The 72,089-nt window shown below is 38.5% G+C and overlaps 4 protein-coding genes, 1 long non-coding RNA gene and 2 pseudogenes across 13 annotated transcripts; 2 read left to right on the top strand and 5 right to left on the bottom strand.

Moving 5' to 3' along the window:
* Window positions 1-26,757: 26,757 nt before the first annotated feature.
* On the bottom strand, window positions 26,758-26,993 carry LOC121803576 (annotated as a pseudogene).
* A 2,506-nt stretch (window positions 26,994-29,499) lies between these two features.
* On the top strand, window positions 29,500-33,678 carry LOC121804968 (phytosulfokine receptor 2-like). Of its 2 annotated transcripts, none has more exons than XM_042204709.1 (3): window positions 29,500-29,666; window positions 29,752-29,982; window positions 30,256-33,678. In XM_042204709.1, the coding sequence occupies exon 3, from the start codon at window positions 30,364-30,366 to the stop codon at window positions 33,493-33,495; it is 3,132 nt and encodes a 1,043-aa protein (XP_042060643.1). In that variant the 5' UTR covers window positions 29,500-29,666; window positions 29,752-29,982; window positions 30,256-30,363; the 3' UTR covers window positions 33,496-33,678. The 2 variants fall into 2 exon arrangements, with proteins under 2 accessions (XP_042060643.1, XP_042060642.1); XM_042204708.1 differs by having other exon boundaries at window positions 29,500-29,672.
* A 4,280-nt stretch (window positions 33,679-37,958) lies between these two features.
* Window positions 37,959-41,982, bottom strand: LOC121802402. Of its 7 annotated transcripts, none has more exons than XR_006050777.1 (6): window positions 41,358-41,974; window positions 41,096-41,268; window positions 40,770-40,860; window positions 40,556-40,681; window positions 38,223-38,400; window positions 37,959-38,141 (listed from the first exon to the last, which is right to left on the bottom strand). XR_006050777.1 is itself a non-coding variant. In XM_042202070.1 (6 exons), the coding sequence occupies exons 1-5, from the start codon at window positions 41,370-41,372 to the stop codon at window positions 38,255-38,257; spliced, it is 420 nt and encodes a 139-aa protein (XP_042058004.1). In that variant the 5' UTR covers window positions 41,373-41,982; the 3' UTR covers window positions 37,959-38,141; window positions 38,223-38,254. The 7 variants fall into 7 exon arrangements, 6 of the variants coding, with proteins under 6 accessions (XP_042058004.1, XP_042058008.1, XP_042058003.1 ...); XM_042202070.1 differs by having other exon boundaries at window positions 38,223-38,269; window positions 41,358-41,982; XM_042202074.1 differs by having other exon boundaries at window positions 37,959-38,420; window positions 41,358-41,982.
* Window positions 41,983-44,667: 2,685 nt separating this feature from the next.
* LOC121803545 lies at window positions 44,668-45,345 on the top strand. Its single transcript, XR_006051063.1, has 2 exons — window positions 44,668-44,812; window positions 45,146-45,345. It is a non-coding gene; the product is annotated as an uncharacterized LOC121803545 (long non-coding RNA).
* Window positions 45,346-45,785: 440 nt separating this feature from the next.
* Window positions 45,786-48,909, bottom strand: LOC121802959. Its single transcript, XM_042202654.1, has 3 exons — window positions 48,382-48,909; window positions 46,572-46,888; window positions 45,786-46,155 (listed from the first exon to the last, which is right to left on the bottom strand). Exons 1-3 carry the CDS (start codon window positions 48,876-48,878, stop codon window positions 45,992-45,994), a joined length of 978 nt encoding a protein of 325 aa, XP_042058588.1. The 5' UTR covers window positions 48,879-48,909; the 3' UTR covers window positions 45,786-45,991.
* Window positions 48,910-51,596: 2,687 nt separating this feature from the next.
* LOC121806075 lies at window positions 51,597-51,713 on the bottom strand (annotated as a pseudogene).
* A 1,975-nt stretch (window positions 51,714-53,688) lies between these two features.
* On the bottom strand, window positions 53,689-56,280 carry LOC121804806 (protein RICE SALT SENSITIVE 3-like). 2 transcript variants are annotated; one of them, XM_042204487.1, is made up of 7 exons: window positions 55,700-56,280; window positions 55,573-55,623; window positions 55,164-55,292; window positions 54,859-54,964; window positions 54,684-54,725; window positions 54,520-54,576; window positions 53,689-54,446 (listed from the first exon to the last, which is right to left on the bottom strand). In XM_042204487.1, the coding sequence occupies exons 1-7, from the start codon at window positions 55,852-55,854 to the stop codon at window positions 53,814-53,816; spliced, it is 1,173 nt and encodes a 390-aa protein (XP_042060421.1). In that variant the 5' UTR covers window positions 55,855-56,280; the 3' UTR covers window positions 53,689-53,813. The 2 variants fall into 2 exon arrangements, with proteins under 2 accessions (XP_042060421.1, XP_042060422.1); XM_042204488.1 differs by having other exon boundaries at window positions 55,580-55,623; window positions 55,700-55,795.
* Window positions 56,281-72,089: the final 15,809 nt, after the last annotated feature.

Raw genomic sequence — 72,089 nt, 5'->3', positions numbered from 1 at the left:
CAAAGTTGAACCTCGGTGTGAACATCTATGGTGTCTTTGACCATTTTCCTTGAAAGATTACCGCCTAATTTTGCAAGACTATATTCTCTAGCTCAACAACAGTAAATTAGGGGTGAGCATTCGGGTTTCGGTTAGTTTTACCCAAACTGAACTAAAGCCGAAAAACCGAAATAACTTCAAAATCCAAACCGAACTGAATCCGAAAAATCGAATAATCGAAACTGAAAAACCAAAAACCGAACTAAACTGAAATTGTATGTAATTTCAAAAAATTGAAAAACCTAAAACTGAAAAATCGAAGAGAAAAACATATATATAAATCGCATTGGGTCAAACTGGGATAAATTTTGTGGGATGAGGGAGTAAAACAATATAGAAAGTTAAGTAATGAAGTAGTAACCTAGATGAATGAAGTAATAATCTAACTGAATGATGTAATAGTCTCATTGAATGAAGTAATATAGAAATCTAAATAATGACGATTTCCAAACTTGTTCTTCTCCACTCTGAAATGCCTTCAGTCAACCACGACAATTAAGAAAGACGACGCTGCTCTGCAGCTTCTTCCTCTTCTCCGCCACCGAAGGCAGCTCTTCCAACATCCTCTCCAGCCCCTTCCCATGTGGCCCCATAACCTTATCAATAATTATCTCCTTCTGTATCTCCTTATTCACCACCTTCCCTATGTTGAACAGCAAGTGCAGCACCATGTTATCCATCATCCTCCCCGTCACTACCTCCCCATACACAGCGTCACCGCCATCCTCATCTTTAGCTCGGATGAGCCTGCACCACATCCGCATTCATGCCCCACATATGTGTGATGTTGATCTCCCTAAACCTGCATACCGCCCGCAACGGGAAATTGCCACGAATTCACTCCACAAATCAGTTCTGCTTTGCCATCAGCTTGTTCTACGATGTCGTGTATGCCCTGTCGCACATGTAGCCGGAGAGCTTCTCCATCTCCACCAGATCAGAGATCCATTCCGCATAGTGGTGCTTCTTCCTGGACTCCGATGCGGTGGGGCGAGGGAGGCCGCGCTATACAGGTAGTTGGCGTCAAGGATGAGTGAAAGAGAATTGTAGAGAGAGAAGTGGGTTGGGATTGGGAAGGTAGGAAGAGATGCATATACAATAACTGCATCATTTTTTGTCTTCCAAAACTACCCTTTTGTCAATTTGATTGAATAAAAAAAAGCAGATAATGTGTACTTATTAATAACCATTAGATGTGATTAATAAATGGATGAGATTTGGTCTCTAGTCCGATTTTTAAAATTAGTTCGACATTGATCAAAACTCTATTCTATTTTATACTCCCTCCGTCCCGGGCTACTCGCACCTTTCCTTTTCGGCACGGAGATTAAGGAATGAGTGTATAGGAAAGTCAAAAATGACGGCTGTAGGTGAAAATTTTTACTAAAAATGGAAAGAGTGCAAATAACTTGGGACGCCCAAAAAGGAAATAAGTGCGAGTAGTGCGGGACGGAGGGAGTATAATAGAATATATATATATATATATGGTTGACACCACTCTTAAAGTGACAACGTACCACCAACCTTGTGCTGCCATGTGGCACGTTATCCTACAATATTATGGGTGTATCCTGCAATATTCATTAGTAGGCGCTTTAGATGAATTTATATAGATTGCATGATAGTAATAGATGAATTGCAGTATTGTTGAGTATTGCATTATTGTCTATAATGTACTCCCTCCGTCCCAAGGAAGATGATCACTTCTTAGAACGGCACGAGATTTTATGCATGCTAATTCTAAAGTATTTTAAAAAGGGAGAGAGAAAGTTGTTGGGTGTTTAAAAGTATGAGAGATGAATAAAGTAAGAGGGATAAAAAGTTGTTGATGTTTAAAAGTAGGAGAGATGCAAAGAGTAAGAGATAGAGAAAGTTGTTGGGTGTTTAAAAGTAGGAGAGATGAATAAAGTAAGAAAGGGAGAAGATAAATGAGTATTTTAAATATTTTCTAAATAATAAAGGAGTCATCTCGGTTGGGAATGACGAAAAAGGAAAGTGGGTCATCTTCGGTGGGACGGAGGGAGTACGTAAAATAATTGTATACAAAAGCAATCAGTCTATATATATAATGCAAAGTAAACATTCTATGTCTATATGCAATACTCAACAATCTACACTGCAATCCACATATTACTATCATACAATATGTAGAAATCCATCTAAAACGCCTATTAGTGAATATTGCAGGATACGCCCCTAATATTGCAGGATAACGGGCCACGTGGGAGCACGAGGTTAGTGGTACATTGTCACTTTAAGAAGGATTGTCACCATTATATCAACTGGGGGGTATTATCGTCATTTCATTTCTAAAATGGCGGAATATCAAATGTCAACAACTCGTATTAAAATGTCAACAACTAAAAAATAACACTTATAATTCACATATCAATAGCCAAAATATCAAATGTCAACAACTCGTATTAAAATGTCAACAACTTGTATAAAATGTCAACAACTCAAAAACAATTCTTGCAATTAAAAATTAACAACTATTTTATCTTAATTTTTTTATTTGACACAAGTTCTGGCATCATGATCATACAACACATGTCAATAGCATACATATCAAATGTCAACAACTTATAGCAAAATGTCAACAACTTGTATATCAAATGTCAACAACATGTATATAGTGTCAACAACTCAAAGACAATTTTGTAATTAAAAAATAACGACTATTTTATCTTAATTTGGTACATAAACATGGAGTTGATGTCTTCCCCCTCCAAATCCCCACAGCAGAAAGAGTTCGAATTCCAATTCTTGTCCGCTCCCACCCCAGACGAATCCGCCGCCGACGAACTCTTCTACAAAGGCAAATTAAACATTCTATGCCTATATGGAATACTCAACAATCTACACTGCAATCCACATATTACTATCATACAATATGTAGAAATCCATCTAAAATGCCTATTAATGAATATTGCAGGATACGCCCCTAATATTGCAGGATAACGTCCCACGTGGGAGCACGAGGTTAGTGGTACATTGTCACTTTAAGAAGGATTGTCACCTTAATACATCCATATATATATATATGTTGTGATCAATGTCGAACTAATTTTAAAGACCGAGCTAGAGACCAAATCTGGGCCATTAGATCTAGTTTTTTTGATGAGATGTGCTGCTGTGTAAATTTTTCGGTCTTCATTACAAGCCCATTTTACTTCATTGTATAGGTTTATTACTTCATTCCGTACGTAATACCTTGAAACTACAACATGTTTTTACTTTCTTCCAGTAGGTTTTGAAATGATTCAACATATGTTTCATTTGAATTCATTGACCTGCGTTTTTACTTTATTTACATTAAAAAATGCAATTTATTCAAATGTGTTTATTACTTCATTCATAAACGTTATTACTTCATTTGATAAGGTTTTTACTTCATACCAGTAGGACTTCAAATGCTTCTACACATACTTCATTCCAATAATTTATCACATAATTCCATGTGTTTATTACACCATATCAGCGTTGTGGCGGTGGTGATAGATATTGTAGAGAGAAAGAACGGCACGCGGTGGCAAAACCGCATTTACGTACTGGAATGAAGTAATAATCCTACTGGAATGAAGTAAAAACCTACTGGAATGAAGTAAAAATCTACTGGAATGAAGTAAAAACTTCGTAACATGTTAGTATGACTTATTTACCTTCGGATGAATTAAAATAGGCTCGTGATGAAGGCGAAAATAATTGATAAATTTGTGTCTCTCATCCATAAAAAAGTAGATCTAAAAACCCTAATTTGGTATGGTTCGGTGGTTTGGTCTTTAAGAGTGGATTTGTGAATAATGAGACTCTATATATATATATATATATATATATATATATATATATAGAGTTGTGATCAATGTCGAACCAATTTTAAAGACCGAACTAGAGACCAAATCTAGGCCATTAGATCTAGTTTTTTTGATGAGATGTGATGCTGTGTAAATTTTTCGGTCTTCATTACAAGCCCATTTTACTTCATTGTATATGTTTATTACTTCATTCCGTACGTAATACCTTGAAACTACAACATGTTTTTACATTCTTCCAGTAGGTTTTGAAATGATTCAACATATGTTTCATTTGAATTCATTGACCTGCGTTTTTACTTTATTTACATTTAAAAATGCAATTTATTCAAGTGTGTTTATTACTTCATTCAGAAACGTTATTACTTCATTGGATAAGGTTTTTACTTCATTCCAGTAGGACTTCAAATGCTTCTAGACATACTTCATTCCAATAATTTATCACATCATTCCATGTGTTTATTACAACATATCAGCGTTGTGGCGGTGGTGATAGATATTGTAGAGAGAAAGAACGGCACGCGGCGGTGAAACTGCATTTACGTATTGGAATGAAGTAATAATCCTACTGGAATGAAGTAAAAACCTACTGGAATGAAGTAAAAACCTACTGGAATGAAGTAAAAACTTCGTAACATGTTAGTATGACTTATTTACCTTCGGATGAATTAAAATGGGCTCGTGATGAAGGCGAAAATAATTGATAAATTTGTGTCTCTCGTCCATAAAAAAGTAGATCTAAAAACCCCAATTTGGTATGGTTCGGTGGTTCGGTCTTTAAGAGTGGATTTGTGAATCATGGGACTATATATATATATATATATATATATATGCATATAGGGTCCTGTTAGGTTGAGATGTTTTAGCTTAATTGAGAATTGAGATGCATTTTCAGCCACTCATCCACAATATTTTCGAAATGTCAACAACTCGTATTAAAATGTCAACAACTAAAAAATAACACTTATAATTCACATATCAATAGCCAAAATATCAAATGTCAACAACTCGTATTAAAATGTCAACAACTTGTATAAAATGTCAACAACTCAAAAACAATTCTTGCAATTAAAAACTAACAACTATTTTATCTTAATTTTTTTATTTGACACAAGTTCTGACATCATGATGATATAACACATGTCAATAGCCTACATATCAAATGTCAATAACTTATAGCAAAATGTCAACAACTTGTATATCAAATGTCAACAGCTTGTCAACAACTTGTATATAGTGTCAACAACTCAAAGACAATTCTTGTAATTAAAAATAACGACTATTTTATCGTAATTTGGTACATAAACATGGAGTTGGCGTCTTCCCCCTCCAAAACCCCACAACAGAAAGAGTTCGAATTCCAATTCTTCTCCGCTCCCACCCCAGATGAATCTGCCGCCGACGAACTCTTCTACAAAGGTAAACTCCTCCCTCTCCACCTCCCCCCTCGCAAGCAAATGGTCGAACACCTTCTGCGCACCGCCCCCTGCACCAACTCCAATACCCCATCCGATTCCCGCAACATCTCTCCCTCCGAATCTCGCAGAGTCAACTGCGACCTCACCACCTTCGAATGGCCCACCAAAATCAATTTCTTCCTCCCTCTCTAAATTTTACCCCAATTTAATCTCCAGAACCCTTACACCATCTCTCTCCCACTTCGATCTACAACAACATTGGTGGTTTCCAAAATTTTCACAATCCTGATCGATGCATTGTAGCTAGCCTCCGCCGCAACGCAATCGCCTTCCGGCTCTCCATCGTCATCGCCAGCTGTGAAATCATCAGCGCCTTCGCCTCTGCCGCAGCCGCCGAGTCAAGCGAGCCCTAGCGCCACCTCAGCGGTGTTCAATGCTCATGTGCCGTCGAACTTGGCGCCTGCTCCTTCTTCTGCCGGTATATTCTTGCCGCCGGCTCCTCCGCCGTCGACTACCTCACCCTCGCCGTCCGTCTCTGCGTCTCTATCCTCTCTCTCTCTCTATAGATTGTTGTCTAGCATATTGGATATTACTGGCCGAGAAAAAATTACTGTCTAACGTATTGGATATTGCTGGCCGAGAAAATTTACCCTTGAGCATTTTTTATGATTGCCACATGGCAGTTGATTATTCGTCCACGTGTACAAATGATTGGCTAGGAATGGTGGTATGGTGTTACTTTAAGAGGTGTTGTCATTTTAACACACCCATATACATACATATATATATACATACATATATATATATATATATATGGAAGGACTTGAGCGAGCGATTCGAGTGGGTGGATCAAGCTATATGGAAGATAACTAAACCGGATGGACCAGTTAGCAAGTGTCGTTGCCACTTGATCAAGTCGTATACGCTCTCGCTAGCCAACCAACGTAATTTATATAACTCCCAATTTTACACTACTTTAACAGTAAAGCGGCAAGTTCGGGGTCGATCCCACATAGAAGCGAGTGTATCGAGTGTGTGCGTAGTGAATAGGGTTCAGTTGCTGCCACGCTTTAATTTTGGGAGTTTTAACTGCTGGGTTTGCACTAGGCACAAAGTAAACTATCTACTAGATCAAGTCACTGATTACTACTGGTTCAAGTAAACGACGGGCTGAAAATAAGAACTCAACTAACTAAGCATGCTACGGAAAACATAAAACTCCTTGCTATTCAACATGATTAAAAACTGAATCGATGTCTGAAGCAAAATTAAACTAGAACTGTGAGCAAATGAACGGAAACGAAACAACTCCAATTTTATAGCCAGAACTCAGAACAATGTTGCAAGCATACGGAATACAAAACGATCGGTTCTTTAACCACGAAATTAAACTAAGCTAACACTTCGGAGAATATGAAAGCAAGTAAAACCGAGAGGTCCTCGGCGGGAAACTTGAGATAACGCCGACAGATATCGAGAATACTGTAGCGCTTCCTTCGGTCGCCCTTTCTAACTTAACACTTCTCTATCTAAGCTATCACTGGAACTGAGCTAGACTAAACTAAGATAAAACTGAAAACGGAAGAAGATGGTAAAAGCTAAACTAAAAGCGGCCTCCCCCTTTTTTGTGGTGGCACATCCTCTATTTATAGGCTCGGCAACGACCTCTAGCTGGATAACGATCTTGGCAAAGGATATTCGCTCACGCTGTGAGCGAGCAACTCATCGATTGCTACGTGCTTTCCTTCTAGAATGACAACGCTTTTCAGTAACAGATTGATAACTCAGCTCCGTCCTTGCGTCTCATGTATCAGCACGTGTCCCCTTCTAGAACGTCGTCCTTGATAATAGAATGATGCGCACCATCCAGCTCATTATCCTCACGTGTCCTTCTTCTGGAAGCCAGTGGTCCCCTCCTTAACTGCTTGATTACTCCCCTTGATCAACTCCCCCGATTTTAGGCCTTTTTCGCCTGTTGTACTTGCTTGATCAATTTGGCCTTATTGCCTTGGTCAAGCGGCATTCCTGCACAATTAACACTTGCTTTTGCGTGATAAACCAATCAAGTAGCGTACTTTTTACCCCTAAACCGATGCATGAAATAGACCTTATCAATATATATATATATATATATATGGGGGCCTTATTCTCCTATTCATCCCTTAGATCCAATATTCTTCTAAATATGGATCGTTAGATCTAATTCATCAAAGGTCCGGATGGATGCTTGATTTTTAAACCCGCGTTGCATTATAAGGCGGATTGTGTGCATTATAAGGGTAATTTAGTAAAGAAATGCAAATTGGAACCGCTAGAATATGGAAGGTCCGAAATTTAAGCAAGCTGATGAATTCAACCCTTCCATCGACTAATTCTCTCTCATTCAACACGCTCTAACTTTCTCTCCAGTCTTCCGCCTTTCCCTCTCCCCATCTTCCGATAATCATCAAACCTTAGCCTCCCTTTTAATCACACGGTAGTTGTTTTCTCAGTCGAAAGCCGACGCAAAATTTGACACCACTCTTCTAGATCCCGTCACCCACCCTCCACCAGTGCAAACATTGAACCCTGACCTCCAACACCGGTGCTGTCGTATTCACCTAGTCGACAAGGTATGTGTGAAAAAGGCCGACTAGAAGTCGAATTCATCAATATTTAGACACGAAAAGCAATGATTTCAACATCGACTAGGTTGTGACTTTTTTAATTCAAAAATTAGTAGTCGTTTTGGTACGGGTTTTATCTATATCCGAAGCGCAGACATTTTTTAGGTTTAAAATGATGGATTCAGGTATCGTATTTCTTTTTGTTATGACAGATTCACAATGTCTAAACGAGGTCGTCTGTCGCGCTCTCAACCTACACAAGATGAAGGTATAATTGCGTGTATAATTGCGTCAGTTGATTGAGTGTAAAAAATGAGTGTATAATTACTTCAGTTGTTCGGCATGAATTAGGCTTGCATTGTGCGCATTAGTTAATGGCTGGAAGGGTAATTGCATGACAGTTTTGTGCGCATTAGTTAATCTAAAATTTACATTATTGATGTTTTGGGATGCATTATTTGTTAAATATTTTGCATTATGTACTCGGTTACTTGTTGTGGGAAAATTGGTTATTGGAAGATACATATGTGCATTATTTGGTTTAGCCAATGCATTATGTAGCAGTTAATTCTCATTATTTGCAGTATATTATGCATTATGAGAGGTATTGTGTACATGGGTTAATCAACTCAGTGAAGATTACATATGTGCATTATTTGGTTTAGGCAGTGCATTATGTAGCATGGAAGTGTCATTATTTGGAGTATATTATGCATTATGAAATGTATTGTATATATGGGTTAATCAACTCAGTGAAGATTACATATGTGCATTATTTGGTTTAGGCAGTGCATTATGTAGCAGGTAATTGTCATTATTTGCAGTATATTAGGCATTATGTGAGGTATTGTGTATATTGGTTAATCAACTCAATGAAGATTCAAAGTGCGCATTGTTGTTTAAAATGATCCATTATTGAAGTATTTGGATGCATTATTTGCCCATCATTTTGCATTATGTGTCTGCTTACTGGAGGTTGTGGGAAAAGTGTTAAATGGAAATTACCTATGTGTATTATTTGCCCGGTGTTGTGCATTATATACCAAATAAGTGTCATTATTTGTAATATATTATGCATTATGAGAATTGTTGATTATTAGTTTATCAAAAATCTTACATTATTCATGTTCTGTGCTGATGCATTATTTTGGAAGTATTGTACATTATTTTCCTGCGTGCTGGGTGGTGTGGGAAAATTATTGAATGCAATATAAATATGTGCATTATATGATTTGTCTTGCGAATTATGTGTCAAGTTTTGGTCATTCTTTACAGAATAGTAGTCATTATGAAGAGTACTGTGTATATATGTGAATTAATTCAGTGAACTTCAAATGTCGCATTATTTGAATTCATAAGTGCATGCATGATGTCGTTAGTATTATTCATTATAAAGCTCATATCAAGATGTATTCTGTTTTAATGCTAATTTTATGATGTTTTATGTTGTTGGGTCCATATTAGAGAAGCAGCTACGACTCGACATCGACGAAGCAGTCGACGATGTAATTGTCATGTATTTTGCATTATGTACCTGGTTACTTGCTGGTGTAGGAAAATGGGTGAATGGAAGATACATATGTGCATTATATGATTGAGACTATGCATTATGTAGCAAGTAATTGTCATTATTTCCAGTATATTATTCAGTATGAGAGGTATTGTGTTTATGGGTGAATTAACTCAGTGGAGATTCAAAGTGCGCATTTGTTAATTAAAAAGTTACATTATTGAGGTTTTGGGATGCATTATTTGCCAAGTATTTTGCATTATACCTATGTGCATTATTTGCTCGATGTTGTGCATTATATAGCAAATAAGTGTCATTATTTCCAATATATTATGCATTATGAGAATTGTTGTTTATTAGTTTATCAAAAAATTTACATTATTTATGTTCTGTGATGCATTATTTGCAAGTATTGTGCATTATTCGCCCGCGTGCTGGGTGGTGTGGGAAAATTATTGAATGGAATATAAATATGTGCATTATTTGATTTATGTTGCGCATTATGTATCAAGTTGTTGTCATTAGTATTATGCATTATAAAGCTCATTTCATGCTTTATTCTGTTTTTAATAATAAATTTCTGATATTTTATGTGGTGACAATGCCATGGAGGAACAACGTAGTAACAATGGAGACGGGGTGTACGTCATGCGCCATATGGAGACGTACTTTGGGGAGAAGGAGAAGGATTGGGAGTGCGGGCTGAGCACAAAAGGGACAAAAGCTTAGAGATGTTTAGATTTAAGTTTGCAAAGACGCTCCTTACTTGTTCGCACAACACCAGAGGTGGCACAAACCAGTCTAAAGCCACGAGGTATTGGAGAGAGTGACCGGCCAAGTTCAACTTCGAGCAGTGGGTCGTGAATTATGGGCTGGAGTGAGTGAGAGTTTCGGCTTGGGTGATGGAGGTTGATGGGTTAATTAATAGCTGGATAACTTACTTGGTCAAGTGGCGACTTATAGCCTTTAATTTTTGGCCTTATTCACTAACCTTCGACTTGCTGGGTCAGGTTACAAATTTTCCCTGCGCTCTTTTTTTCTCCAACTTTTCTCGATTTTTTTTTACTCGATTTCTAACTCGATCAACCTGATTGACTAACTTGCCCAACCCGGCTACCCTTTTATTTTGACTTTCTATCAGTATCTTTCTTTGAATTTAACTCATCTCTCTGACCCCTTTTCCTCACATGTTTTTTTAAAAAAGTATATGGAAGTTGGATTTGGTTTCAAAGGAACGGGTAAGAGTGTATATGGCTCAACGTGGTTAACTAGGGGGTGCCTTGTTTGAATAGGCAGGTTCGTGGAGCGAAAGAAGAAAAGGCTCAATTGGTTAAGTCCTAATGCCTTTAGTCCTTACTACTTGTGCAAATTTCATCTAAATATTAAAAATCAGTCTCTCGTGAAAAATATTTTTCTTTGTAAAAATAGTAGAAAGTGTTCTACTTTGGCTTATAACTCACATATAGAGAGGTTTCACAGGTGAATTTAAAATTGAGCATTTCCATCATACTTGCGTCGTTCAAACTGATCAAGTTTTTCCAATCAAGTTTCTTCATGTAAGCATATTGAGTCATTTTTTCTAACTCTTCCTAAAGCAATCAAGTCTTTCATTTATCCAATTTCATGCATACTGCCCTAATTATTACTAACTGATATTTGTATTATTATTTTTTTCAAAACTTGACATGTATGATTTCAACTAGAACTAACCCTCCCCCCTCCCACTGCATATGAACTCGTCCTCGAGGGACTGGATGCAGTGGAAAAAGGGTTAGGCACAAGCAACGGCACATCAAACAAACAAAGGAAAACTTCTCACACTAGACCAGGCACTGGGCTAAGTGGGAGATAGTGCCAACAATCAAAACTTGCCAATAAACTCAGAAAAACATAACCAAAACACAAGGGCAGATAGAAACCAACAAAAGCATGCATAACTTCTCACACTTAGACCCAACACAGGTCTAAGTGTAAGGTGGGGCAAAAAAAACAGTTATACAGACCAGAAACAAATAAAAATAAAATTGTTTGAACTTGAAATAAACTGAGATGGGGGGTTGTACTTAGTGCTTTCTGGGAGGTTGACCGGGGGATGCTGAGGGTGGCCTGGAGGACGATGGGCGCCGGGTTGGATGAGAGCTTGTAGAGGGAGGTGGTGGTTGGCTACTAAGGGTCTGTTCACGGATAGCCTCCAGAATCCTGGCCTGAGCGACCAGTTGGGCGTGTGAGTTCTCCACCATCTACGTTAGCATCTGCTCCATGCGGAGCTTCCATTCCGGTTAGCGCATGCAGCCTCCTTTGGCTCTGTACTCGGTATGGGCACCATCTCCAGCCTCTCCCTTTGTTGCCTCTCGGGGCTCAGTGGGTAATCTGCTGGCCTCCTCCTTTCCTCCTGCCGCTCCTTCTGCCTCTCCTGCCGAGCCTTTGAGTAGAAGAGAACTTTCCCGCCGGGCAGCCATTCAAGTACCTGTATTCTTACAAAGAAATCCAGGTCAAATAATTCAGGCTTGGGGCAACAGCTGGGACGCTCCACTTCCTCTTGGAAAACCAGGGTCCAATTGTGCCTTAAGTAAGCTCCAAGCAGGTGGCAGACATTGAGGTGGCGGTCAGGGCGAGTGGCGATCTGATTGATCGAGTAAGCAAGCCAGAAACCAAGGTGCACCCTCCTCTGCTCCTTCATGCTCCAGATAAAGTAGAGCTCGGCCAGAGTAATGATCGTCAGTGTATTGGCTTGGCCAAAGAGATTACAGGCTAGGTAGACCTGGGCAAGGCGGAGGGCCGGATCAGCAATATGGATACCTCTGGACTCAGAGGCCTTAAAGTTGGGGGCACGTCCGTTGCACAAGGCCTGCCAGACGGCCGGCTGATCAAAATCCGGCTTCCTCTGAGGAAGGCCAATGTCGCGGCCGAACCACTCCCCACTAGCGACCTGTGCCTCTGTGTGGAGTCCCATTTCTGGGCACTACTGAACACCCTAAAGGAGACACTCCTGGCCTCCAGGTCTGTGCTCTCGGTGAACCGAAATGACGTGAAAAATTCTTTGGCCAGGGCCTCCGGTACGAAGGTCTCCTCAATCTCCAGCAGCCAGTTAAAACCAATCCCAGTGATATACTGGGTGAATTTCACCTCAACCCGGATAGTCTCCAGGGCTGGCTGGTGGAGTTTCTTGCCGGCCTTTAGCCGCTTCTGAGGTGTCACCCTTTGGCGGACCTCCTCGTTCCACTTGGGGTTATTAAATTCCAGCATTCGCTGGAGGAGGTCCGTGGTCAACACCACAGTTCGTTTGGAGTAGTCAGCGGCGGGGGGTGTTGCAGGCCTTCCTTGTTGCCTGCGGGATGTTTGGGCCCATCGAAGCTCTATAGCCTCAGTTTCACTGCCCTCATCACCTTCTCGTGGAGGGGCAGGTTGGTCTTCATCAGCTATAACAATGCCCCAGGTTGTGGAGCGCATCCTCTTCGGAGGAGGAAGAACACTCTTCCATTTCCTCTTCCTCTCTCTCTCTGCCCTTACTTGGTTGTCCTCAACAGCCTCTCTCTCCTCACCGGCCTCACCGGCTCCTCTCTCGTCCATGGCCTCCCCGGCCCCTTGGTTCGCCTCCTCCGGCTCATCCACCTGCCGCCGCACTACGCGTGGCCTCTGCTCCGGCCTCTCCTCTCTCCCTGGCTTATCAGCCACCCTGGCCTCCATCTCCTCTATCATCCTCTCCACGTGCATGCGGCGCGTCCGGCGGTACAATGGCTCTTCCTCTCCCTCCAGGACCGATTCATCCTTTACAGTGGGAATGAAGGTCCATTCTGCCTTCCCTTGTTGTATAATTTCGCTAGGAGGAGGAAGAAAGTCCTCCGTAGAGTCGTCGCCAATGTTTACAACCTCGATCGGTTGTGGCGGCCTTTAGCAAGGAGAGTTAGAACCCCCACCACTCGGTGGTGATGGGGCGTTGGGAGCAGTTGTGCCCTCTGCATGTGGTGGCGGCACAGATTCTGCTTCTGCAACCGGAGTAGTGGCAGGTTGGGGGGAGGGTCTTGGAGAGTATTTTGGGGTGTGGAGGTTGTAGCGGGGTTCCTCGATCGGGAAATTCCAAGTCGGGCTTTTAGGGTGGCGTACACCGTCGCGGTATCCATCTCGGAGGGCATACTCCAGAGGATTCTATCTAAACGTCGTATGGCCTCTTAATCCACTTCAGGCAGTGGAGCGGCGGCGCTGGTTTGTGGTGGGGGTTGAGAAGATGGGTTAGGGTTTTCTATATGGGCCGGGGAAGAGATTTCCCAGTCACCACTGTCGGCGCCGGCGTCGGAGGATGAGGATGAAGTGGAAAGTTGCTCAATCAACATTTTTACTAGAAATGGTGGTGGGTTTTGGTGAAGAAGATGATAGCTTGGGCAAAGGTTTTGAACTTGAGAGAATTTGGAAGAGAGAAAAATGTAAGGTGTTGTAGGCGGTTTGGATAAAAGTGGCATACGGATCTGGAGGCTGCCTTTTATACTGATATTGCGTCTGTTGAGATCCCCGACTGTTGAGATCCCTGCGACTGTTCACGTACAGGCGTGCCATTTCAGAGTGCCAGCTGGCTTAGCTTCTCCGATACTCCTCTTCTCTCCAGTACTATTATGCCTATTGCAGCAGTTGGCGCTTCCTGACGCCTCTTCAAAAACTGAGCACGTCCTTTCATCACCTGCCTTGATCCATGTAAACACTGTACAACCAATTAAATCCAAATTGCACTGATCAAGTGGACAGTTAATTCCAGATAAAAACTCAAATAGTTCCACTTGATCAGTTTCCTTCCTTACTTCCGATTTTTTTTAATTACCTAAGATTTAAAAACTAACACATGAAAACTATTTACACTAATTACTAAGGACTTGACCGGGTTCCCCTAGGACGTCACTTGATCAGTTTAATAGAATAAGAAATTATCGCTTGGTTAAGCAGACTACCCATGAGTACCCAAACACTCCTTTTACCTGCTCATTGGCGAGAGTTAGGCATGAGTAATGGAGTTTCATCAACCACAAATGTCTCCATTCCTTGGTTAGCTTGATCAACCCTCGCTGCCTATTTGATCCACTGACATTCAGATGTTGACTTGATCAGATAGAGATGCTTCTCAGGGAAAGCATCAGAGATGGCTTCTCCGTTGTCTTCTTGTAAGATTCGGCTCAAATGACCAGCCACTCTGTTCTCGCATCCCTTCTTGTCGACTGCCTCCCAGTCGAATTCTTGTAAGAGGAGGACCCATCTAATCAGTCGTGGCTTTGATTCCTTCTTTGCCAGTAAGTATTTAATGGTCGCATGGTCAGCATAGACTATCACATGGGACCCAAGCAGGTATGGCCTGAACTTCTCAAAGGCGTAGACCACCGATAGCATCTCCTTTTCAGTCGTGTCGTAATTCTTCTGTGCTTGATTTAGAGTTTTGGAAGCATAGAAGATTACGTAACTCTTTCCTTCGATTTTCTGACCTAATACTGCCCCCACAGCATAGTCGCTAGCATCGCACATCACCTCAAAGGGATGAGTCCAGTCGGGGGCGCGTATTATTGGAGAGCTTATCAATCTGTCCTTCAGCACTTGGAACTCGGTCTTGCACTCATCGTAGAATTCAACTCCACCTCATTGTTGAGTAGCCTCGTCAGGGGTTGGGCTATCTTTGCAAAATCTTTGATAAATCTTCTATAAAACCCAGTGTGGCCTAGAAAGGCTCTGATTTCCTTCTGGTTGGTGGGATATGGGAGTTTTGTAATGACCGCTATCTTCGCTTGGTCGACCTCTATTCCCCTCCTCGACACCACATGCCCTAGGACAATTGCTTCGGTAACCATAAAATGGCACTTCTCAAAGTTTAAAACCAAGTCCTATTGGCGGCATCTTTCCCGCACTCTGTTCAGGCTGTGCAGCCCTTGATCGAATGTGTCTCCATACACAGTGAAGTCGTCCATGAAGATCTCAATACAGTCTTCCAATAGGTCAGAGAAGATGCTCATCATGCATCTTTGGAAAGTACCTGGGGCATTACAGAGACCAAACGACATTCTTCGATAAGCGTAAGTGCCGAAGGGGCAGGTGAAAGTCGTCTTCTCTTGGTCTTTCGGATTAACCGCTATCTAGAAGTAGCCGATATAACCATCCAAGAAGCTGAAGTACTGTTTCCCTGCTAACTTCTCCAACAGTTGGTCAATGAATGGCAAGGGGAAGTGATCCTTCTTTGTTGCTACGTTTATCTTCCTATAGTCAATGCACATTCTCCATCCAGTAACTGGCCTTGTCGGGATCAATTCATTTTTCTCATTTTTCACTACTTGAATCCCTCCTTTCTTTGGCACCATGTGCACTGGGCTGACCTAGTTACTGTCTGGAATGGAGTAGATAATTCCGATCGAGACCAATTTGACAATTTCTTTGAGCACCTCCTCCATCATGTTGGGGTTGAGCTTACGTTGTTGGTCGCGATGTGGTTTGGCTCCTTCTTCCAGTCGGATATGATGCATACATAAGTCTGGGCTGATGCCCACAAGGTCTGTTAGTTTCCAGCTGATAGCCTTCTGATTCTTTCTTAATACCTCCAGCAATCTATCTTCTTGCCCCTGGGTCAACTGAATGTTGATGATGACAGGCTTCGTTTCTTCCTCTCCCAGGTAGGCGTACTTTAGATGTGCCGGTAATGGCTTCAATTCCTTTGCTGGCTTTGGCTCTTCAGTAGGCAGAGGGTTTTCTGCCACTTCTCCTCTCATTGGCTTGCCTTGATCAAGCCGCTTTTCCAGGCTAGACACTTGAACCTTCCCACTTGACCTAGCTGGTCTCGGGTGCTCACAAAAATCCATTATCGCTTTCGCGATGGCTTGGTCGTCCATTTGTCCGACATTCATGGTCGCATACCACTCTGCAACTTCTCTCTCGATTTCTTCATCAACAGTGGAATCAGTGAGCTGCCTCTTCAAGAACTCTTCCTCTAAGTACTCCTGTACTAAGGGCTCAGTCGCATCTACTGAGTACACGTTTTCGCTGTCGGCCGGCCTCTTCATGGGTTCATCGATATTGAACGTGAACTGCTCTTCATTGAAGTCCAGGCTTGTCGTCCCATTACGGACGTCTATTATGGTGCTCGCCGTAGACAGGAACGGCCTCCCCAGTAGGACTCCACTCGATTCTCTTGTTGCTGGCTCCGTCATTTTGATTATGAAAAAATCAGCTGGGTACAGAAAGTTATTCACCTTTACGACCACATCTTCCAGAATTCCCTCTGGGTGAATACATGATCTGTCGGCCAATTGGATCATGATGTCAGTGTCGACAAGCTTGGCCGCTCCCAGCTTCTTATAGATGGAGTATGGTAGAACGTTGATAGACGCCTCGAGATCGCACATCGCGTGCTCCACTTGAATTTCTTCGATTGAAATTGGGAGTGTGAACATTCCTAGATCAGTCTTCTTGGAGGGGAGGTCGCTTCTCTGGATCACGGCAGAGACATTCTCCTCTGTAATCAATCTTCCTTCTTCGTTGATTTTTCCCGCCAGGTAGTCCTTGACGAATTTACTGATCGGGGGCATCTTTAAGGCCGTCAAGAGCGGCAACTTCACTTCCACTTCCTTGAACATATTAGCCACATCAATCATGGCGTCTCTTTTCCTTGTCACCATTCCTCGGTACGGATATGGCTTTACTTTCTTTGCTTCTTCTCCCTTACTTTCTTCTGAGTATTGACCTCCCACTTTCGCTTTGTCTTTGTCTGTCCCTTTTGCTTGATTAGGGGAACTAGACTCTCCTTCTTCATTCGGGCTCTGTCCAGACATATATGCTGGAGACATCACAGGTGGGGTAGGGCTTTGGTAGACCTTTCCTGATCTTAGGGACACTTCGCTAATGTTTTCACGACCAGGGGGCTGCACAGTAGCAGGGATCTTTCCCTCATTTCCCCTCAGCTCCCCCAGCGACATTGTAACTTGAGACAGTTGCTTTGTAAGCATATCCAACGCCGCCCGCTGCTCTTTCTGAGCCTCCTGGATTTCCCGCATCGCATTATTTGGCTGATGCGGGACTATCATATCTCATGGTCCTTCGCTGGGGTGCCGATTATATCGTTGATTTGGCGGCCCTCCAGCATGGTTGGGCTGCTGGTAGTCGGATTGCCCGTAATGTTCTTGCTGGTACTGCGGCTGGGTGTGCTGTTGGTTGCCTCTCTGGTGTGGCAGGACATAACTCACCATCTGGTTGCCCAGTTGCCTGCCCTGGTTGCTTGACTGGGGGCCTTGTTGTCTGTGCCCCCAGTTTCCTTCATTCTGTCAACTTGACCAGTTTGGCTACCCTCCACTGGACCAGTTCTGTTGAGGTCCACCTGACCAACTGCCTTGGCCTCCCTGCATTTTGTTCCCTCCATTATTTAATCTTTCTGGATTTCGAGCGGCCCAGTTGGGCTGCCCTTCAGAGGGTTATATCTGTTGTGTCGATGATTAAGGCAGATTGTTTTGATTCTAATCAGTCCACCTAAAGTTGGGGTGGTCTCTCCATGGGGCGTCTCTTTGCTTTCCCTGGATCCAATTGTCATTTGCATTCCAGTGACCGACGACATTCACTTGGGGTTGTGGCTCCGCCTCAAGGGGAAACTTGCAAGAGTAATAGTAATGCTCTTCTGGCGGCGGTGGTGGCGGCGCATATTGATTTTCCTTCAGTGCAGGCGGTGGAGGTGCTCTAGACTTCTCGACTGCCTCCAGCAGCTTCTTCTCCATTTGCTCAAATCGAGCCTCTAACTTTTCATCACTGCACGCCTCTGCTGCGTGCACTGCACCTCTCCGGTACTGGCCACGGGACGTCTCGTACGACCTCTTGGCTTCAATTATCCTATCCAGGATGTTTTTAGCTTGGCAGAATGGGGTCTTTCAGGAATCCCCTTGGGATGCTAGATTTAGATCGTTCTTGCTGTCCACAGTGAGTCCTCCATAGAAAATCGAGTAGATCTCCCGCTCTCCCAGCTTGGGGCTGGGGCATGCTTGAAGCAGCCCTTGGAATCTATCCCAATATTGATCGAGGGGCTCATCGTACTCTTGTCTGGCTTCTGTAATCTCCCGCTTGAGGGTACTCGTTTTCGACACTGGAAAGAAGTGATCTAAAAGTATCATCCAGAACTCGGCCCAGGTTCTGATGGATCCTTCTGGAAACCTTGAAAGCCAGACTCCCGCATCGCCCTTCAAGACGAAGGGGATAGCCTTCAGCCTATAGTCTTCAGATGTTGATCCAGCCGGTACGGGTTGGATGTCGCAGAATCTGCAGAATTCCTCCAGGAAGGCGTAAGGACACTCCTTCGAGAGGCCATAGAAATGGGACAACACGGCCTATACTCCTGATTGGATTGCGATGGTCCGCATCCCAGGAGTGATGGCGATGGCATGGGTGGGCTCCTTCTCATCATGAGCGTGCAGAGAACCAATTCCTAAGTCGTTATTGATGAGGGTCATCTCTGCTTTTGCTTGTTCAAGTGGTGGTGGTTGAGGTGGTGAGTTCTATTCTCCTTCTTCTTCGCTGGTCAGTTGATCAGCGGTCGCTGCTGCTGCTAAAGCGGCTCTGTATTGCGTGGTAACAACACCGGCTTCCTGGACTCTCTAATGAGCGTTAGTATCTCTGTATACGAAAGGATGATTCCAGTGTCCACCGCGTTGGTACCTTCTCATGAACAGAAAGAAAAACAAATGAGAAAAGAAAGAAAACAAAACTATTTACACCTATACGCTACACACAAACATAAGATAACACCATGCTTCCCCGGCAACGGCGCCATTTTGGAAGGACTTGAGCGAGCGATTCGAGTGGGTGGATCAATCTATATGGAAGATAACTGAACCGGATGTACCGGTTAGCAAGTGTCATTCCACTTGATCAAGTCGTTCACGCTCTCGCTAGCCAACCAACGTAATTTATATAACTCCCAATTTTGCACTACTTTAACAGTAAAGCGGCAAGTTCGGGATCGATCCCACAGAGAAACGAGTGTATCGAGTGTGTGCATAGTGAATAGGGTTCGGCTGCTGCCACGCTTTAATTTTGGGAGTTTTAACTACTGGGTTTGCACTAGGCACAAAGTAAACTATCTGTTGGATCAAGTCACTGATTACTACTGGATCAAGTAAACGACAGGCTGAAAATAAGAACTCAACTAACTAAGCATGCTACGGAAAACATGAAACTCCTTGCTATTCAACATGATTAAAAACTGAATCGAAGTCTGAAGCAAAATTAAACTAGAACAGTGAGCAAACGAACGGAAACGAAATAACTCCAATTTTATAGCCAGAACTCAGAAAAATGTTGCAAGCATACGGAATACAAAACGATCGGTTCTTTAACCACAAAATTAAACTAAGCTAACACTTCGGAGAATACGAAAGCAAGTAAAACCGAGAGGTCCTCGGTGGGAAACTTGAGATAATGCCGACAGATATCGAGAATACTGTAGCGCTTCCTTCGGTCGCCCTTTCTAACTAAACACTTCTCTATCTAAGCTATCTCTGGAACTAAGCTAGACTAAACTAAGATAAAACTGAAAACGGAAGAAGATGCTAAAAGCTAAACTAAAAGCGGCCTCCCCCTTTTTGTGGTGGCACATCCTCTATTTATAGCCTCGGCAACGACCTCCAGCTGGATAACGATCTTGGCAGAGGATATTCGCTCACGTTGTGAGCGAGCGACTCATCGATTGCTACGTGTTTTCCTTCTAGAATGACGACGCTTTTCAGTAACAGATTGATGACTCAGCTCCGTCCTTACGTCTCATGTATCAGCACGTGTCCCCTTCTAGAACGCCGTCCTTGATAACAGAATATGCGCACCATCCAGATCATTATCCTCACGTGTCCTTCTTTTGAAAGCCAGTGGTCCCCTTCTTAACTGCTTGATTACTCCCATTGATCAACTCCCCCGATTTTAGGCCTTTTTTGCCTATTGTACTTGCTTGATCGGTTTGGCCTTGTTGCCTTGGTCAAGTGGCATTCCTGCACAATTAACACTTGCTTTTGCGCGATATACCGATCAAGTAGCGTACTTTTTACCCCTAAACCAATGCATGAAATAGGCCTTATCAATATATATATATATATATATAGGGGTGCGTTATATTGATAACCCTAAATATCGTAATAACCCTATAACTAAATCTGGACCGCACATTTTTAAAATCACGCGGTTGAGATTCAAACTTAGATTTACTTCATAAAAAAAAGGCGGAGGGGTAAAACTGTCATTTCGCTCATTTAATTTCGCAGCCGATAAAATGATACTTCGACCTAAAAATGACGAAACTATCATTATAAGCCAAAAGTATCATTTTATCAACTTAGAGTATCATTCTATCCGGTAAAACTATCATTCTATCCGGCAAAACTATCATTCTATCCGCCAAAGGTATCATTTTATCAACTCAAAGTATCATTATATCTGCTGTGAGTATCATTTTATCATTTTATCAGTCAAAAGTATCATTTTATCAACTCAGAGTATCATTCTATCCGGCAAAACTATCATTCTATGCAATAAACCTATCATTTTATTATTTTATCATTTTACGTGATATTTGGCGAAATTCAGAGTATCATTTTATCAACTCAGAATATCATTCTATCCGGCAAAACTATCATTGTATGTTGTAAACCTAACATATATAAGCCAAAGTAGCATTTTATCAACTCAGAGTATCATTCTATCCGGCAAAAATATCATTCTATCCGGCAAAACTATCATTCTATCCGGCAAAACTATCATTCTATCCGCCAAAGGTATCATTTTATCAACTCAAAGTATCATTCTATCTGTTGTGAGTATCATTTTATCATTTTATCAGTCAAAAGTATCATTTTATCAACTCAGAGCATCATTCTATCCGGCAAAACTATCATTCTATGCAATAAACCTATCATTTTATTATTTTATCATTTTACGTGATATTTGGCGAAATTCAGAGTATCATTTTATCATTCAGAGTATCATTTTATCAACTCAGAGTATCATTCTATCCGGCAAAACTATCATTCTATGCAATAAACCTATCATTTTATCATTTTATAATTTTACGTGATATTTGGCGAAATTCAGAGTATCATTTTATCAGTCGAAAGTATCATTTTATCAACTCAGAGTATCATTCTATCCGGCAAAACTATCATTCTATGCAATAAACCTAACATATATCATTTTATCATTTTACGTGATATTTGGCGAAATTCAGAAATTAAATGAGCGAAATGACATATTTACCCCTCCGCCTTTTTTTATGAAGTAGAGTATCATTCTATCCGGCAAAACTATCATTCTATGCAATAAACCTAACATATATCATTTTATCATTTTACGTGATATTTGGCAAAATTCAGAATTTAAATGAGGGAAATGACATATTTACCCCTCCGCCTTTTTTTTATAAATTAAATCTAAGTTTGAAACTCAACCGCATGATTAGAAATATGTGTGGTCCAGATCTAGTTATAGGGTTATTACGATATTTAGGGGTTATCATATGATCACGACTATATATATATATATATATATATATATATATATAGGGTTGCGTTAAAGATAGAACCATTCTTAAGTGTAGAACCTAGAACTCTACATATTTTATTCATTGGATGAGGAAAAAATGACGGTCAAGATTAAAAATCATACATATTAGACTATGTTTTCACGACATTCCGGACTCAACATGTGAAAAAACTCACATGTTGATGGAAGAATGAATGAAACGAAGAAGAGTCCATGCATGCTTTATTTTTTCACTTATCTGCATTCACCCATTAATAATAGTTTTGGTTGTAATGGGAAGTTGTTGTGCAAATCAACACCATTGGATTAAAAGATCTAACGACCTCCGTTTAGCATTTGTTCTACGTTTAAGAATGGTTCTACGTTTAAGAATGGTTCTACCTTGATCACAATCCTATATATATATATATATATATATATATATATATATATGGGAGTCTTATTCTCCTATTCATCCCTTAGATCCAATATTCTTCTAAATATGGATCGTTAGATCTAATTCATCAAAGGTCCGGATGGGTGCTTGATTTTTAAACCCGCGTTGCATTATAAGGCGGATTGTGTGCATTATAAGGGTAATTTAGTAAAGAAATGCAAATTGGAACCGCCAGAATATGGAAGGTCCGAAATTTAAGCAAGCTGATGAATTCAACCCTTCCATCGACTAATTCTCTCTCATTCAACACACTCTAACTTTCTCTCCACTCTTCCGCCTTTCCCTCTCCCCATCTTCCGATAATCATCAAACCCTAGCCGCCATTTTTATCACACAGTAGTTGTTTCTCAGTCGAAAGCCGACGCAAAATTTGACACCACTCTTCTAGATCCTGTCACCCACCCTCCACCAGTGCAAACATTGAACCCTGATCTCCAACACCGGTGCTGTCGTATTCACCTAGTCGACAAGGTATGTGTGAAAAAGGCCGACTAGAAGTCGAATTCATCAATATTTAGACACGAAAAGCAATGATTTCAACATCGACTAGGTTGTGACTTTTTTAATTCAAAAATTAGTAGTCATTTTCGTACGGGTTTTATCTATATCCGAAGCGCAAACATTGTTTTGGGTTTAAAATGATGGATTCATGTATCGTATTTCTTTTTGTTATGACAGATTCACAATGTCTAAACGAGGTCGTCTGTCGCGCTCTCAACCTACACAAGATGAAGGTATAATTGCGTGTATAATTGAGTCAGTTGATTGAGTGTAAAAAATGAGTGTATAATTACTTCACTTGTTCGGCATGAATTAGGCTTGCATTGTGCGCATTAGTTAATGGCTGGAAGGGTAATTGCATGACAGTTTTGTGCGCATTAGTTAATCTAAAATTTACATTATTGATGTGTTGGGATGCATTATTTGTTAAAAATTTTGCATTATGTACCCGGTTACTTGCTGTTGTGGGAAAATTGGTTATTGGAAGATACATATGTGCATTATTTGGTTTAGGCAGTGCATTATGTAGCAGTTAATTGTCATTATTCGCAGTATATTATGCATTATGAGAGGTATTGTGTACATGGGTTAATCAACTCAGTGAAAATTACATATGTGCATTATTTGTTTTAGGCAGTGCATTATGTAGTAGGTAATTGTCATTATTTGGAGTATATTATGCATTATGAAATGTATTGTATATATGGGTTAATCAACTCAGTGAAGATTACATATGTGCATTATTTGGTTTAGGCAGTGCATTATGTAGCAGGTAATTGTCATTATTTGCAGTATATTAGGCATTATGTGAGGTATTGTGTATATTGGTTAATCAACTCAATGAAGATTCAAAGTGCGCATTTGTTGTTTAAAATGATCCATTATTGAAGTATTGGGATGCATTATTTGCCCATCATTTTGCATTATGTGTCTGCTTACTGGAGGTTGTGGGAAAAGTGTTAAATGGAAATTACCTATGTGTATTATTTGCCCGGTGTTGTGCATTATATACCAAATAAGTGTCATTATTTGTAATATATTATGCATTATGAGAATTGTTGATTATTAGTTTATCAAAAATCTTACATTATTCATGTTCTGTGCTGATGCATTATTTTGGAAGTATTGTACATTATTTTCCTGCGTGCTGGGTGGTGTGGGAAAATTATTGAATGCAATATAAATATGTGCATTATATGATTTGTCTTGCGAATTATGTGTCAAGTTTTGGTCATTCTTTACAGAATAGTAGTCATTATGAAGAGTACTGTGTATATATGTGAATTAGTTCAGTGAACTTCAAATGTCGCATTATTTGAATTCATAAGTGCATGCATGATGTCGTTAGTATTATTCATTATAAAGCTCATATCAAGATGTATTCTGTTTTAATGCTAATTTTCTGATGTTTTATGTTGTTGGGTCCATATCAGAGAAGCAGCTACGACTCGACATCGACGAAGCAGTCGACGATGTAATTGTCATGTATTTTGCATTATGTACCTGGTTATTTGCTGGTGTAGGAAAATGGGTGAATGGAAGATACATATGTGTATTATATGATTGAGACTGTGCATTATGTAGCAAGTAATTGTCATTATTTCCAGTATATTATTCAGTATGAGAGGTATTGTGTTTATGGGTGAATTAACTCAGTGGAGATTCAAAGTGCGCATTTGTTAATTAAAAAGTTACATTATTGAGGTTTTGGGATGCATTATTTGCCAAGTATTTTGCATTATACCTATGTGCATTATTTGCCCGATGTTGTGCATTATATAGCAAATAAGTGTCATTATTTGCAATATATTATGCATTATGAGAATTGTTGTTTATTAGTTTATCAAAAAATTTACATTATTTATGTTCTGTGCTGCATTATTTGCAAGTATTGTGCATTATTCGCCTGCGTGCTGGGTGGTGTGGGAAATTTATTGAATGGAATATAAATATGTGCATTATTTGATTAATGTTGCGCATTATGTATCAAGTTGTTGTCATTATTTGCAGTATAGTATGCATTATGAAGAGTATTGTGTATATGGGTGAATTAACTCAGTGAACCTTCAAAGTGCGCATTATTTTAATGAATAAGTGCATGCTGTCATTAGTGTTATGCATTATAAAGCTCATTTCATGCTTTATTCTGTTTTTAATAATAAATTTCTGATGTTTTATGTGGTGACAATGCCATGGAGGAACAACGTAGTAACAATGGAGACGGGGTGTACGTCATGCGCCATATGGAGACGTACTTCGGGGAGAAGGAGAAGGATTGGGAGTGCGGGCTGAGCGCAAAAGGGACAAAAAGCTTAGAGATGTTTAGAATCAAGTTTGCAAAGACGCTCCTTACTTGTTCGCACAACACCAGAGGTGGCACAAACAGTCTAAAGCCACGAGGTATTGGAGAGAGAGACCGGCCAAGTTCAACTTCGAGCTGTGGGTCGTGAATTATAGGCTGGAGTGAGTGAGAGTTTCGGCTTGGGTGATGGAGGTTGATGGGTTAATTAATAGCTGGAGTGATTATATAAACTGTACGTTTTTAGTAGACACATGATGGAAAGTGAACGCAGCCACCTTGTGGCGTGGTATATTTTTAACAACTTGTTATGTGCGTTTTGCTATAAGAAACTGATTTTTGGACTATGCATTATGAATCAAGTATTTGCCATTATTCTGCAATATAGTATGTGCATTATTTGTTTGAGGCTGTGCATTATGTATAAAACAGTTGTCATTATTTGCAATATAGTATACATTATGATAATTATTGTGTATATGGGTGAATTGCTTCTTTTGTCTTTATCAGGCGTGTGCTCATTAGTTGATTGCGGCTGTGTATTAAGTATCAAGTAGGTGTCATTATTTGCAATGTATTATGCATTATTAGAATTATTGTGTGTATGGGTGAGTTGTTGTTTTTGTCATTATCAACCGTGTGGTTTTAGTTTTTTAAGTTCTTTTTTACATTCGAAATTAACTCAGTTAAGTATCAATGTGCGCATCAGTCAATTAAAAATTTACATTATTTATGTTCTGGGATGCATTGTTTGTCAAGTATTTTGCATTATTATGTACATACTACACCCTAGCCCCTATGCTTGCTAAACCCTTAGGAAAAACAAGAAACGTGCGCCAAACATCGAAACACGGCACAACTTAAATTAAACAGGTCAGGATAAATGTTCATTACATATCACAAATAATGCATTACAGAAACTAAACTTCGCATTATACTATACAATATGTACATTATGTATATCAATTAAAAAAAATATCTACGCGCTATGCATGTGCAACCCCAGATGAATTACTGCAGCTCGTGTATTTGGACAACGTTTTTTAGACTTAGAACATACTACACCCTAGCCCCTAGGCTTGCTAAACCCTTAGGGGAAACAAGAAACGTGCGCCAAACATCGAAACACGGCCAACTTAAATTAAATGGGACAGGATAAATGTTCATTACATATCACAAATAATGCATTACACAAACTAAACTACGCATTATACTATACAATATGTACATTATACTAATTGAAATCAAGATACCATCACATTACTAACATTCCATCAAGCACCAGATTACAAGGCATCTCCACTCTCAAGTGTATCATGAATTATTCTCAAAACAAATGTGAAAGAAAACAAGAGAAAATTCAAGACACCATTTTTATGCTGATTCACATTCAACATTATTAGCAGAAAGCAAGTTAAAATCAATAGCCCAAAAAATTCGAATAACTAACATCATATAACCATCAATAATAAAGTGCACAAATTCTCAAATCTAATAACAAAGGCAAATAAACTACTAGTAGCTAATGGTGAAGTCGGCCGATAGACATAACAGCGAAGAACGGAAACAGCTAGGGAAATCCAACATCACAATACCCAAATCGCAAAATTGATTTTACACGGGGCTGAGGAGCTGAGAGAGGGATGGTTTGGGGTCCGAATTCATGCCAATGATGATGACCAACGGGATGAAGCCGTAGTGAGTGACGACTTTGGCCTTGTCATGGCCCAGGTGCTCCACTCCTTGATGAACTTCCCGGCCGCCGCCACGGACCCCTCCTCCCCGTCCGCTGCCGCAGATTTCCTGACGACCTTTCCCTTCCTGGCCTTCAGAGACACCCTCGAAGCCATCTGCGATCGGTGAGATTTAGGGCTCTGGTTTTGACCGACCACGTCGGTGTGGGTTTCACGAGATTGAAAACATGATCTGAATTGATAATAACCGCAGAGATTTAGGGAGAGGAAATCATGGGAGTTTCCATAACAACCACATTTGCATGTACCTAAAATAGCCTTTTCGATTTTGTAATTGATTTAATTTAAAATCAGATGGCATTATTTGGGGTCGTTAGATCTTCAGATTGAATGGCCGAACAATAGAACAAAAGATGGAAAAAGGAAATGAATACATCCCTCTATATATATATATAGGATTGTGATCAATACCGAACCACTCTTAAACCTTAAACGCCGAACAACATCATTATATGATAACATGGAGTTCATTATGATGAACTAATACAAACATATAATGAACTTCAGATTTCTAGATTATGCATGATGATGTCATTGTTTTTAAATCTTAGAATTCCATATAATGAACTACAAATAAAGTTGTAATGAACTCCGCATTATTATATAATGATATGTTTGGCGTTTAGTGTTTAAAACTAGTTTATATATATATATATATAGAGTCCCATTATTCACAAATCCACTCTTAAAGACCGAACCACTGAACCATACCAAATTAGGGTTTTTAGATCTAGTTTTTTATAGATGAGAGACACAAATTTATCAATTATTTTCGCCTTCATCACGAGCCTATTTTAATTCATCTGAAGGTAAATAAGTCATACGAACGTGTTACGAAGATTTAACTTCTTTCCAGTAGGTTTTTACTTCATTCCAGTAGGTTTTTACTTCATTCCAGTATGATTATTACTTCATTCCAGTACGTAAATGCGGTTTCGCTGTCGCGTGCCGTTCTTTCTCTCCACAATATCTATCACCACCGCCACAACGCTGATATGGTGTAATAAACACATGGAATGATATAATAAATTATTGGAATGAAGTATGTGTAGAAGCATTTGAAGTCCTACTGGAATGAAGTAAAAACATTATCCAATGAAGTAATAACGTTTCTGAATGAAGTAATAAACGCACTTGAATAAATTGCATTTTTAATGTAAATAAAGTAAAAACTCAGGTCAATGAATTCAAATGAAACATATGTTGAATCATTTCAAAACCTACTGGAAGAAAGTAAAAACACGTTGTAGTTTCAAGGTATTACGTACGGAATGAAGTAATAAATCTATACAATGAAGTAAAATGGGCTTGTAATGAAGACCGAAAAATTTACACATCAGCACATCTCATCAAAAAAACTAGATCTAATAGCCCAGATTTGGTCTCTAGTTCGGTCTTTAAAATTGGTTCGACATTGATCACAACTCTATATATATATATATATATATATATATATATATATATATATATATATATATATATATATATATATATATATGTATATATATATATATATATATGTAATATAATATATTAAAGTAATAGAATATATATGTATGGAGTATAATATTAGATTTAAAATGTAATTTGATTTTTTGGGTTTTTTTTTCTCCCGAACCGAATCGAACCAAAAATCTGAAAAAAATAAACCGAATTTCAAAATGTCAATTTGATTATTCGATTTTTTATTTTTTTTCTCAACCCTAACTATTTTCGGAATTTCAATTTTTTGGATGTTAATAGATTAAATAATAATACCCAATAAATTTAAATCCCCATAAGACCATCCACAATAGCGCCCAGCCGAGCGCCGGCGCTGGGCGGTTCGCTGGGCGGTCTATTGCAGTCGCCCAGCGGACGAATGGAGAGAGAAACCGCGCAGCGATGGGCGGTTTCGTGGCGCTGGGCGATCCGCTCGGCGCTATTGCAGATCCCCGGATCGCCCAGCGCACCGCCTAGCGCGAAATTTAAAAAAAAAAAATTCCGAAACATTATATATACGCGCTTTGCTCGTCATTTTCATTCGCACCACTTGTTTGAACGAGTACTCTCTATCTTATTATTGTATTTTTTATTATTGTATTTTTTTTAAAATTAATGTATTTTTTTAAATTATTTTACTTTTTTAAATTTTAATAGTATTATTAAATTTTTCCCGTATATGTCTCGTAAATTAAATTTCGTATATTGTGTGATTGTTAATTATTTCATTTTGTATATATTTGTTAATAGTGATGTGGATATAATGTGGCTAGGCTATTGCTGAGCTATTTGCTTGTTTTAATGATGTGGCAGGAGAATTTTTAGTACTGATAATGTGACAGTGGCTAAGCTATGGCTGGGCTATTGTTGGACTATTCCTACTTAGGATGGCCTAAATATATACGAGTGTAAGTACTCTTTTGAGAGAGAAATGGGCACGAAATTAATGTCGAAAAAGGTTTATCAATTCCCGCACTTTCCCACTGGAAAACGCATCGTCTACTGACACAGATAGAGATGGAGAAAGAGACAAATTTGGGCATTGACAATTAAGTCAGAGTTAGTAGGATATATAAACGATATTTATGGTTCACAAATATTCAAATAATTTTCATCATTGGAAAAAGTCAGCTCTTAGTGTCATCATTTCAAACCAATCCCACCAGTCTATTTTGTCTGTCACGCAACACCTCCAATTTGTGTAAAAAATACTTTTCCCTTTACTTCCTGTTGAACAAGAATGGTCTTTTTTCCTCTTGTATCTTTGATGGGAAATCACTTGATTTTGTGAGAGTAATGTTTTTGCACTTTCTATTAACTATTCCTTTAATTAGTTTTTGTGGGTTCTCATTCTTGAATTTGTACTTTGCAGTGTGAAACCATTGCAGAAAAAGGAGCAAACTTTATTGAGTTCATTGAAAACCTTTGTTTACTTGCTTCAGTTGTAAGTGACAAAGGATTCAGCAGCTGCATCTTTTTCTCAAATAGAAGAGCTTTGGTGTGTGGGTTTGGAATAAAGAAAGGATTTTTCCTTATTTATGTCTACGAATTTGCGAGCTTAGGGATCTAAACCCATGAGAAACCTTGCTTCAAATACAAGTTGGTGCGTTGCTTCCTACTCCTCTTCTCTCATTCTCTGTGATCTTTGAGGTGATTTTGGGAATTGGGTTTGGGTTTTCTTGGAAATTTATTTCAGCACATGCTAGGTTTGAAATTATGTTTGTGAATGAAGCTAAGCTTTAGGTTTAGGTGTTGTTTTTGGAGTGGGACTAAATTAAATCTAGTGGGTGCTCATTTTTTTTTGGTTGGTAGTGGTAGTTTCTAATTTGAGTTTTGTATCAATATCTGAAATAGGGTTTTTGCATTCTGTTTCCAGGGATTGGAAATCCATGTGGGAAGCCATGAAAATGTGGTCTTGATTAGCTGCAACTAGTGTGTTTGGATTGTGCTCGGTGATGACTTGTGCTGGTAGTCTTGTTTGATCATGATGGTAATCAGTGATTTCCTGAATTTGGCATTCTTGGCTGGTTTCCTCTGTTTATCCCTGAGCATTGCAGCTCCTGCACACGGCTGTGATCCGAATGATTTCTCGGCCTTGAAGGAGTTTGCAGGCCAGCTGATCAATGGATCTGTTAAATCTTCTTGGTCTAATGATCAAAACTGTTGCAAATGGGAAGGTGTTGTGTGTGAAGATGGTGTGAGTAAGACAGGGGCGAATAGAGTGATCGTGTTGCAGTTATCTGGTAAAGGTTTGAAGGGAAAAATCTCAGAGTCTCTGAGCAGATTGGATCAACTAGAAGTCCTCGATCTCGCTCTCAACTCTCTTGAAGATGAGCTGCCCTTGGAGCTTTCCAACTTGAAGGAGCTTCGAGTTCTTGATCTCAGCCACAACATGCTGGTTGGGGCGCCATTTGTGGCAATTGCTGGATTGAAATCGATCCAATCACTCAACCTGTCCAGCAATTTGCTCTCCGGGAACTTCACTGACATTGGAGCGTTCCCTAATCTTGTTACTCTTAACATGAGTAGCAATTCACTCACTGGGCAAATCAGCTCCAAAGTCTGTAGCTTTTCCAAGAGTCTTCGAGTAATGGACTTATCATCCAATCATCTAAATGGGGGGCTTGAAGGCCTGACTAACTGCAAGGCTCTCCAGCAGCTGCATATCCATTCCAATTCCCTCTCAGGTGACCTCCCAGACTCATTATACTCGTTATCTCATCTGCAGCAGCTTTCCATCTCCTCAAATAGCCTCTCTGGCCAGCTAAGCCTTGGAATCAGTAAGCTTTCCAATCTCAAAGCCTTATATCTCCACGGGAACCAGTTTTCCGGTTACCTTCCTGATGTTTTTGGGAATTTAACTGAGCTAGAACTGTTTGATGCACATTCAAATATATTCTCTGGTCCCTTGCCTTCAACTCTGTCTGTCTGCTCTAAGTTACAGTTGCTTGATCTTCGAAACAACTCCTTTCATGGCCCTATAGATCTTGATTTCTCTCAATTGTCCAATCTTTGCACTCTCGAACTTGGTGGCAACCGATTCTCTGGTCCTTTGCCAGAATCGCTGTCTAGTTGCCAGAACCTGAAGATTTTGAGTCTTGCCAAGAACAACTTGACTGGCCAGATCCCAGATAGTTATGCTAATCTTTCATCTCTTATGTCTCTTTCGTTGTCGAATAACAGCCTCGTAAACGTATTAGCATCCTTGTCTGTGCTGAAGAATTGCAAGAACCTGACCACCCTTATACTCACCAGAAACTTTCATGGTGAAAACATGCCTCAAAATGTCAGTGGGTTCGAGAGCATGCTGGTGTTTGCTCTAGGAAACTGTGGCCTAAACGGCCGCATTCCAAACTGGCTGTTCAATTGCAGGAAGTTGCAGGTCCTCGACTTATCTTGGAACCGTTTAGAGGGCAGCATCCCTCCATGGATAGGGGAAATGGAGAATCTCTTCTATTTGGACTTATCGAACAATTCACTAACAGGAGAGATTCCAAAGGGTTTGACGGAGCTCAAAAGTCTCATATCGGCTAAGAGTTGCACGTCAAACCTCAACACCTCAATGGGAATTCCACTCTTTGTGAAGAGGAATCAGAGTTCTAGCGGCTTACAGTATAATCAAGCTTCAAGTTTCCCTCCATCCATATTATTGAGTAACAATCGTATAAATGGCACGATTTGGCCTGAAATCGGACGACTGAAGCAGCTTCATGTGTTGGATCTCAGTAGGAATGGTATAAGTGGTATCATCCCCGCCTCCATTTCTGGTATGGGGAACCTCGAGACATTGGATTTGTCATACAATGTTCTTTACGGATCAATCCCTTCATCGTTCAATCAGCTGACCTTCTTGTCCAAGTTCAGTGTTGCTTTTAATCATCTCGAAGGAGCAATTCCGACAGGGGGGCAGTTTCTCAGCTTCCCAAGCTCGAGCTTTGATGGAAACCCCGGACTTTGTGGGAAACTGATTTCTCCGTGTGGTGTCAACACCATAGGGCTCAGGCCGCCTACGGCTCCATCCAACGATGGTAGTAGGTTTGGGCGAAGCAGTATTCTCGGGTTGACAATCAGCATTGGGGTTGGCATTGCTATACTCTTGGCTATTCTTCTGCTCAGGATATCAAGAAGAGATGTTGGAGTGCCGATTGAAGACATGGGGGAGGATATGAGTCGAGCCCCTCGACTTTCTGATGCGTTTGGGACGCCTAAGCTGGTCATCTTCAAGAATGCTTACTGCAAGGATCTCACTGTCGCGGACTTGTTGAAGTCCACAAACAATTTCAGCCAGTCGAACATCGTTGGCTGCGGAGGATTCGGCCTTGTGTACAAAGCCGACTTGCCTAATGGCTCAAGAGCTGCAATCAAGAGGCTCTCTGGGGATTGCGGACAGATGGAACGCGAATTCCAAGCTGAAGTCGAAGCTCTCTCTAGAGCTCAGCACAAGAACCTCGTATCTCTTCAAGGCTACTGTCGTTATGGAAACGACAGGCTGTTAATCTACTCCTACATGGAAAACGGGAGCCTTGACTACTGGCTGCACGAAAGAGTAGACGGGAGCTCCTCTCTAGCGTGGGAAACAAGACTGAGAGTCGCTCAAGGAGCGGCTCGTGGATTGGCTTATCTACACAAGGAGCCAAATATAGTTCATCGAGACATCAAGACAAGCAACATTCTCTTGGACGAGAAGTTCGAGGCTCACTTGGCCGACTTTGGGCTGTCACGGCTGCTCCACCCGTACGACACTCATGTGACAACGGATTTGGTCGGGACCTTAGGTTACATCCCGCCCGAGTATAGCCAGACGCTGACTGCAACTTTCAGGGGCGACGTTTACAGTTTTGGGGTCGTTATTCTGGAGCTGATAACGGGGAGACGGCCTGTTGAAGTGTGCAGAGGCAAGAACTGCAGGAATCTGGTGGGATGGATGTATCAGTTGAAATCGGAGAAGAGGGAATCGGAGCTATTCGATTCGTGTCTGAAAGAGAGAGACTGCGAAAAACAGCTGTTGGAGTTGCTTGATATAGCTTGTAAATGTATAGAGCAGGATCCCAGAAAAAGACCATCAATTGATGAAGTTGTTTCATTGCTTGAAGCAGTTGAGATAGAAAAGGTTTGAATATAGGTTTTTTGTGTTTATTTTTTTTTACATCCAGACTTGTGTTTCTCAAGGATTTGAAGTGGAAAATATGGCTCTATTGTTATGCATTTCTCTTCAGCTGATTTTGGTCACCGTTTTATGTTCAAATTTTAATTATTGTGAACTGAGTGCAATTTGATGGTTTGGAGGCTTTCTGCAGCACTGCCATTTTCTTTCTAATTTTTTTGGGTTGATTCTACACAATCTATTGCACATTTTTTTGTTGACAACGAACTTTTAGTTTTTTCCCCAGTATGACAAAATTATACTCCAATTTAACCTTCGTGCCAAAATAAAGGTAACTCCAATTTAACCTTCGTGCCAAACAAAAGGTAGTAATGTAGTACTCCGGGAGGTTAGTGCAGTGCAATCCGGGATCTGTCAATTAGCTTAAGGGTGTGTTTGGTTCACCATTTACCATTTCTCTAGAAAAGAGATACCTCTCACATTTGTAATTCCCTTTTCAGACTTGGACTTTTTTTAATCAAGTGTTTGGTTCGATTATTAGGAAAGTCAGTTAACATTTCTAGTGTTTGGTTTGGCATTAATGCACCATGAGTTTAATACAGCTTTCCATTTCTACCCTTTGTATTTCCATTTTTATCCTCGGCAAACCCTAGCACATGTATACCGCATTCCCATTCTCAAATTGCGTATAATCTCCTCCAACATTTGCACCACTGTATTCTTATTCTTTACAATTGGAGCCATCTACAAACAAGATAAAGCAAGAATTAGAAAATTCCTCTATTAATTGGATCAACAATTTCTCAAATCATGTTCAGTAAGCATATTACAAAGTAGGAGATTGTTGATTGCCCTCTACATCAGTAAACTCACAGGGAAGGTCTCAAACTTAAAATTAACCATCAACTTAGAACCTTCCATTTACCCACACATGCCAATTACATGAATTAAGAAATCAAAAATAATATTCTCTACTGCCAATTACTTTGATAATCACTTAATTTTTTGTCATAGGTTGTTGTTCTGTCCATACACCAGGCAAACTTATCTAACTCAACTGATGTGGTGTTTGGATTCCTTCCTGATCCAATTAATACTACAACAAATCATGTGGCCTTGAGTGTGTTGAAATCATCCCTGATTGATCTGTTTCTTCAACAATACAATTTGACATTAACCCCAATAAATTTCAGGGAATCTTCTTCATTTTAGATTCTAAAATTTCCTGGTGGAGTTACTATTATTCCAGAGAATAATCCATTGCTGTTGTTGCCTTTAGTCAAGTTCACTCTCAATAGCTCAATTTATGATATAAAGGGAAATCTTCCATAGTTAAAAAAACAACTAAAACTGGGATTGCACCTGATGCCCAATGAGATAAAATTAAATTCTACCTTAAAATACCATTATAATTATATGTCAGCCGTTCAAATTGTCAAAGTTAATTTCCATAGCTCAAACTTTGGAACTAGTTACATAACATTGTTGTATTAATCTGCATTATAGAAGCAAAAGCAACATAGACAAGTTGCTCTGTTCATAGTTCTAAAAAAGGCCCAAAAATGCCTCAGATTCAATGCTAATTCATCTGCAGACAATTTATAAGGTTGAGTAAATGCACAAAACAATTGGGATGGGCTAAAAGAACACAAAAATCAACCACCTGTCAATTTACGTCTATTTACCAAACCAAAACAATGTTCTCACGCTTTCAAACAAGATACCTAGTTGAACCCCAAATACATCATGAAATCAATTTTGAAATTAGAATTCGTGAAACCCATATCCCCAATGCATTGGACCAAATTGTGTTAAAAAATTAGGGCTTATGAACTGAAATAATGCACCAAATTCAGTGTTAAAAAAAATTAATGCCTCAATACTAACCTTGTCGTCGCGTGTAAGTCAGTGTGCAGTTCCGGTGGACCTTATTTAAACAGTAGTCAGTCGAGTTGAGCTCGTAGAACACGTATGGTAATTTGTTCTCAAATTGTGAATAAAATGGATTCAAAGAGAGGGTTATTTTGGTAATGTGTGTAAAGCATAATTTTTAAAATAAAGAAAAAGATATGTATCGAAGCATTTTTGGCAGATGTGCTAACAGCCACTATTAGCATTTTTAGGGCGGGCATGAGCATTAAACTTCGGCCATACAATTACGGTAAATGTTGAACCAAACAGAGGATAAACTCAAAAAAGTGCCTATCAGACGAAGCAAACACACCCTAAGTGAGGTTGTTTGGTTGGTAGTCTAGATAAGATAAGATATATGAGTTATATGGATTATTTGGCTGTTTGGTAGATAAAATAAGGCCACAAAGCCCATCTCGGCCCGCTTCGGCCCGGAGCGAATTAGTTCAAAAGGGTAGATTATTTAACCGCCCAAAAGAGTGAAATAGCATATCCTTATCTTAAAGCTTATCTTAATTAATTATCTTATACTAATTTAACATATTTAACAAAAATAACAAAAATAGATAGCTAAACTTTGAGGATTAGGGTTAAAAAAAATTCTAACCTCATAAATTTAGGCCAATATCCCTTCTATTACTAATTAGAAACAAAAACATAAACTCAATCCCTTAGTATAAAATTATATCTAAACTCAACTTTTAATCCTAACTAGAAACAATCAAAAATAAATGAAATCCCATAGACCATCCACAATGCCGCCCAGCGGGCGATTGGAGAGAGAAACCGCGCACCGCCTAGCGCGAAAATTAATTTTTTTTTTCGAAACACTATATATACGCGCTTTGCTCGTCATTTTTCATTCGCACCACTTGTTTTAACGAGTACTCTCTCTATCTTAATTTATGTACAAGAGCAACAACGCGAAATGAGTAACGCTGGTGGTGGTAGTGGTGGTAGCGGAGGGGATGCTGAGGAGTACGAACGTCGAATGGCCGAAGCGTTGGACGCCTATACGACCAACGCGATAGACCAATGGATGGAAAGGGCCTTGCAGCCGGCGATACCTCGACCTCCCCCAGTGGTCCACCGCCGCAGTGTGATTGATCGGGATCGCGTAGCTGCACATCTGAAGAATTTCTGTCTGAGAGTGATAGAAGTATTCGGTGATCAGTATCTCCGAACGCCTACCCCCGAAGACTGCCAAGATCTGTTGCGGATGCACGGGAGTCAGCATGGGTTCCTGGGTATGTTAGGCAGCATAGATTGTATGCATTGGGAGTGGAAGAACTGTCCCGCAGCCTGAAAGGGGTTCTACACGTCCGGCTACAAGGGAAAGAATCCCACGATGATCCTGGAGGCCGTAGCTGATTACCGGCTTTGGATTTGGCACGCGTATTTTGGGATAGCTGGTTCGAACAACGACTTCAACGTCCTCAACTCGTCGCCACTTTTCAACGAGCAGTGCCAGGGCGTCGGTCCGGCCATCAGTTTTGTCGCCAACGGCAACCAACATGATATAGGCTACTACTTGGCGGATGGGATATACCCTAGGTGGCCCGTCTTTGTGAAGACGATCCGATGCCCAGGAGATGAGAAGAAGGCCTACTTTGCGGCACGGCAGGAGTCGGCGCGCAAGGACGTGGAGCGCGCATTTGGTGTGCTCCAGTCTCGATGGGCGGCAATTAAGGGTCCAACGCGTTTGTAGAATGTCCAATGCATTGCTGATATAATGTACGCCTGTATTATCATGCACAACATGATTGTCGAAGATGAAGGTGGCGATCTGACCAATTGGGTCAACGACGATAATGAAGCCGGTCCAAGCCACGGCGTGGCCGCCCCCAACGTACGGAGTGGGGTACCTAACGATGAAGCCGGCCTCCTACAAGCACATGCCGACATGCGTCAAACGACGGCTCATATTCGACTCCAAAAGGATTTAATTGAAGAGTTATGAGCGCGGAGGATTGACCGCCGTTAGTTTTGCTTAATTATGTATTTTTTTTTTAATTAATGTACTTTTTAAATTTTATTAATATTAGTGAATTTTCTTGTTTTTGTGTCGTAAATTTAATTCCGTATATTGTGTGATTGTTAATTATTTCATTTTGTATATATTTGTTAATAGTGATGTGGATAGTGTGTGGCTAGGCTATTGCTGAGCTATTTGCTTGTTTTGATGATGTGGCAGGAGGATTTTTAGTGCTGATGATGTGGCAGTGACTAGACTATGGCTGGGCTATTGCTGGGTTATTCCTATTGTGGATGATCATAGAAGAAAGATACTCCCCCCGTCCACCATCAGAAGTCATATTTGAATTCGGTACGGGTTTTAAGAAATATGAAGGAAAGTGAATGATAAAAGTTAATGGAATATGTAGCGGATTTTTATATATTAGTTTTATAATAAATCGTAAAAGTTAATGGAATATGTGACGTATTTTTAAAATGTGAGTAAAATGAATTAGTGGAATGTGGTGTCTACCAACCATTTATCGTAAAAGTGAACCGTGACTCCTGGTGGCGGACGAACTAAAATAGTAAATCGGGAATCCTAATGGTGGACGGAGAGAGTAGAATATAACTAAAATAAACTTACTACAATAAAATCCAAAAACTAGAAAACAATCTAAAGATAAACTTTCACTGCAAGTCTTCATCTTCATCTTTATCAGAAGAGACCTCACACAGTCACACTTGCATCATTCTCCCTTTTTGGAAAAGACTTCATCTTGAGTCTTGCACTAAAAGATTATTGATGTCAATGTCCTCATTAGTTTGCGGCACAGAATTGAAATATTTGATAGCAAACTCTGCAGACGTACAAGGTGTTGTTGAAGTTGTTGAATTTGTCTCCTCAATTCATCATTCTCTGCAACATGTAGATGACATTGTCAGAAGTCATCTTCGCCAGGGGAACCTCTCCTTGTCCTTTACCACGAACGCCACGACCACCTCGCCTATGTCTTTGTTCAGTCATTGGTGCTTAACCTTGAAGCTATACTAAATCATATTTAATCGCTCTTGAGAATTACCAAACATGTAAAAGAAACGGAAACCAGTAGTCAAAAAAACTCAAGTTTCTAAATCTCATATTTATTAAACTGTCCAAAAGCTACCATTAAAACTAACAACAAGGCATATATATTACTAATTGAAAACAAAAAGATAAACTCAATCCTTAAGTAGATAGAATTATATCCACAACTCAACTTCTAGTCCGAGTTAAAAACGATTGCAATGAATTCAATTCCATAGAGAGTATAGAATTTGACTCAAACAAAATAATTGAAATTAAATCCAAAATTAGAAAACAATCAAAATATAAACTATCATTGCAAGTCTTCATTTTCATAGCAAGATGCCTCACACATGCAACAACTTGTTTTTACACATCTTGGGAAGTTTATCTTCACACCACAGCCCATAATTCACATATCCATATCATCTAGTGTTGCACTAGGATCAATCGATCAAAGCAAGATAAGGATTACAAAGGAAGACAGGGACGGCAAATATCTTAACTACGGTTTAATTTGTTTGTTAAATATTTAGCATGTTGTCATTTGTTTTTTTAAACTACTTGTTTAGGGTTTGAGAGTAATTCACTGTGTGTTTAACAAATTATTTATCCAACATTCAAGCCCCATTTTACTTTAATATTTCTTTGTGCTTTTATAAAACTCGAGAGAGGAGTATAGATGCTTTAACATAGAGATTATTAAAATCAAGCCAACAATAACCAATGATTTTTTAAACTAGTAAGCATAAGATAGATCATAGGAGTCATTAGGAGTTACAACCTAATATTTCAAAATTAGATCAAGGTTGAGGATATCTTAATCTTTTTCTTTTCTAAGATGCTTCTATTTGTGTTCCCTAATTTTAGCTGGCACACTAAGAATGATGGAGTTTTTGGAAACGTTGGCAATATATTTTGAAACACAGATTAGTGTACGTAATTGCATTAAAATGTCTTTTACATATTCTTTTTTGGGATACTAGCCCCTAATATCATGGAACTTTCAAAAAGTTATGTTTTTCCAATGAACTTTCAATTTGACAAATAATATCACGAACTTTACTCGAGTTTGTTATTTCGCACCAGCGAAAAAGTTATGGCTATATTAATGGGTTGAAGAACTATTTTGGAGGGTGTGCTTCAAGAAAAACCATCCTCAAATATTGAAGAACTTGAAGCTCTCGAAGTTGTTGTCGAGAAATTACGAAAAGAAAGTTTGTATCATGATATTATTTGACAAAATTTTTCGCTAGTGGGAAATAACAAACTCAGGTAAACTTTTATCTCTCTAATGAGGTGGTACGTATTCTCTACTAACAATACTTTAATGATTTTTTTTTCTTTTTATCTCTCTTACTTTATCAATTATGTATTAAAACTTATGTCGAATCAAATGTTCATACTTATTAAGCATGAAGGGAGTAGTATTTGTCAAAATTGGATGTTGCATTTATAAATTGAATTATTGAAGGGGCCATGAAATTAATATCCTAGAATTCTTCTTTTACTTGATTAAACCTTGATCATCAATTGTAATCTTTATTTTATTTTATTAAATTTTGTTATTTAGTTAGAAAATTCAATCTAAAACTTTGTGATCTAGATAATGTTTGAAGTCTTAATTGCAATATTTGGAGTCTAAATATTAGTAGTCTCTACACTTACTAATCCATAATTATATAGGAACAACACTATTACTTTCTATTTACATTTTAGAACAAATAAAAAACGCATCTCCATCATTTTGCAATTTTCAATAATACAAATGTATATTTACTTTGTATTTATTTTATAACAAATAAAAAATGTATCTCTATCATTTTTGCAATTTTCAATAAGGCAAATGTACTTCAAGTATGTAATACCCGCCCATTCATTATCCTTTTCCGTCAATGTTTAATGTCGAACTAGTGAATCCTAGCTCACTTGACTCGTGTTTTGGAATGGAATTCATTACCGTTCATAAATGCTTAATGTTGTTAATTCGCAAGACAAAAGTTAGAGAAAGAATCGATCGAATCAAAACGAATTCGTGTTTATTTCTTGAGTAAACAAAGTACACTTACAAAGAGAATACTAAAGAAATAAAAACTATGCCTTCCATAAAAAAAAGAGAGAGAAGATAATAATGCTAACCTGCAAAGGCAGTAGCTCTTTTGACTTGGTAGAGCTGGTGTGCCTACCCCAAACTAGAAATCTGCCCTGGGAGTCTCCCCACAGCCTCACCCAACCGAGGCAACCATCCCTCTCTCCTGGGACATCCTGCAACAAGAAAAAAGGGGTTAATTGCTCAAGGAGTACAAGCAAATAGCAGCCATCCTGTTTAAGAATGAAAACAACAACACTTTACCAAATGGGACTCTTCCCCCTTGTAATAAAAAGGCAGGTCAACCTGCACCCATTCCCCTGTTACCAGAAGCCTGCTACCTCTTGCATCTCCCCTGCATAAGCAAACAAGAGGGTTTTATTAGTAGTGTACTTAACCCTCCAAATAACACAAGTTCCTTGATTTAAAGTGCTGAAAAGTGAGTTAAACACAGAGATATACTGCGAGTGAAAACAAAATTTGCAGCAACAGTCATTTAAAACTCCTAAGGACACTACGCCTTGGCTATAAAAACCCCACACCACCTCCAAAACCACTCCCTCAATTTTCGAAAAGTCCCAACTACATACCAAGCTTGAAAGTGTAGTGAGTGAGTGAGGTTCTTCACAGCAGGAAGCTTCTTGCAAGGGCAGCCCTGCTCCCATAGAAGGAACCAGAGGGACGAGTGGGCAAGCCGTGAAGTTATGGCCAGAGGAAAGGAATCAGCAATTACTTCAAGAGGTAACAAAAAAACCACCATACCCTTTTCATCATATAGAACAACCACATGATCAATTCCAGAACTTAGAATCGCAGCATGATAAAATAAATGGAAGAAACAGTAATCCCAACCTCACCCTTTTGCATCAGGTTTAGAGTATAGGATAAAATTTAGAGAACCATAGAGCTTTGATTACAGCTACTGCCGTGTTTGAGAACATAGGACGCTAGATATCGAAATTGTGCTTGAACACAAGGAACAAGTCCCTCCACCGATTTCAATTACACCCCAACAATAAAGTAGAATCCTCTAAAGCTACTATCTTTCAAGAGGGCTAATTAATATGAACTAAGAAGGAGGACTTAGCTTAGGTGTAGAGTTGTCTGGCGATGGCGCGACGGGAAGCGGAGCACTCCTCCGTGACGTCGACGGAAGGCGATGGGAAACGGCGAAAGTGCTGATGTCCCTCCTTCGATTAAGGATTTGCCCCGATTTTTTTCTCCAACTGGGCTGAGACGCGAGGGAAATCCGACGGAGGAGTAGCGGTGGGTGAACGCCGGGGAGAAATCGGCGACTCCGCCGGGAGGGAAAGAGACAGAGGCGAGAGAGAGGGCAGCCGCTGCATCACGGGGAAATTCCACGAAAGTACCTCGTGGGAGTTAGTATCCGTCGTTTGTACCCGCAAAAAAAAAGTTTCCGGAGAGGGGAAAGACGCGAGAAGCTCTCGCGTGTATCAATATTAAACACGCGTTTCGTTCATGCGTGTTTCAATTATACACGCGAATTGCTCATGCGTGTTTAAATTTATACACGCGAATTGCTCATGCGTGTTTTACTTGAATGACTTGAAGCCCTCTTCCTCACTCCCAGCTTTCTGCCTCTTCCTCACTCTCCCAGGCGCTCCCCCTCTCTGCACGGCGAAATCCTCTTCTAGCCGACGAAAATCAAAGTGAATCTGACATATAGCTGCTCCCATTCCTCTTTTAACTCTTGTTAGGTAAGATTTTACCCTTAATTTCGATTTTAGTTGGTTATTATAGATTTAGGGTTCATGATTTGAAATTATTGAATTTGTCAATTATTGAAATTGGTGTCGAATTTTTGTTGAATTATTGAAATTGGTGGCGAATTTTTGTTAAAATATTGAAATTGGTGTCGAATTTTTGTTGAAATATTGAAATTGGTTTCGAATGTTTGGTGTTGTAATGAATTTGTGATGAATTTGGTGTTGAACTGTGATGAAATACATGTTGGGATGAATTTGGTGTTGAAATTGGGATGAATTTGGTGTTGAAATTGGTGATGAATTTGTTGTTGAAATTGGGATGAATTTGTGATGAATTTGGTGTCGAATGCTGTTAATTGTTGATTATATTAGGATGTCGCGATATGGACCAGAAGATCCTTTTGTATTGCATTATCAGCACAGTCATATATCTCGCAAGGCGTGGGCAGGCGAGGAAACAACTCCTTTCAATATTCGGCGCTTTGAGGGCCATTTTTGGGAAATAGATAATCATCACAGACGCGTGATTGATTATGTCTGCAGATTTGGTTTCGGTGGGGTTTTTTACTGTGGGAAGGCTCTAGATGTAGATCATGCTTTGATCACAGCTTTGGTAGAACGTTGGAGGCTAGAGACACATACATTCCATCTTCCCGTAGGAGAAGCTACTATTACATTACAGGACGTTCAAGTATTATGGGCTCTACGTGTAGATGGAGTACCCTTTACAGGAAATGGGTATTGTGAATCTGGGTGGAGGAGTTTATGTGATGAACTGTTGGGCTTCTATCCCCTTTAAAGCGAGATGAAGGAAAACGGTATCTTGGCATCAGCTCTAATACATAGGATGTCGATTGAACCGTTAGAAGATGGTCTGGAAGACGAGGCCTACATTCAACGGGCACGTATGATCGTGCTTGTGCTATTGGGAGGGTTGATATTACTCGACGGCTCAGGGTGTAAGATACCTCTGATGTGGTTGACCCAACTTCGAGATGTAAAGGTTGCCTCTATGATTAGTTGGGCGAGTGCTGCACTTGCTACATTATACCATAATCTTTGTGAGGCGTCCATGGGCAAAAGGACAGACATTGGAGGTCCGACAGTGCTCCTACAGCTGTGGGTGTGGGAGAGAACTCGATTATACATGGAGTGGTATTTTAAAATTACCATTACATACCTGCGTACTGGTGAATCCAAACATCTGTATGGTAACGGGAATCAACATGACTAAAGATGTCATCACTGCGTTCTCTCAATCGTATGTGCATCCAAATCAATTTCAATTTTTTGCACATATCATTGAAACTAGCTGATAATAAGATATCTTTTCATTCAATATAATAAATGATTTTGCACGAGGGGATCATAAGCAACACCCAAACCTGGGAGCTGAATAATTTTCCCATCTCAATATAAACTCACAAACACCATCTAACCTGCAAAATAAGTACGATAAACATCATATACTCTAAATTCAACAAAAAAATTTAACACCATGAACCCTAAATCTTATACCCAACTAAAATATACCAATAATAATCGAAACTAAGGGTAAAAAGTTACCTAACAACACTTCAAATTGGAATGGGAGCAGCTAAATGTCGGATTAGGTTTCGATTTTTGCTGGTTGGGATGAATGGGGCGACGAAGCTGAAGCAGTTTTCGCGTTATGTGAGAGGCAGAGACGCAGCCTGGACTGATTTTTGTATCCAAGGGAGACACGCATCAGCCTGATGCGTGTATGTTTAAACACGCGAGAGGAGAATGCGTGTATGTTTAAACACGCGAGAGGAGAACGCGTGTATGTTTAAACACGCGAGAGCTTCTCGCGTCTTTCCCCTCCCTGGAAACTTTTTTTTTGCGGGAACAAACGACGGATACTACCTCCCAGGAGGTAGTTTCTTGGAATTTCGCCGCTGCATCACTCCAGTTATGGATTTCATTTTGAAAGAAAAAAATGAAAGTGATGTGGAGAGGAGTATCGATGGAAGAGGGGAGTATAATTGGGGCTGCCCCATTTTATTTTAGTATGGGCCATTTAATTGGTTAAGTGGGCTGCTTTATTTGATAAATTAGGAAGTGGGACGATGAGTTTGATAAAAGGAATGAGATGAGATTTTAATTGTTTGAGCCATGGTAGTAAAATAATAAATAAGTGGGCTGCCTCTTTTTAAAAAATAGGCTGATTAATAGATCGGGCCAAGATTTATTTATGCATGGATGGGATCTGATTAGTGGAAAATTTGGGCCTACTAAACTAACTCATGTTGAACTAAGATTAATTATGAAAGTGAGTTGGAAGCTCCATCATGTGAAGTTTCGAATAATTTTGTAAGCCTCTATATGGGTTGAATCTTCCGATTTAATTAATGTTCAAGGATCCTAGAAAATTTCTAGAAAAAAATAATATTATTACAAAAAAAAGAATAAAATGAGCACGTACTTAGGATGCGTTCACAATTAAATTTTCTTGACCTCTTGAAGTCTAATTAAGTATATTTTTATTTCTAAAGGGACGTCTTCGCACGTCGTCCAAGACCAACTTAAAGAATTTACGGTAAGGAGTTAGCTCTTGAGGTGAGCATTCTTTTCAAAAAGTGATTTTAGTATGAAAATGTGAATCTTTTCTAAACATGTTTGCCATGCCATGTTTTGCTTTTACGATTACCTATCTGCTTGGCTATGCCAATCATGTTAAATCAAATTCGGTCCCAATAGGGCCGCAAACCCTACTCGGACTAGTGTACACATATGTTAAATCAAATCATGTTTAGTGACTCGGGTCTTTTAAAATGAAAACCCCGTGTTCACTCAACTGTGGCTAACAAATTAAAAGGAACTTATTTTTGGCACTATGCTCACTGAGTATATCAAGTACTCAGCCCTGCATGTTTCTTTTCTAACGTGCAGGTTGAACATGAACGAGGAGGCGAAGGTGTTGGGAAATGACTATTAACAAGTAGTTAGGTAGCCTAAAGTAGTATGTCTTCATATATACTATTTTGTCTTGGACTCTTCCTCTGCAATAGAACTATATTCTAGGAATTTATGAATTTAGTCTCGATACTCTGATTCTCTTTTGACTATGTAACCGTTCGCCTTCGAAACCATTATCTTGAGTTGAATTGTTCATTTATGTTAAATCCATGGTTTATGAGATTATTTTTAGTCACGGAATAGCTACGCTCACTAGCACTAGGGAGTTGTGGCCGTGACAAAGTAGGTCTATAAAGTACTCTATTTATTCCAAGTTAATAAAACTGTTTATTTTCTGAACATATTTTTTTTAAATATAATAAATAATTAAAATGAAGATAAAGTAAAGTAAGGTTAGAAACTCACTTATTTTACTTTTTGTCCATTTTAACTATTCCGTATTATTTTTCCAAAACAAATACAGAAAATGAAACTCGATGTACTATAGTAGAACAGACAGAGTTTAAACCTTGATTTGGCAGGATGGTTGAAATCAAGTGAAAATTGCAACAAACATAAATTTGTGTATTTGCGTAACAAAAAAATGGGGAAATCTTTTGTATCTTGAGGCCTTTCAATTAACTCAAGATGATCAGCATAATGAATTTATGTATGGCCTTAATTTTCCATATTGTGAACTCGTTCACGATAATCATTAAAATTCCATATGAGTTGACAAACCGCCACATAATTTGATATCGAAGACTCACACAAATGATTAATTTTTCTCCAATATTAAAATATAAAAAGAATCTAATTCTTGCCTCAATGCTAAGTAACTCAAAAAAGCCTATTTTCATTGGTCTGAACTCCATGAGTGACAGGAGCTTTGGCTCTCACTTTTCTTAGGTACCAAACTCCGACTCCAAGAAATGCACCAGCAACCGACACCGCTGTGACACTCCCGGCCACCATCGCCGGATTGCTCCTCTGCCCACTCAGATCTACAAAGCAGAATACATATCAGCGTAAAGAGAGAACTGAAACCACTTTATAAGTATCATGAACTTAATCTTCTCTTACCAATTGATTTTAGAATGAAATCCTATAAATCAATACTCTTTTTGTCCATCATTTAAAGAACAATTTTGAGTCGGCACGTATTTTAAGAAATTGTTTGACTTTGTGAATAAAAGTAAAGGGAGAAAGTGAGTGGAATGTGGGACTCATTTAAAGTATTAGTTTTATATTGGATTGTGAATGTAAAAAAGTTAATGGAAATGTCGGGTCACTATTCTAAAAGTGGAATAAAGTAAATAGTTTTATACTATATCGTACACAACCAAAAAATGGTAAAATAGTTCTTTAAATGGTGGACAGAGAAATAGTAAAATTAGGTTGAAATACTCAAAATGATTACCTTTGCAATAGGTGGTGGCATTTCCCTTGTCGCACAAGCACAAGAAATCCTGGGTTGCAACGTCGAAGCCGCAAGTTCCAGCACCCTTGGCTCCATCCTGGCACCAGAGGCATCGTGTAGTGACCGGGATATCGAAGTCGATCCTGATCCCGTACTCAGGAACCTGGTTGTAGGCCGGTGTCACCCCCATACTCTTCCAGTAAACAGTGGTGTAACTTGAACAGTGCTTCAGCATCATCCTCAACGACTCACTACCTTTCGGGTAGTACGAGCAGCACGACCCGCCCTTCAGCACACCCGGGCAGTCTACCATATGCCTAAACCACACAACCAGTCAAATGTTAAATTTGACTTACGGGGTTTATGTCTGATCTCATTCATTGAAACCTAATTGATACGTAAATGAGAGACCAACCAAACTTCATGATATTTCATTCCTAAATCAACTGATGACAGAAATACTCCCTCCGTCCGCGAATAGGAGTTCCGTTTTTCCATTTTAGTATGTCCGCAAATAGGAGTCCAGGTTCACTTTTACCATAAATGGTAATAGCATCACACCTTCCACTAACTCATTCCATTCACATTTTATTTAAAACTAATATATATACAAGTGGGACCCCTATTCCACTAACTTTTTTCCACCTACTTTTTAACATTTCTTAAAACTCGTGCCGCCAATAAATGGGACTCCTAATGGCAGATGGATGGAGTAGTAGCTAAACTAGCTAGATACTTCCTTCGTCCGGGATTAGAAGTCCCGGTTTACCACTTTAGTCCGTCCGCCATGAGAAATCTCAATTTCACTTTTACTATAAATGATAGGTGACTCCACACTCCACTAACTCATTTCACTCACATTTTATTATAAATTTAATAATATATAAAAATGGGTCTCACATAAGGCTGTCAAATGGTGCGGGTTGGGTCGTTATCGTGTCAACCCATTATCGACCCAACCTTATCGTGTCCCAACCCAACCCAACCCGAAATCATTGGGTTCTTATCGTGTTCCAACCCAACCCAACCCGAAATCATCGGGTTCTTATCGTGTCCTAACTCAACGGGTTCGTGTCGGATTCGTGCGTGTTATCGTGTACCTAAAAAAAAGTTAACCCTCGGTTAATGATAGTTCATTAGCTTGACACGACACGATAACGACTAAAAATGATGTTATTATACGATTTAAACATGATATTACACGATAAAATAAAAAATTACAAAATTAAAATAATTATTTTCTTAATCAAAATAATAAAATTAAAGTATAGTAATATTAAATTTAAATAATAAAATTAAATAATTAAAAATATTAATTTTTAAAACAATCTAAGCATAATATTTTCTTAAAATTCATAAAAAATTAATTAATATTTTTGTAATTAGTAAAATTAAAGTTTAATAAATTTTTAATTTATAAAAAGTAATTATTTTTTCTTAACGTATGACACTAACCCGACCCGACCCGACCCGACCCAACCCGTTATCTTCGGGTTCTTATTGGGTCGACCCTATAATGACTCAAATCCTCAACGTGCGTGTTCGTGTCGTGTTAACTTCATGCGGGTCCGTGTTCTATTATCGCGTCGTATCAAAAATTGTCAGTCTTACATTCCACTATCTTTTTTCACTCACTTTTTTTTATTATTTCTTAAAATCTATGTTAAACTCAAATGAGACTCCTAATAGCGGACGAAGAGAGTAGTATTTAAGTTGGTCTATTTTATTTCACAATTTCACCCACGTTTAATTATCTAACATGTCATTCATATTTTTTACTGGACCTAAATAAATGTCTCGTTTCACTTACCTGCAGAGGTAGCTGGCGGTGTCGCAGGTGGAGTCGCACTGCTCGGGGAAGCGGTCGCAGAAGAGGGGCTTAGGCTCCATGATGACGTCGTCTTGGCTGCAGTTGAAGAACAGATAGTCATTCTGCGGGGAGAGCCGGAAGTGGGTGCTGGTGTCGAGGCTGAAGGCAGTTGTGGGGCGGAAGTTATCGCCGTCGCGGCAGCTCCACATGGAGGGGTCGGCGATGAGGAGATGTGGGTCCGAGTAGCTGATGTTGCGGACTGGGTACCGCCCTGACGGGGTCCGGAGCTCCAGATGGCCCGACTCGGAGCAGACGAGGATGCGGCGGTAGTAGGGGCTGCCGCACCCCTCGTCCACCCCGAACGGGTAGCTGATCGGGATGTCTCCGCAAGAGCTTCGGCATAATTGCTTGGTTTTGGCGTCTACTCTGAGGAATGGAAGCAAGAATGTTATCAAGAAGATGATTTTTGGTGGAATATTGCTATTAAGATTGATCATGTTTGGAGGGATTAAGCTTTGATTTACTTCAATCTTGGTTTTTATGATCATGTGTTTGATGATATTCTCAAGTTAAGAATCTTGTAAACCTCAAGCTTTTGCTTTCCTCCTACCTCTTTTTTCTTTTTTTTTTTGTTCGGGCTTTATTCTGCCTCTCTTTTTTTGAATTCACTCATTAATACTTAATACTACTATTCTACTTATAAGTTGTAAGATTTAAGGATACATAACAATGAAATGCCAAATATAACATTAATGATAATAACATAGTACTCCCTCCGTCCTAAGAAAGATGACCCCTTCCTTAGGCGGCACGGGTTTTTATGCAACTTTATTTTGTGTGTTAGGTGGAGAGAGTAAAGTAGAGATAAAGGTGTTTCATTTTTAGAAATGGATCATCTTGATTGGGATAAACCAAAAAGAAAATTGAGTCATCTTTAGTAGGACGTAGGGAGCAGTAGAAAAGTATTCTAGTTATTTTAATGTGTTTCAATCAGGTATATGTATAGAAGAAAAATATCTCAGCCCAGCTAACAAGGAGTATTAAAGGCCTGATACTAATAACGAGGCCCATTCAAATCTAACTGCATGTGAAAATCAATGAATGATTTATTTAATACTCGTAGTTTTTTCTTTGTTTTACTCCTCCTCCCGTCCCACTTTAGGAGTCTCATTAAAGTTTAACATTAATTTTAAGAAATGTAAAGAAAACTTGATGGAAAAAGATAAAGGAACGTGAGTCCTACTTTTATACTTCCTCTGTCCCACAATAATTGTCACTCTTTTCCATTTCGGTCCGTCCCACAATAATTATTACACTTCATTTTTACCATAAATAGTAAGTAGGTTCAACATTCCACTAAGTCACTTCACTCACATTTTATTATAAAATCAATGTAAAAAATGGGTCTCACATTCCACTAACTTTTCCAACTAACTTTTCTTTACATTTCTTAAACTCGTGCCCACAATAAGAGTGACAATTATTGTGGGACAGGGAGAGTATATAATTAAATGTGAGTGGAAAAGAGATTAGTGGAATGTGAGGCCTATTATCATTTATAGAATATTCCAACCGGGACTCTTAAAGTAAGACACTTAAAAATAGTAAATCGAGACTGTTAAAGTGGGATGGGGGAGAGTATTAGCTCTGGATCATTTTTTTACCCATTCCATTAGAATTTAATCATTTCATTTTAGAAAATTACAATATACTTTATTAATCTTACTATATTCTATAGTTCATTTACTCTCTTTTATTTTTCTCTCTTAAGTTCTAATACTTTATTTTCATCACTTAACTGATTAATTACTCCCTCCGTCCATAAAAAATAAATTCATTTGTTAATGACCTAAGTTTTAAAGAGAAATTGATAAAGTAAGATAGAGAGGGAAAAAAGTGCGTAAATTAAGATAGAGGGAGAAAAAGTGGGTAAAACTAAGTATGACAGAGAGAAGAAAAAGTAGATAAAGTATGAGAGAGAAAACGTTTCATTTTTAGTAGGGAAATTGGTCTCTAATATCATGAGCTTTGCACAAATTTTAGTTTTTTCCATGAACTTTCAAATTAGTATCATAAATCATAAACTTTCAGATTGGTTTGGTATTTCCCCAATCATCTAAGAATCTTTGAAGAAATTCCCTAAAATGTGTTCGTAGGGTTTGTGAAAGAGAGAAACAAGGTTTTGTGTTTTAATTTTTGTAGCGTAGCGTCACATGTGTGTTTCTAATTGAATTTTTTGTTTTTATTCACCTTGTTTTGTTTTCTTTGTTCTTAGAGTTCTATTTTGTTAAATAAAAGTAGTATTGTGTTTAATATTCCAAATAGACATGCCAGCATGACATGCCACTTATAAGAATTCTGCCAAATAGGATTCAAAATGCCATATAAGCAGTCGGATATACCCCTTAACCCACCGTAGGAAATACCAAACCGATCTGAAAGTTCATGATTTATGGAACTAATTTGAAATTTCATGGGAAAAAACAAAATTTGTGAAAGTTCATGATATTAGGGACCAATTTCCCTTTTTAGAAATATGACTATTTTTTGTAGACATTCCAAAATGATAAAATGAGACTATTTTTCGTTGATGGAGGGAGTATGTACTACCTATGTTCCTTAAAAATATAAACTATTTCTAGTTTAGGCCGTCCTTTAAAAATAGAAACTTTTGAATCTTTCTATTATAGGACGACCCCAAAATCCACTAACACTACTTTTTCTCTTTCTCTCTCTCTCTCTCTCTCTCTCTTTTTACCCATTTTTCTTTTCCTCTTTCTTACTTTACTAATTCTTGTCTCTTACTTTACCAATCATGTATTAAAACTTGTGTAGTTTCAAAAGTTTCTATTTTTCAAATACGAATATAGTAGTATTTTTTAATCTATATATCCAAAAAAATGCTTCAATACTAATAGAATATAATGAGTATATAAAAATATTAGTAATATTTAAATATCACTTAGTTTAATTTTATGAGAATTTAATGGTTGTAAAGTGTTATGTATAATTTAAATAATTATTATATGAGTACTATAATTAAAGTTTTATTTTATTTTTAAGTTTTACTCTTTCTATCCCACAAGAATATGAACACTTTTCTTTTTAGTCTGTCCCACAATAATAGACACTCTCTAATTTGGAAACTTTTTTTTTCTAATGAGATGAAACTCATTCTCCGCTAACAATATTTTTTTTCGGTTTCAGTCAAAAAAGGGGTGCAACACGAAAACTTCCTAGGGGGTCATCCATCCTAGTACTACTCTTGCCCAATCACACTAACTTCAGAGTTCTGATGGGTCTGGTGCATTAGTGTTGGTATGATCGCATCTAATACTTTAATTGTTTTTTCTCTCTATCTATCTCTTACTTACTGTACTTTACTAATTTTGCATTAAAATCCGTATCAGAGCCAAAGTGCATATTTGGGATGGAGGGAGTATATAATAATTTACCTTTGATTATTTTTTCTTGGTCAATTGTGCTGCAAAATCAAGTACTATATTATATGGCAAACAGTGGTATAAGCAAGAAGATTCAAAAAGGAAAAGAAATTGAGTCTAACCAAATTAAATAACGCAATATTTCTTGAAAAAAGAGTACTCCGTACTTAAATATTAATAAGCAATTTATATTAGTAGTATAATACTAAATTATTGATAAAATGGTGCGGGATTAAAGTATACTACTACAAAGTTAGTGAAGATTGAATATACAGTAGAATATTATTTTGAATTTGAATTTATTGTAAATGATGGAGATAAAAACTTATATCTTTCTAAGATGGATTCCATAAGACCAAGATGCTTATATAGGTTTAAAAAATGTTATAACTTGATAAAACTCTCATTTTAACAACTTTTTTTGTTGCACAAAGGCACTACTTATATAGGACAAACATAAGCAGACACGCTTTAGAAATACTACTAGTAATATTTTTTGTTGTTAGTTAAGTTCATCGAATTTTTTATATCTTGTGTGGATTATTATGCAAAAATCTCTATTAACTCAAAAAAAATAATCTAAAAATTTTTAATTCAAAATTTAGAATATATAAATCCCTAAAGCCATCCACAATCTTGTCACGGATTCAGGTCTCAAGTCACCTTCACGTTATTATTTTCCTATTTTTTTGCGTCAGACCACAACTCCCACAATACTACAAGTCCCATCCATACTTCATTCAGACAACAAATATTAAATCATACTATTCACAACTTCAAATTATTTTACATTTAAAATTGAAAACATTGAACATTATATTATGAAAATCCATTGTTCATTCGAAAATTATAAATTACAAACCCTAGAATTTAAAAAAATTACAAACCCTATAAATTCAAAATTACAGGTCCTAAAAATTCAAAAATTACAATTCCTAGAAATTGAAAATCCTAAAAATTGAAAATGTTAAACAATTATATTTCAGAAAAATCATAGGATAACGTAGAATGAATGAAAATGTTGTGGAGTTTAAATAGGAAAAAAATTAAAAATAAAAATGGGGTCCGGGTCCTGCCCGAGCGCCCACAACGCCGAGCTGGACCGCAACAGGGTGCGTCCCGGGAGCGCGCAGCGCTAGGCCGGACCGCAACGGAGCGCGGCCTCTGGCCCCTCTAGCGGCCCCAATCGCAGCCTAGACCCTGCCTCCCCTACCTGCAATGCACCCAGGCCCAAGCCGGAGCCCAGATGCGGTCCGGCCCGAAGCGTTGTGGATGCCCTAAATGACCTATTTTTGTAGGGGAGTGGGGTGACAAGGAGGCTCATAGATATACAGCACTCATGATGTGATACATCCCACTATATACTGATACAAATGCTCAGACAGGGGAGTGTTGAAACTTTTGAATCAAGTACAACTACATAACCATGTCACTTCATGTACACACATTACACAAGTAGATATTGCACTAATTTTTGTGCTTTAGGCAAAAATAAATTGATCTTTCCTAATTTAAACCTAACAAGATAGCTTACACTTCACCATATGGCCTGCAGCCTGCAGGCAGCTACACATCCATTTGTTTCTCAATTAGTAAAACTTTATAAAAAAGTTAGTATTTGTATTTGTGAATTTTTTTAGTGATTACATTTTTCGTATCATAATTGATGTATATAGTTATGTTTCCGACCAAATAGAATGAGAAGAAAAAAGACATAATCATGCTCTTTGTTTTGCTTATGGTTGGCCATAAATTATTCCTACATCATGAGAGAAAAGAAACCTAGTAAGGACAATGCTTTCATAGTTTTATCTAATTTATGAATCCAATCTATCCTTAAACTTTAGTAATATGATATAGTCCATAACTACTAACAACACTGCATATGATAGAGGAAAGAAATTAAACAAAGTGCTAAAACATACAAATAAAAAGTGAGGCATGAGACATTGTTCCTCCTAGCCCTAGGTACAAACACAACATAAAAAACTAATCCAAGAAAGTCTCCATAACATCGCCATACATCCCCCCACCTTCATTCCTATACTCCCCAGGATTGTGGGAGAGATGGTTGAGCGACGGGGACGACGACGTCACCATCCTCGCTGGCAACGTGAAGCTCCTCTTGAACTTGCCATCCATCTTAGAATGGCTGTCCAAGCTCAAGAAGTCGTTAGGGTTCGGATTATTATTATTATCGGGCTTGGAAGCCCCTCCGAGCCCGTCCGGATTGAACAGCAGCTTCGCCTCGTCGGTCCTCCCGGTAAGGGCGCTGAAGAAGGACAGCCCGTTCGGCCACTTGATGTCGTTCTCGTGCTCCGAGATCATCTCCCCGTTCGAGTGAGGGTGCAAGAACATGTGAGGCTCGTCCTTGGATGGCGGCATCCCCATTCGAGCACCCGAGTTTGGGAAATTCGGCATCGAGGGGAGTGGCCTGGGCCCCCAGTTGAACAGGGGAGGAGGTGGGCGTGTCGCCATTGCCGGCTGCTTTAGAGGAGCCGTGGACGACGAGGAAGCCCCCCGAGTCGAAGAAAACAGCTGGGATAGGTAAAATCCAGATTGATAGCCTAAAGATTCAAAAGTGTGCCTCATTCTCAGCACAAAATGAAGGTCTTCTGGTATCTGAACACCATCAATTAATCACACATCAAAAACAGTTCAAAACACCCATTTTTTTCAAACTAAACAAACTTACAATCTTGCAAGAACCAAGCTGGAGTAGGCCATGCCCAGCTTGAATAACAGCAATAGTCTGGTAAATGAAAAAACACACAGTTATAGCATTAATTGTACACACAAGAAAGGTGCTTCTTTTTTCTTGATTTAAGCCAACTACTACTAAGATTGATGATATCTGACCTGAATGCCTGAATCAAACTGTTCAGTCCACTCTGGAGGTAGCTGCAATTATTAATCAAAAATTGAAAGCCCACTTACTTCTTCATCAACAACAATAAGCATGATTAAGGTAGCAAATCAATTACTTAAACCAATGTCAATTAGTAGCTTAAAAGGTGATTGATTGATTACATACAGCATCAAATGAACTCTGCCAGTAGTTGGAGATGTTTGGTTCACACTCTGTAGGCTCCTTGAATACCCATTTGTGACATTTATCAGAAGCAACTTTTCCCATCAACCTACAACCAATTTTTGCCCATTAGTCCCCCAAAAAAATAAAAAAAGAAATAAGAAAGAAAACACACACAAAGTTACAAATGGACCTCTCTCTCTCCTATTCCTAACCACAACTCCACCAGTGGTTAGGACTTGGGATAGGAGGACAGAGAGAGATACAAAATCCAATATCCATATAGCATGCACCTACCCAGTACCCACCCTTCTCCATAATTATACAACTGAATGGACATCTTGCTGAAGGCTTTCCTGACAGGATCCTCCCCATCCATCTCATCCAAACACTCTGCAACTCTGCCTCTGCAGAACCCATCTTCCCACATCAACATTCTGCACAAATTAGAAAGTGACAAGACATAATCATCTCCTACAAAACCTCAAATCACCAATGAACATCAAAGGGAGTGAATAAAATCTTAAAGCTCAGATTTTTTACAATGAAGAAACAGTTAATCAATCTCAACATTCACAAGCTACCACTGTCAACTCCTACAAAACCTCAATGAACCTCAAAAGGAGTGAATAAAAATCAAATCTTTAACCTCTTAAAGCTCAGATTTTTCATAACTAAACTAAAATGAAGAAACAGTGAATCAATCTCAACACTCACAAGCTACCATTGTCATCTCCAACTTTGCAGCCATTGCCGCCTCTAACCCTCCTGCAAGAAAAGAAACAGACATTTGAATTGAGCACCCAAAAATTGAGGGGAGAGAGAGAGAGAGAGAGAAGCATACGGGCGAGGACGAATGGTCCAGAAGACAGAGTAAGTCCAGTCTGAGTTGAGACAGACGCTTCTAAGGGCCTCATGAAGGGCCATCATCCCAACTGCTTCTTTGCTCCTGTCTGCTGCTCCTGCTCCTGCTCCTGCTCCTGCTCCTGAGCCCACCATCTTTTTTCTAAAATTCCCCACCCTTTAGTGTTGGATGTCTAGTAAAAACGCCTCCTTTTGTTTCTAATTTCTCTCTCTCTCTCTCTCGCCCACAGCTGCAGAATGCCTGTCAAATATCAACCACATAGAGAGAAAGAGAAAGAGGTGACTGCTTCTTGCTTCATCCCTTTTTGCAATCTTTTTTTTACTCCTCAGCTCTCTTTTACCCCCCCCCCCCCAACACACCAAACACACGCAGCGATGGGTGAAACTGTGTGTAGATTTAATTAATTGACAAAACCGGTTACTTGGGGGGAGGGAAAGTGGTATCAGACGCGCAGAGGGGAGTGAAAGTGCGTGCAAAATGACTGTTGAATTGCAGGAATTTTGAGGTTTTGTTGTGTGTGGAATTTTCAATTTTAACAGAGTGGGGACACCATTTTTTTATCTTAGCAAAGCAACAACAGACAGCGGGAGAAAGGTAAGGAAGCTAAAAAAGTAAAAAGAGGAGGGCGTCACTGAAATTACGATTCTGCCCTTGTATCTCCGTTTTTTTGGATTATTTTGTTTTGGATAAAGAGGAGTGGGTAGATTTTGGCACAATGGAGCATATCGTTTTTATTTAATAAATGTTGTATATGATGCATATAATAAATTGATTAAACTTTTATCCTTTCAGTAAATTTTAATGAAGGAAAAAAATATTTATTGCTATGTAGTAGATAAAAATACGCGTATTAGTACTACTAGTATTTGTCTTGAATTTTCATTTTCTTTTAAATTAACTTTTTTTCCCTTATAAAAATATTTGAAATTATTTTCCATCTACAATTTACTTGATCACCCATTTTTTTCTTTGCAGTGAATAATTTTAACAGTGAATTTTATTTACTTTCATGGTGATTTGAATCTCCAGTCTAATTGTTATGGTTTATTGTCATAGATGACTCATACCGGATCATCTCCGTTTGCTTTTTCGACTAGTAGTTGATCCATTTCTATTGGAATCGGGTCCGTCATTGTTTTTACACAACTTAGTCACTTTAGCTTCTTTGTGCATCGAAAAATCTACCCTAGCAAGGAAGCTTAGTCCATTTACAGATATTAGAAGTCGGTAATCTTTTGATGGATTAACCCGCTTGTTATTATAGTGGAGTAGTACTATAATATAATTTGTATATGTACTATTTTCTTCGTCCCACAATAGAAGACCTATTTGATTTGGGCACGAGTTTTAAAAAAATATAATGAAAAGTGGGTTGAATAAATTAGTGGAATGTGGGTCTCATTTACATGTAGTAGTTTTATAATAAATAAGTTAGTGGAATGTGGTCCCTACTTATCATTTATGATAAAAGTGAAATAAGACTCTTATTATAAGACGGACGGAAATGACAAAATATGATTGTTATTGTGGGACCGAGGGAGTTCTAATGAATCAAAGTTTTGATACTTTGATTAGGAAAATTATCTCGTGCGACAATAATTAGGATTATATTATTGTATTTATTAAAACTGGCATGGGATTAATAATATACTTCTTCCGTTCCATTAAATATGAAACGTTTGCTTTTCGATATGAAATTTTATATAGTGTCGTTTTATAAGTTAATAAATAGAAAGTAAAATAAAATAGAAAAAAATAGAAATGATTATATTTTTATTTTAAGAAATATTTCATTTTTAATGATGAGAGCGAATATTAAGTATATATTTGCATTTTGCAACAAGATAAAAATAGGGTAGTGTTTTATTGCGCATGATTCACATAGTTGAATGTTGTTGATGATTACCTGCGTGCATTGCGGAGATGGGTTAGGTTGCGCTGCTTTTGAGATTCTTCATCATTTACCATTGCAGATTAGCATCACAAATCAAATTAAAACACTTTTATAATACCTATAATTAGTACTCCATAAAGAGTACAACAAGATTAAATAATTTGGCCAATGAATGTCTCTTAGTTGTTAAGACGTTTATTCAATAAATTGAAGACTTCAGTTATTATATGATGATAAAAAGGAAATCATTATTAATTCTTTTAAAGAAAATGAGAAATTACAAGAGTAATTCATTTGAGTGCACTAATTAGCTTTATCCATGAACTCACAAAATATCTGAATTATAATTTTTGTTAGGAAACTCAAAGTAGTTGACAATTTTGTGGTGCTATTGAGGATAAGATCAAAAAGTCGATAGCGTCTTCGATAATTTTTATACGATTTTTTTATTTTGTTTATGGTATTTTTGTGGGACAAATTATTTAGACTGTGAGAAGTGAGAATTATTTTTTGTCTATACTATGATATCTAGATGAGTGAGTCTAATAGTGTGGTGTGCATTTGTCATTTGTTGTTTGCTAATTTACTGATAAATGACTTTGCTCATCAAATCTTGCATTTGAGTAGCTTTATTGTATTTAGCAAAAAATGTAATGTTTCAAAGTCCAATTCGATTATTATACAAAAGATTAAATAATGCATGGATAAGTGAGAATTAATGATGTTTGTTTTTAATATTGTGTGCGATACATATAATTAACATCATTTTTTAAGGGATAATGCCTTCCAAACACTCTAATTATATCTTATAATGGGGAATTTAACATGAGAAGCGGCTATACTAATAATGTGCATTGCCTTTTTATGATAATGATGACATGAGATTAAAGGAAAACTACCACTTTAATCAATAATGCCATTTTATGGAAAGTTCCGATCGCATGAATATATCGTGCATCTTTCAATATGTAGCTACTTAATTAGGAGATGCAGCAGTATAAATATAGGAGTGATGATAAATTTATATAACTATATATTCATCACGTCTCAAGTTATTTGAGTCGTATTTTGTTGTGGATCTTCCCAACTTATTTGAGTTATTTTCTTTAATAGCTAAGAAAATATTTAATTTCAATTATTTTATTATTTCTTCAACTTTATTCTCTCTTCTCCCTCCTATTTTATTTTTCATCTACTTTATTTTATTTTTATTTAACTCATCAAACACAACTTTCTTAAATCTTGTGTCGAAACACATCAAGTAACATAGGACGGAAGGAGTATATATTTGGAGCAATTGTTTTAAATTTTTTAAAATTATGGATTGGTTTATTTTATGTAAAATTTCAAGAGCTCTAATTCCAATTGGTGTCTGGATTTCTATTTATGTTTGGATAAATGCGTGAAAAATTGTTAAGTACAAACTCATCCCACATCGGGCGTCTGAGATAAGTTGGAAGGTGTATATAAGTTATATCCAACCCTTTGTTACAAATATAAATAAATGGCATCATTAACTCTCAATCATATCATAAACATAATGATATAGTAGTATACTACTAGTAGTACTAGTATTTACTAGTATTAAGGGTTAGAAAATAACTTTTACATATGTTGGTTAACGTGTTTGATTAACATGGGACCACAAGTCCGTGCAACTTATATGATTTGTGATTTAAATGATTAGTTACCATCGTTAAATATAGGTCAACAAAATCGAATTATGAAGTCGCAATAATAATAGGTCTAAGTAATTCTTAATTAGTTGTACATTGAAAGGTGGTCGACTTATTGTAAGAATAACAACTCAACTAACAAATTGACGGATGATATTTTTCGAAGTCGGTGACCCTATGCCCTTAGAATACATGTTATTAATATCATTGTAATTGTAAGCAATTAATATCATTAATAGCTCTTTAATATTTACCATGTTAAAATAAAGGGAAATGCTACGTGGCCATAATGTGGCCAGCCACACGGTGGCATTTTTGTAAATAAATATAAAAGTTGATGTAATAAATTATTAGTAATAGTTAATGCTAAGTGTGATTTTATGTAATTGCCCTTTTCCCACTATTTCGAAAACTATTACTAATATTTCACTTCAAATTTATTAATACAACATTCTCTCACCATAATAATGACAATTATTATTTCCAAGAAAAATTACTAATAAACCTTTATTATGCACAATCTTCTATACTTTAAAACAAATTTTATATATATATATATATATATATATATATATATATATGAATATTAAATAAATCCTACCATATCTTAGTAAAAGATATCAATATATGATAAATAAATTATGCTAATAAGTATGTACGGTTGCATATAGTTAATATATTTTACGATCAAGTCAAATAAGATTAATTAATCTTATACCAATGTTACTCCTAGCTATTCTAATTTTGCTAGTCATTTTTCATGAATGTGCGTTATATAATTGTATTGCATATCATAAAATTATTTATATATATTATAATTGTATCATATAATCAAAAGTTTAATTTCATTATATATGTCACATATTAATGTTATAAATAATTGTATATTTAAGATACTACTAATATATTCCCACAATGTATTATGTAAAATATACGGAGTACTAATATAATGTTATTACATTACAAAAATAACTATAACTAATTATGGCCAAAATAACTATCATAGGACACAATACAATTATATACCAATAACTAAACATAATAATAATAATAATAATAATAATAATAATAATAATAATAATAATAATAATAATAATAATAATAATAATAATAACATAAACATAGTACTAATAATATTAACTTCTATGGATAACATGGATAAACTTTATATGCAAAACACATCTAAAGGTCATGCCGTCATGGTACTAATAGGGTGAGTTTGGCCATAAATTTGTAATGATATATTAGTAGCATTGTACTATCATTATTATATAGTAGTTTCATTGTATGACAAACATTTAAATTTTTGTTACGAATACATACTATAGGCTATATTAATAAGACCAATAACAATAGTATTAAAAATAAAAAATCATATTATTATATAATTGCTAATATATAGTATATAACAACATGGTGCCATGTAATATTATGAGCTAGTATATTACGGTCGCAATTATCCTATTATTATTTTAGGTTTGGCATGAATTTTAATGCAAAATTGATAAAGTAAGAGAGGTAGAGAGAAAAGGAAAGAGAATATTTTTGGGGCGGACTAAAAAGGAAAGAATACGTATTCTTATAGGACGGAGAAAGTACTAGTTACTACTATTTCATATCCATAAATTCTCCGCTTAATTTAATAGAGGCGTAAAATTAACCAATTAGAAAGTCTGAAAATAAGATATGACATGATCTTGTTTTTATACGCAACTCCAAATGTGTTCATCTGCATACAAATGGATTTCAATTTTAGATATATTTCTAGAAATTGCAGATGCATTGTACGTATTCTTATTTATAATAAAAAAATATTTTTATTAAAAATACAAAAATATGTACAACTATTTGAATTAATAATGTCCAAGATTGATGAATTAGACGAAACTAATATCCTTTACTGTAAGTTGACATCTGAATTGTATACAATAAATTCCATGTCAACATATTAGGTACCCCATGATAAGATTCTATCATATCTAAACATTATTATGCGTCATTTGCTTATATTTGAATTGGAAAGAATTACGAGTACTAGTATTAAAAAATTAGTATACTACTATACTCCCTATTTAATTTTACTCTACTCCCTCTTTATGAACAAGGGTAAATTAGTCTTAAAAAATTGATACTTTTTAGATGAACAAGTTTCAAGTAATATTAACATTAAATGTATAGATTTTTATTAATATTTTATTTTTATGGCTGGCCATATTATGGCCATTTAGCATCACTCTAAAATAAAACCATAAATCGCTCTAGTGTTTGAAGTGAAGGAACCGATAAAAAAAACATTGTAAATCTGGTCCATTTTTTGGAAATATGAAACATGAACACATTGTGGTGTGTAGATAGACGTCACCACGGTTCGGGAACCGGCGGTTCACGGTTCGGAACCGCCGGTTCCGGTTCGAAAAAAAATGGAACCGGAACCGAACCGGCCAAGGATCGGTGGTTCCGGTTCCGGAACCGTGAACCGCCAGTTCACGTGAACCGCGGAACCGCCTAGGTTTGCCCGGTTCCAGGCCGGTTCATCCGGTTCGGCGGTTTTTTTTTTTTTTTTTGCATTTTAAATTTGTAATTCAAGTAAAATATGTAGATATATTTGCATAAATAAAATTAGAATAAAGCGATGTTCAAATGCAATTTTATTGATACAAATTACAACTTTAAAATTACAAATTACAACTTAAAATTTACAAATTACAACTTTAAAATTACAAATTACAACTTTAAATTTACAAATTACAACTTTAAAATTGCAAACTACAAACAACTTTAAAATTACAAATTACAACTTAAAATTTACAAATTACAACTTAAAATTACAAATTACAACTTATTACTTAACATTACAAATTACAACTTTAAAATTACAAATTACAACAATTACAAATCGAAAAATTTAAATACAAGTTACTTACAACAATTACAAATCAAAAAATTTAAATACAAGTTACAACAATTACAAATCGAAAAATTTAAATACAAGTTACAACAATTACAAGTTACAACAATTACAAATCGAAAAATTTAAATACAAGTTACAACAATTACAAGTTACAACCATTACAAGTTACAACAATTACAAATTTACAACTTACAAGTGTTGACAAAAAAGACTTAGAAGATCATTAAAAGATATTCCTAATTTGATAAGTATCTTATTGGTGAAAAAGTGGGTATCTTTGGGCAGATGGTACTGGAACACAAATTTATATATGGAATCTGGATGAATGAGGATCAGATTATAGTTTAAAATGGGAAGTTGGGTTCACTGGCGGGAGTTCGTTTCATCGTCGGACTCAGATGAATATACCACCCTGATGGCCTGATGAAACGAACTCCCGCCAGTGAACCCAGCTTCCCATTTTAAACTATAATCTGATCCCCATTCATCCAGATTCCATATATAAATTTGTGTTCCAGTACCATCTGCCCCAAAGATACCCACTTTTTTCACCAATAAGATACTTATCAAATGGAGAATAGAGAAATTGAGATTGAGAGAGAAATTCTTATTAACACAGTTACACAAGAATGGGGTGAGTAGAAATGACGAGGATTGGGGGGTATTTATAGGGGAAAATTGTGATTTTTAAAAAAAAATTTGAAAAACACGGCGGAAACCGCCAGTTTCCGTCCGTTTGAATTTTCAAAATTTGGAAAAAACGGCGGGAACCGCCGGTTTGCCGCCGGACCGGCGGTTTCCGCCCATGGTTTCGGTCAAATCCGGCGGCCGCGGGCCCGGTTTCTGAAAAGGCTAGGAGTAGGCATGAAATTGTGCCGGGAACCGCCGAACCGGCGGTTCCGAACCGCCGGTTACGGTTAACGAAAAATTGGAACCGGAACCGGAACCGGCCCGGCCGAACCGGCGGTTTCGGTGCCGGTTCGAACCGCCGCCGACGGTTCCAGTTCCGGGCCGGTTCGTCCGGATTGGGGACCTCTATGTGTACAATATGATCATGAATAACGTGTTTGTGTCATTAGATATAGAAATAGAATTTGTTGGACATAATTCAGATAAAAACATAAGAAAGAGAAAGAATACACTGAAATAAATTGCACAAATGAAATTACAATTGGAATCAAACAAAAGTAGTACTATTATAAAATAAGCTAAGCAGAGAAAGATTTATTTTGTGCGAGACGAAATTCGCTCTGATAGTCCTTTCGAACTACGTCTCTAAAGTAACAGGCACCGCAAGACGAGGACAATACAATTTTTCTTGAGAGCCCATAGCATTTTGGTTTTAGAATCTCGGTTTTGACAATTTGACCCTACACATAAATCATAATCTCGGTTTAAGTTGACATTAGCCATTATAACCACTTGCAATATTCGCATACTTATTTCCATTATTCACATCACTATGCATGCAATAATTTTATCATTATTCGCATATATTAATTTTCTTTAATTCTTAATATTTCCTATTAAGCATGCACAAAGGTGAGCAGGACAGCGTCCGTCCGTCCGTGCCAGCGGCACGGAGACGCTGTCTGCCGCAACGCTCGCGCCGCTGGCACGACGCTGCTCAATACATCGAGCATGTCCGTGCAGCGAGCAGGTGGCGTGGCAGGCGCGGATTTTGATTTTTTTTTAAATCGGTTTTTAATTAAAAAAACAGATTAAAAATAAAAAAAAATATTTTTCCACTTCCCAAAAAAAATATATCCGTTTTCTACCCACTTATATTTTTTTCATTTTTCCCCCAAAAATACACATTTTCATCTATAAATACCCCCACTTTCACACCCAAAAATTCACACCACACTACACAATTCTCATCTACATTCTCTCATCTCCATTCTCAATCTTTCTTCCACTCCTACAACATACCAATGTCCGACCACGGTGATAACCCCCCGGGCTCCCACGGTTGGAACCCCGATTGGTTCGGTTCACAACCGTCTCCTAGTCCGGAAACGGAATATTCGGCCCCTCTTCAAACCCAAAGTTTGGGAGTTCCGGGTGGCTACCGACCTTACACGATCGACGACCAAGATGCCCCCGAAGGGCAATACGGGTGGACACCCGAGCCTAGAGCGAGGTCGAGCGGCCCCTCCCAATCACCGACTCCTCCTACTCGCAGTGTCCGCACACCGTACACTCCGGCGGAGATGGAGCAATTGTTCAAGGCGTTCTTGTCAATCTCCGAAGATCCGGAGGTTGGCACGAACCAATCCGGCGATGCTTATTGGTGGAGCATCTATCGCCGGTACAATGAAAACCGGCCGGCGGGAACAATCGAGTGCAACGAGAGTATGGTGCGCAACGCCATATACAAAGCCAACGAAGAAATCCAAAAGTTCCAGGGGTATTACCTCCAAGAAGAGCGGTCGGCGGGGAGCGGCCGGAGCGAGGTCGACATCATCAGTTCCGCCTTGTTGACCTACCAATCCATGAACTACAAGCCGTTCAAGTACCTCAACATTTGGCAGGAGACGCGGTCGCATCCGAAGTATAGGGGAGGCGTAACATCCTCCTCTAGCGGCTCCTCCAAACGGTCAATGTCGGTATCCCTATCCGACGCCGGCTCCGAAGACGTGGCTAGCCAACTTGCCGGAACTAACTTGGGTAGCCCCGACGCCGGCCCGAGCGGTTCCCAACACCGACCGCAAGGAAGGAAGAAGGCGGCGGCCAACCGCCGTCGCGCCGCGACTCCATCCGGTGATGCTCCCGAACCCGCTCCCGTTCCCGTTCCCTATGCGCCACCTCCACCCCCACCAACTCGTTGTGGGCGATTTTGGCCCAACTCAATATGGCCGATAGGTCAACTATGACCCCGCACAACTTCGATCGCATGAGGCCATGATATTGGGTCTCCAAAAACAATTGGGGGTAGTGCCGCCAGATGAATAGTCTTCCACGGGGGTATTTTTAGCCTTTAATTATGTAATTTTTAATTTTTAAGAGTTTAATTATGTAATTTTTAATTTGTAGGAGTTTAAGTATGTGATTTTTAATTTTTAGGATTTTAATTATGTAATTTTTATTTTTTAGGATTTTAACTATGTAATTTTTATTTTATTTGTAATTTGTAATATTATTTCGGTTTTTTTAATGAATTTTAATATTATGGAAATATTTTTATTTAAATTGAATAATAGAATGGTGGGACCCTTGTGCTCGTCCTTGCGGAAGAGCACGGCTGTGGGTGTTGTGCTCTTGCCTAAGAGGAGGCAGAAAAAGTGGGGCCAGACCCACAACCGTGCTCGTTGGCAAGAGCACGGTTGTGGATGCTCTAATCAGGCCCGTCCCTTGGCCCGTGCGGCCTGTGCGACCGCACAGGGCCCCCAATTTTCAGGGGCCTCTGAAATATTTCAGCCCATATACATGTATTCCTATTTTTTCAGCCCAACAAAGCTATTTCTCTTGTATAGCAACGCCCAGGCCTTTTTCTAGCAACGTGACTATTTTTTGAAGTCATATTTGCGTTCTACAATGACACAAGATAGACTGAATGATTTGGCCATAATCGCACTCGAGAGTGAGATGCTGGAGAAGATTGCATATGAGAACATCGTCGAAGATTTCATTTCAAAGAACACCAAAAGAATGATGTTGTTCAAGTAAAGACTATGCAATCGAGGTTCGAAATGATATATTTCTTTAATTATCATATAGCTTTAAAATGCATTGTCTTTTTTTCTATAGTGGTAGGCCTCATTTTAGATTTTTGCACAGGGCCTCTGATTTTGTCGGGACGGCCCTGGCTCTAATTACTACTCCCTCCGTCCCGCAATAGGAGTCCTATTTAGTTATGGCACGGGTTTTAAGAAATATAAAGAAAAGCTGTTTGAATAAGTTAGTGGAATATGAGTCCACTTATATATATTAGTTTTATTAATAAAATATGAGTTGAATAAGTTGGTAGAATGTGAGGCCTACTTACCATTTATGGTAAAATTAAAATAGCACTCTTATTATAAGACGAACCGAAATGATAAAATAAGACTCTTATTGTGGGACGGAGATAGCAGTACATTAAATTTTACTTACAAATGAAACTTACAGAATTTAAAATCTATGCGTAAAATAATATAAAAGGGGAAATAAAAATAATAACCAGTCATTTTATAGTAGTCTGATTAATATCTTTTAAACTATTAAAATAAAAAATCTCACATGGCGGCAATTATTAGCTTCCTTCTCATACTTTACAATGCAAATGCACAAAACCGACACATATGTATTCATAATTCATTTGCAAATAAGCAATGACATGCATAGCAGCTAAGCAAGTGACCGCATGCTTAACACATAAATGCCCTAATTTAGCAAAAATTGCCTCCAATTGCATATAGTGCTCCTAAGAGCATCCACATCCGTGCTCTTGCCAACGAGCCTGAATATGGGCCCGGACCCACTTTTACTTCCTGCTCTTAGGCAAGAGAACAACACTCACAGCCTTGCTCTTTCGCAAGGACAAGCTCAAGGGTCACACCATTCTATAATTCAATTTAAATAAAAACATTTCCACAATATTAAAATGCATTAAAAATAACCGAAATAATATTACAAATTACAAAAAAATTAAAAATTACATAATTAAAATCCTAAAAATTAAAATTTTCATAATTAAAGTCTTAAAAATTAAAAATTACATAATTAAATTCATAAAATTAAAAAAAAACCACTACTCGTGGCCGAATTTTGTCCAAATGTGTTTGATTAGGTCTTCTTGTAGCTCAACGTGGGTTCGGGTATCGCGCATTGTGTGCCTTGTTTCGATCCTCTCACCCACCATCGTATGCGCACCTCGGCGTGGGGGAGACCTCGCGGTTGAGCTTCCGGCTTCATCCTCGTCGTAAAAGCTAGCCGCCCTCGATCCTTCGTCGGCTATAATCATGTTGTGCAAGATAATACACGTGTACAGGATGTCGGCGATATTTTTCACGTACCACAGCCGAGACGGGGCCTTCACAATGTTGAATCGGGCTTGAAGGACACCAAAAGCTCTTTCGACGTCTTTACGAGCGGACTCTTGACGCTGCGCAAAAAGAACCCGTCTCGGGTCTTGGGTTGCTGAGCGTCTTCACGAAAGTCGACCACCTTGGGTAGATACCATCAGCGAGATAGTGACCCATGTGGTATGCATTTCCGTTGACGGTGAAGTCGACCGTCGGTGCTACACCATTCAATACATCATTGAAGAGTGGTGAGGAATAGAGCACGTTCAAGTCGTTGTTGGATCCGGCAACACCGAAATATGCATGCCAAATCCATATGCGGTAGTCGGCGACCGCTTCAAGGATAAGTGTTGGGCCGCCGCCTTTGTGGCCGCTTAAGTGTTGCCCCCTCCAAGCAGTCGGGCAATTCTTCCACCTCCAATGCATGCAGTCAATGCTGCCAAGCATACCGGAAAAACCATGGACTGTTTCGTGAAGATGAAGCAACCGTTGGCAATCATCGGTGGTGGGTGCCCGAAGGAATTCATCCCTGAAAGATGAACGAACGTCCTCGCAAAAATTTTGAAGGCAAAGGATTCCAGTGGACTCACTGACATGCAAATACTCGTCGAAGAGGTCAGCCGTTTGCCCAGTAGCAAGTTGTCGGATGGCACACGTACACTTCTGCAACGCCGAGAGACTTTGCCGACCGGATGATACATCGAGCACGTCCGTGCCAGCGAGCAGGTGACGTGGCAGGCGCAGATTGGCCAACGGCTTAGCCGTTGGCAATTTTGATTTTTTTGTTAAAAATCGGTTTTTAATTTAAAAACCGATTAAAAATAAAAAATATTTTTCCACTTCCCAAAAAAATATATCCGTTTTCTACCAGTTTTATTTATTTTTTTTATTTTTCCTCCAAAAATACACATTTTCATCTATAAATACCCCCACTTTCACACCCAAAAATTCACACCACACTACACAATTCTCATCTACATTCTCTCATTTCCATTCTCATCTACATTCTCTCATCTCCATTCTCAATCTTTGTTCCACTCCTACAACATAACAATGTCCGGCCACGGCGATCACCCCCCGGGCTCCCACGGTTGGAACCCCGATTGGTTCGGTTCACAACTGTTTCCTAGTCCGGAAACAGAATATTCGGCCCCTCCTCAAACCCAAAGTTCGGGAGTTCCGGGTGGCTACCGGCCTTACCCGATCGACGACCAAGATGCCCCCGAAGGGCAATACGGGTGGACACCGGAGCCTAGAGCGAGGTCGAGCGACCCCTCCCAAACTCCGACTCCTCCTATTCGCGGTGTCCGCACACCGTACACTCCGGCGGAGATGGAGCAATTGTTCAAGGTGTTCTTGTCAATTTCCGAAGATCCGGAGGTTGGCACGAACCAATCCGGCGATCATTATTGGTGGAGCATCTGTCGCCGGTATAATGAAAACCGGTCAGCGGGAACAATCGAGTGGAACGAGAGTATGGTGCGCAACGCCATATACAGAGCCAACGAAGAAATCCAAAAGTTCCAGGGGTATTACCTCCAAGAAGAGCGGTCGGCGGGGAGAGGCCGGAGCGAGGTCGACATCATCAGTTCCGCCTTGTCGACCTACCAGTCAATGAACTACAAGCCGTTCAAGTACCTCAACATTTGGAAGGAGACGCGGTTGCATCCGAAGTATAGGGGAGGCGTAACATCCTCCTCTAGCGGCTCCTCCAAACGGTCAAGGTCGGTATCCCTATCCGACGCCGGCTCCGAAGACGTAGCTAGCCAACTTGCTGGAGCTAACTTGGGTAGCCCCGACGCCGACCCGAGTGGTTCCCAACGCCGACCGCAAGGAAGGAAGAAGGCGGCGGCCAACCACCGTTGTGCCGCGACTCCATCCGGCGATGCTCCCGAACCCGCTCCCGTTCCCTATGCGCCACCTCCACCCCCCACCAACTCGTTGTGGGCGATTTTGGCCCAACTCAATATGGCCGATAGGTCAACTATGACCCCAGCGCAACTTCGATCGCATGAGACCATAATATTGGGTCTCCAAAAACAATTGGGGGTAGTGCCGCCCGATGAATAGTCTTCCACATGGGTATTTTTAGCCTTTAATTATGTAATTTTTTATTTTTAGGAGTTTAATTATGTAATTTTTAATTTGTAGGAGTTTAAGTACGTAATTTTTAATTTTTAGGATTTTAATTATGTAATTTTTGTTTTTTAGGATTTTAATTATGTAATTTTTATTTTATTTATAATTTGTAATATTATTTCAGTTTTTTTTATGAATTTTAATATTATGGAAATATTTTTATTTAAATTGAATAATAGAATGGTGGGACCCTTGTGCTCGTCCTTGCGGAAGAGCAAGGCTGTGGGTGTTGTGCTCTTGCCTAAGAGAGGCAGAAAAAGTGGGGCCGGGCCCACAACCGTGCTCGTTGGCAAGAGCACGGTTGTGGATGCTTTAATTACTACTCCCTCCGTCCCGCAATAGGAGTCCTATTTAGTTATTGCACGGGTTTTAAGAAATATAAAGAAAAGTGGGTTGAATAAGTTAGTGGAATATGAGTCCACTTATATATATTAGTTTAATTAATAAAATGTGAGCTGAATAAGTTGGTAGAATGTGGGTCAACTTACCATTTATTGTAAAATTAAAATAGCACTCTTATTGTAAGACGGACCGAAATGATAAAATAAGACTCTTATTGTGGAACGGAGATAGCAGTACATTAAATTTCCCTTACAAATGAAAATTACAGAATTTAAAATCTATGCGTAAAATAATATAAAAGGGGGAAATAAAAATAATAACCAGACATTTTATAGTAGTCTGAAGGCCCACCACCGCCGATGCCCAATCCCCGATGAATTTGCACGAGAGAACTCACGAATTTCCGGGTATATTGGGAAGCATTGATGTATGCATTGGGCTCAAAAAAATTGTCCGAGCGTGTGGAGAGGCATGTTCACGAGCGGCTACAAGCCACATATCCGACTCTAATCCTCGAAGTTGTTGGTGACCAACGATTTTGGATATGCATTCTTTCTAGGTGTGAACGGGTACAACAACAACAACACAATGCCTTGAACCAATCGCCTATTTTCAGCGACTGGTGTGTTTTTAGAGCCCCAAGCATTGAATTCACAACAAATAGCTTACAGTATCATATGTGGTACTGCATGGCGGATGACATCAACCCAAAGTGGCTCGTATTTGTGAAGTCAATTACTTGCCCGACTGATGAGAAGAGAGCTTTATTTGCTCAAAGGCAAGAGAGCGCAGAAGGATGTTGAGTGGGCATTTGGTGTGCTACAATCACGTTGGGCAATAGTGAAAGGTCCAACACATATGTGGTACTCCCTCCATTCCATGTTAATATAGTCGTATTCCTTTTTGGAACGTTCCAACATAATAGAGTCATTTCTATATTTGGTAAAAATCAATACACCATCGCTTTCATACTTTTTCATACTATCTCTTTCTTTATTCTCTCTTCATCTCTTTTACTTTATCTTTTCTCTTACTTTATTCTCCTCACTTCACGTATTATACATCTATTTCTTAATTTTCGTGTCGAAAAGATATGTCTCGATTAACATGGAACGGAGGGAGTACCAATGAGGAAGCTTGATCTAGTTCCAGAGTAGCCCACGACCCCCAACATCAGGGTGAACCACCCCAATTCCAAGAGTTTCTGCGTCGACGAGCTTCAATGCACGAGGAACGCGCCTACATTCAACTTCAGCAAGATTTGATCGAAGAAATTTGAACTCGTAATCATTTTTTTATCTTTGTAAATTTTTTTTTTGCATTTCTAGCAGCATGTGGGTTTTAATATTGTGTTTTTAAATCTTTGTTATTTCACAATTTTATTTTATTTGCTATTAAAAAATATGAAGAAGAAAAAAAAGTTAAGAATGGTGAAATGAGTTTGAGACTTTGAGCTGAATTTGTGGTTGGTTTGTTACACGTGTTAGGACTTAAACAAAAAATGTTGTTGTAAAATGAGAAAAAATGGATTGATGCTGTTTTTAGAGTCTTAATTGCTAATGCTCTGAAGCTAAATAGGGCTTTACCATATGTTTAATTAGAGGCTGAGCTATATTAAATTGTGGAGTTTATAGTCATCCTAATAATTTTAAAAAATTCAAGACTATTTATGTAATATTTCAGCTATTCCCTTTTTTTTTACTTTGGAAAATCCATGATAATAAAGGCATTTCCATGTCATGAAAAAGTTCAGGGATTTTAATAGTGTGTTAGTGTGTTAATTAATTATTCCCTTATTACAATTAAATTTTTAATTATGAAATTAGTGCCGGTATATTTTGAAAATTTAGATTGGAATGGTTGGCGCCAGTTTTTATGGATTTTCAAAATTTAGAGTGAACAGAAAAATACTCCAAATTTTATTGAAAATATTTATTGAAACGTCTACTTTTTATTCTATTGAAATATAATTTTGTTTCCGCCAGATTTAATTTATACCATTGTGGAGTATATAATATAATTTATTTTAGTTTATTCCATTCAAAAATGAATCAGTGAATTTGGAAAATTAAAAACTGAACCATAGCAATTTTATTATTCATAATTATAAAAAATTAAATCATTAAATCAATTTATCTACTTTATTATCAAACTCATTTAATGTACTAAAATTGTCTTTCTTAATCTCTATAAAAATGACACTATTAACAAGGAACAAAAGAAATAATAGTATTATGTTAAAAGTATAGATTTTATGGAGTATAATTTTTATTATATAATCTAATTTAATTTTTTTTGAAAATTCTCAACCATTCAAACTTTAATTAATGGATTAGTCAAAATTTACATATATAGCAAATTTAAGTTCAGGCTGTGGCTAAATTTTATGGAAAACATCATC

The sequence above is a fragment of the Salvia splendens genome, chromosome 5 (genome assembly GCF_004379255.2).
Source record: "Salvia splendens isolate huo1 chromosome 5, SspV2, whole genome shotgun sequence".
NCBI classification, from domain to species: Eukaryota; Viridiplantae; Streptophyta; class Magnoliopsida; order Lamiales; family Lamiaceae; genus Salvia; species Salvia splendens.
This window is presented reverse-complemented; position numbering and strand designations above follow the sequence as displayed.

Bases quoted from the DNA above. Each gene is read 5' to 3' on its own strand.
- LOC121804968 (XM_042204709.1), top strand. From the start codon at position 30,364: ATGATGGTAATCAGTGATTTCCTGAATTTGGCATTCTTGGCTGGTTTC.
- LOC121802402 (XM_042202068.1), bottom strand. The intron at 40,861-41,095 runs GTATGTAGTTGG...TTGCTTATGCAG, and splicing joins TCACTACACTTTCAAGCTTG to GGGAGATGCAAGAGGTAGCA. The intron at 40,682-40,769 runs GTAAAGTGTTGT...TTCTTGTTGCAG, and splicing joins AGGGGGAAGAGTCCCATTTG to GATGTCCCAGGAGAGAGGGA.
- LOC121802959 (XM_042202654.1), bottom strand. From the start codon at position 48,878: ATGATCAATCTTAATAGCAATATTCCACCAAAAATCATCTTCTTGATA. The intron at 46,889-48,381 runs GTAAGTGAAACG...TGTGTGGTTTAG, and splicing joins ACCGCCAGCTACCTCTGCAG to GCATATGGTAGACTGCCCGG. The intron at 46,156-46,571 runs GTAATCATTTTG...TCTGCTTTGTAG, and splicing joins TGCCACCACCTATTGCAAAG to ATCTGAGTGGGCAGAGGAGC.
- LOC121804806 (XM_042204487.1), bottom strand. From the start codon at position 55,854: ATGGTGGGCTCAGGAGCAGGAGCAGGAGCAGGAGCAGGAGCAGCAGAC. The intron at 54,965-55,163 runs GTGGGTACTGGG...AATTGGTTGTAG, and splicing joins TTGTATAATTATGGAGAAGG to GTTGATGGGAAAAGTTGCTT. The intron at 54,447-54,519 runs GTAAGTTTGTTT...GATGGTGTTCAG, and splicing joins AGCTTGGTTCTTGCAAGATT to ATACCAGAAGACCTTCATTT.